Source organism: Athene noctua, chromosome 12 (genome assembly GCF_965140245.1).
Source record: "Athene noctua chromosome 12, bAthNoc1.hap1.1, whole genome shotgun sequence".
NCBI lineage: Eukaryota > Metazoa > Chordata > Aves > Strigiformes > Strigidae > Athene > Athene noctua.
The window spans coordinates 12,703,919-12,764,866 of record NC_134048.1 but is presented as its reverse complement, the minus strand read 5'-3'; the positions used below and the strand labels follow the sequence as shown (position 1 = coordinate 12,764,866).

At 41.8% G+C, this 60,948-nt stretch overlaps 1 protein-coding gene across 1 annotated transcript; it reads right to left on the bottom strand.

Annotated features, from left to right (window-relative positions):
* Positions 1-734: 734 nt before the first annotated feature.
* Positions 735-58,287, bottom strand: UBTD2 (ubiquitin domain containing 2). The gene is made up of 3 exons (XM_074915885.1): positions 58,186-58,287; positions 28,074-28,310; positions 735-3,991 (listed from the first exon to the last, which is right to left on the bottom strand). The coding sequence occupies exons 1-3, from the start codon at positions 58,253-58,255 to the stop codon at positions 3,594-3,596; spliced, it is 705 nt and encodes a 234-aa protein (XP_074771986.1). The 5' UTR covers positions 58,256-58,287; the 3' UTR covers positions 735-3,593.
* Between the last annotated feature and the right edge of the window lie 2,661 nt (positions 58,288-60,948).

Sequence of the window (60,948 nt, the reverse complement as noted above, 5' to 3'; positions counted from 1 at the left end):
GTATAAAAATCTGAATCATGTCAAAAACTTGTCACTAATGTGGTAGAAAAATGTTGTCTGCTAGCATCAGTTCATAGCCCGAGCTAATCAGGAATGACACAAAGGGCTGATGGGTCTAACAAAAAATCTTATTATTCCTCACTTGTCTGTACTTGGCATTGCAGTTCATGGCTGTGTACATTAAAAAACCTGTTGCATTGCTTCGATTATACCCAAGACACCACATGGTGCAGGGCAGCACGCCAGCTGGCATGCCAAAACCCAGCCCAGGCCCTGTGTCCAGTGGCAACGAGCTGCAAGTTCAACACATGCTCACGCTGCAAAACAAAGATGCACACACCAGCGTGCTTCTATCCCTTCTCCCCGCGAGCAGCCGCTGGTGTCCCCCATGCAGACTGTACCAGTCCTCACTGGGGCTACCAGCTGGACAGCAGTTTAGTACTTGTTTAGTCTCACTTCAGCCATGCCTACTCTGCTCTGCAACTAAACAAACCTTCCCTCCCTCAGGCATGGGGGGAGCCCTGCTCTGCCCCAGGAGCCTGCACAAGTCCCGCTGGAGCCTCAGCCTGGTCCCCAGCACTGGCCTTTGCACCAAAGACCATCTCACAGAACAAAGACAAGGCATTTCAGAGACAGAAATTACTCTTCTCTCAATGTGTATTGCAACTTCTAGTTGTATACATGGGATATGTCAGTCAACATGCTGTATGCTTATTTTTTTAATATATATATATATATATATATATTTTGAAACTTGTAATTCTTTCCTAAATCTTGTAAAATTTGTTTCCAGCAGGGTATGTGCTTAGTACACCTGTCATTTTATATAAAAGATCTTGAAAAGACTTCATTTTCACCTATAAAAGCATTTTACCATTGAACTTTTTGTTTTAGATACGTGCTTAAGGGACAGGAAGGGGAGGAAGGCTGTTAGAGAAAAGAGTATTTTCATGAACCAATTCTCTGTTCTACTGAAAGCCCACTTATGACGTGGCCTTCAGATCATCACCTTGCTCCCTAACATAAAAAGCAATCAGTATAAAACATAGTCATCTATTACGGCGTAATAAAACTGAACCTTTTACAGCTAAGGGGGGAGAGGGAAAGAAGGAGCCCTCCCAGACCCTACACACTGTAATTTCAAAAACAGTACATGGTGACAATGGCCTGAATCAAAAATAGAAAAAAAAAAAAATCAACAAAATGTATCATAGAGAAAAAGTAGTGTTTTAGTATTCACAGTTACAGAACTGTCACCCTGGTTTGCTCCTCCTTAATCTATCATGAATTTCTCCGCTTCCAGAACAGACTGCAGGGAAATGACATTGTAAAAACCATTTATACAGAGAGGTAAGTTATCCCTTACAAAACAAGTAGTGTCTTTCTGGCACAAAACCATCCTTCGCCCAGGGAAAACCCAAGAGATTTTTTAGCTGTTTATATATCAAGTATTTTTTTCCCCTCTGGAATGCAAAAGATCTGGCTGCAAAAACTCAGTATAGTAAATCATGTCTGTCTTAAAAAAACTCCACAATAGAAAATTTTTTATAGATTAGTATTTATCAGCTTTGATTTTATCTTTAAAAACAAACAAACAAACAAACAAAAAAAACCAAGTCACTTTGGTGTTTAGGAGAACAGGGAACTAATTTTCCTTTATACAGCTCTGCCACTGCACTTCATTCATCCTGTACCAAAGTAGGAGCTGTCAAAAAACCATAGGCTTAATACAACATGGGGACCAAAAAGAAAGATATATTTATTTCAGGTTATTATATATAATAATTCAAGTTATTTTATATGCATTCAGGGAAATGCATATAAACTGTGGATCTGTTTTGCAACCATCAAGGTAACTTGTGTGCCTGCTTCCACCTGCTGGGAAAGACTCATGTTGTTCTACAAGTGACCTCTGCTCATTCTGGCTCTACGCTGATGCTCACGGAGCAAGAACTCCCTTCGAGTCCAAGAAACTGAGTTCTGTGGAATTAATGAAGGAGTAAAGTTTAAAATTGTCAGTGTAACCCACCAGTTTCACTAGCAGACAAGAAAGAGCTGGAACAACTGTAGCTTTAAACCATTTAGACCAAAGAGGGAAGACAGAAACCAATAAAAATATGCTATTCATACCTGAATAGCACATTTGACTTGGGAAGAATTGAGGTCATTTCGATGATGGCTGAAAAAACAAGTAAACTAGAAATCACATTTAAAAGGAACAGGGCATTTGATCTCACACAAAGGCATTACCAGACAGGGGTGCAGAGTAGCCAAAGGAACACAGAGAGCATCTCTTAACTGAGGAAACAAACAATTAGATTCCCCACCCCCCCAATATGCTCTGATTCAGATTTTTGAGTCTACAAAAGGATTTGTCATTTGCTGAAAGGGCTCCTCTTACATTCTGAAGGGAAAGCACTGGCTGTGAAACACCACCATCACGCTCTGAGCTGTGGGTGTGTGTCAGTGAGGGTGCCTCCAGTTGCCCTGGCTGGGGAGTCACCAGAGCTAGAAGACTGGCCACTGCTTCAGATGACACTCACACAAAAAGCTGAAAACCATATGCTGTCATGTCCTCCTTACCATCTTCCAAGCTTTGTGCCCTCTAGGAACTTAGCAGGGGAAGTTGCAATCCATTGCATCTAACTGCAGTTTAACCTGGACCTATTACACTGGTGCCATTTGACAAAGGTGATGCACCTAACGCTTAAGCACAGACCAGCGCATCACTCACCTTAGCTAGCCTGATCAAAGCTTGTTTTCATCATCTGAGTGATATATAATAATTCAGCAGGCACGTACTCAGGTGCCAGTCAGCCAGTAAACGTCAGGCTAAGTCAGTCTTGTAGCAAGTAAGTTACAGTACAGTACATGAAAGTATACATTGACTAAGTTATTGCCTAAGGCTCCGGTGGGCTGCGTTCCCAGCTCGGGAGCCAGCAATGGCACAGGACTGTGTTGCCATCTTGGAATGTACAATTGCTTGGTCTGAGCATCACCGAGAGCTGCCTGCATGGGACGGAGACCGAGCTGCCAGCGCAGCTCTGCTACCCAGGGCTGGCTGTGCCTGGGCAAAGCATGTGAGTTAGGTCAAACCAGAACAGATCCCCGTGAACAGGCAGCACGGGACCTACCCAGAGCAGCTGTGATTCTTGAACTGTATGTGGTGCTGATGTGAAATTTTATAAATTGATTAGTTTAATTTAAAAAAGTGCTCTCTGTTGCTCTGGCTCCATGGATCAGGACACCACCTACAGTTTTAAGAATCATTACATATTTGTATTGTTTAAGTGAACTACAATCTCTTCCCTCCCTCTTTTTACCCCCTCCCTTTTCCCTTCCCCTTCCCTCTCCCTTCTTTTGCCCTTGCCCTGTGCTGCCTGCAGTTGTGTTAAATATGATGATCAGGCAAACTCCAAAGGCCAGTTTACATTTTTATGTTTTGTTTTTGCAGATCTCCATCACAGATGGAATTTTTGCTGGTCATTTTTTGGAACCAATCCATTAGCAGGACAAACCGAAAGAAGAGAGGGCAGTGAAAACAAACCCCATGACAGAGACGGAGGGAAGAAGAATCAATAAACAAGCAGAAATCAGTTTTCCACCGGGGTGGGATTTGCTAAGGGCTGGCTCACGATGACTTGCACCACGTAGTCCTTTGGGATTTTCAGCTCCTCCAGTTTCATTTTGTCTGCCAGTGGCCTGCCTGAGAAGAACCAGCGCTGGCTGCCTGGCTCCACTCCCTCCACCGCGTGCAGCCGCCTCTTCATGTGGTACACCGTGTCCATGCTGCGGACCATGAGTTTGAGGTCTTTGCCTGTGGACAGGCGCAAACGAAGCTGGCATTCGTGCCCTGAATTGGGTGGGGGATCTGGAATATCCAGAGTCTCCAGGTCACCCTTCTCCTCTATCATGTTGATAGGTGGGGCGAGGCAGTAGACAGGAAGCTGGTACCGGTTGCCCAGTTCATCGTAACACTCTGTAAGAGCACCTTCAGGAGATAAGAGAGGAAAAAATGAGTATGAATGCATTTCACATTTAACACTGAAGTGGTCATGCTCAGAAGCATTTACCCTACTGTTAAACCATTTGAGTGGTGAGGTCTGAATTCAGGCTTTAAAGGATCAATGACAACAATCTCAAGTTTTCATTAAAAATTGCTTCACCTTGTTTTCATATGGAAACTTGGGGTTGAGTTACGAGCACCTCCTAAAAGCCAAATGCACCCGTCCCTCCTGATAAACCAGGATAAACTTCAAAAGCAGCAGGAAGAGCTGAGGGAAGATGATGTTCTCCCCATGAGTCATTTAAAAGAGGAGTACTTTTCTGGCAGCGCAGCCTGAGGTTCAGGCCACATGTGCACCCAGAAAATGCTACATGGATGAACTATACTAACCCAAGCCCTGTGAAAAGACAAAATGGTAAAGACCAAAGGCAAAAGACCCCTGTGAAAGAAAGATTTTGTAACTTCTCAAACATTTAAAAATTGCTGAAATAGTTTCATGTAGGACCCATGTTTTAGTGAGCATTGCCAGAACAAACACACACGACCACCCAAGTCAGACAACTCTGCGGCTCTGTATGGAGCACGATGTCACCACCAAAGCAATGACACCCAGCACGTACTTTATATTTGCACGGGATCTGTAACTCCCATATTCAAAGCTCTGAAGTTTCAGGAGTGATTTTTATTTCCCCAGACTCCTGAGAGGTTCCTCAGGATAAATTGGGTGTTCGTGGTAAAGGCAACCGGGCAGCAGCGTGCTGCCTTGCACAGGGCATTCCTTCCTACTGAAATGGTACAACATGCATGGAAGGGCTCAAGAATTATAACTCTTACTGAAGTAACAAATACAAGCTGACTTTTTCACAGTACGAGACTCACTCTATAAAGATATTTCAAGAACTACCCTGAAAAAAAAGCAGCACATTTTTCAAAGAGTTACAGCAAGAGAAGGCTGAAAGCAAAGCCCTGCTGCATACAGCACACATCACCTCTTGCAGCAAGCCAGGAAACTGAGATGCTGAGGAAGCTGCATCCTAAATCACAGCAGAAATCCCTTCTTACTGTGGCTAAAAAAACCCCAGACATTCACACTCTCAAGCAAATGTTCTCCCTTTTTGAATTTACCTGCTATAATAAAGTTCTGCATTTTTGCCCCTAGAGGGGGCACATTCACTTGCAAGATCACCCATCCTTTTGTAGTTGGAAATGTTTGAAGAGGAGCCAAGTCCTTGGAGCTACAGAATATTTAAAAAACTCTTTGACTCGGCAGTTCTGCACACAACATCCAACTGCTCCTTGTTAGAAACTAAGGGCGGTTTTTTTTAGTTGGAGGTTTTTTCATGCTGACAGCGAGTTGTCTTAAACTTTGCTGTTTGATCAGCAAAATTACCACAATATAAAATTGTAACTTGGGGATATACTGTGTCACTCAGTCCATGTGACAGCAGCATCTTGTGCTGGAAATCTTCTTTCTTTTAGACAGAAGGCCCGCTTTTTTAAAGATAATTGCGTTGATGAAAACACACAGAAGTAGTCTTTGGCTAGAAGACCAATGTTTTAGGTGCAGCTGCTTTTCGAGGCTTTTCTGTTTGTACAGGTAGCACCAGGGCCACTACGACCTGAGATTTATTGAGAAAAAAAAAAAAAGGAAATCCAGAAAAACATAGTTATACCACTCACTATAGTCTTGTATTATTTATGAATCTCAGAGCAAAGCAGCTTTTATCGAAACTGTATTGGATCCATACCTTTCATGGTACTCTGTGATTCACAGACTAAAACCTGAAGTTCCCATACTTCAGTTTTGTTCTACAATGTTCATTTCATTCTGTACGCCTGATCTATTTAGTAAATGTCACAGCACTGAATTCTGGTTCATGGTTCATAGAAACAAGTGGATGCAGTCTGCTGCTAAAAAAAAAAATAAATCTAAACTTCAACAGCACTGAAATTTAGCCAGGGCAGCTAAACCTGGACCTTTCTTTAAAAACCATGGATCTTAAAAAGAATGCTCCTACTTTCGAACAGCATATCAAAGAATTAATTTTAAAAAGCATGGTGTAAGCTTGCTAAGGAATTTCTTCATCATTTATATCCTTGCCCAGCTGAACTAACATCAAGGTCAAAGCATATGCTATAAACACTGGGTTGCTTAATCATAATCAGATAAGCAATATGTAAAAAACCTTCTGAAACAGCAGCTAACTTGGAGGTCTGTCTTTTTAAAAAGAAGAAAAAAAACTAAGAAGAAAAAGACACACTAGAGGAAACCTCTTGTCAATAAACAGTGCAAAGTCCCATCCCAGGCTAAGAAACTGTTTATAACAGTTACCACAAACCTTACCAGTAATCCCATTCTTCCACTCATACTGGCACAAACATCCCTAAGGCTCTCAAGGCCCGTTACCTACCACTCAATGGTTTTCAAGAGTGGATAAATCGGTTAAAGCACAGAAGACAAAACTGCAAGCAGAAGAGACTTAGGGTGGTACTACCTCCTTACTGGCACACCATGCCTGCTGAAGGCCAAGCCAGAGCTCCCAGAAGGAGGTGAGGAGGTGTTGGTCCTCACCTCCAAAGACACACAGAGCTGTGCACACACACTCTGGTCCTCTTTAGCCAGCTGACGCCCTCCAGGCTTTACCAGGCTTTTGGTTAAGTGATCTTTGGAGATGGTCAGTCTCTGCTACTACCTTCAAGATGTTGTAAATGACAACAAACTCAAAGGCAGAACATGAAGGGGTGTCATAGTGGTTGGAGTTCAAAAGTAAAACAATGGCTGAATGTGTTAAACAGAAGGCGTGATGAGTGTGGAGCTATTTTAAGTGATGTCGGCAAACACAAGTTATCAGAGAGGAAGAGAGAAAGTGGTCAAATTGCCCACAGCCACCACGGCAAGGCCTATCTCACCAGCCAGATGGCAGCTCCTCACCAAGGCACTCACTGCAGCGTCCCTTACGCAGTGCAAAGCTTGCAGGAAATTAAACAACCAAACTACAAAACCCTTTGTAATTTTGCTGTTATAATTGAAAACCATGTTTCTGATCCTTCCTGCAAGATACATCAGATTAGGCCACACAAGTTATTCAGCAGAAAGGGGCACTAAAAGAATGTCAAGCTTTTATGAGAAAACACAGAGAAAAAAGTAAAAAAAAACTGTTTTGGGGGTTTTTTTAGGTTTCTCTGTTACCTAGGCAACTAGGGTCCTCACCATCCAGTTACAGCATAGGAAGGATGCAGCCTTCCTTAAATCAGAGAAGGAAAAAGCAATGCAAACATCGGTTCTGCAGTTCAGACAGGCAGCCCTGTGCCCAGCTTGGCAGGCAGGGTGCTTGGAGCTGCATGAGAACAGCCCTTGCCAGCCCCACTTAGTCAGCTTTCCCTTTCCTTCCCCAAATCCTGCAGCTGGACACTGCATTAGGCAACCAGACCAAGTTCAGATGCCAAAGCCTAGAGGGTGAGTCAGTACTTTGAATTTTCACTGCTGGATCATACCAAGAAACTACATAAATGGGACAGATTGCAGGAAGAAAGCATCGGAGAGGATGAGTGGCAGGCACACAAGTCTAGGTGGAGGATTCTGTACTGGACATGAAAGATCAAGATGTGATAAAAAGACCTTACAACAATATTAAGGAGAGGACAAGTTAAGTTTATCAATGTTTCATATACTTGAGTATTCTTTGTGTATTTAAATGCTCCTCTAGATGCTGACATGACGTTAATAAACTTGGACACAAAACATCCTGGTAGCAACATGAAGAACTGCCTTTGAGGAAGCCAATGATGGAACCAATCAACAAATGAACCTACCCATCCAAACCCTAATCTTCTTCAACTTTCTACCATTCAGAATTAAGGTGCCATGGCATATAATCTAAAGAGTGCTTTAAGTGCATTGACTGACTCATTATTCTGAAAATTTCCCAGTTAGTCAAGCAAGCTCTGGAGTCAATCGGTATCCATGCTGCACCACAGCTATGGAGTTAACTTTATATGCTTGATTCAAGTCAGACAGAAGATACAATGCTAGAACCACAGTAGAGAGGATTATTTCAATATTTCAAAAGTAGTATCAGCTTGGAGACTGAGGAATTACAGAAGAGCTACAGGGCAGAGCTTCCTGTTGGTTGTTAACCAGGTAGGAGGCAGCTCGAGAGTTTTTATGTGGAAAGAGACACAGATGTGATCATCAAGCATACAGAACAGGAACATTTTGAAATTAATTGCCTTCAGGCCATAAAAACTTTAAGATTATTAGGTTGGAGATATTTCTCTGAATTGGTAAGGGAAAACACTAAAAAAGGGCTGGGTGATACACTGCTTCCACCCTGCATGTTAAAGGATTAACAATTTAAGAGACCTAAATGACATGAAGGTGAACTTTTTTACAAGAGTTATTGAAATCAGGCATATGTGACCATAGTCATCTAAAAACATAAAACGTTTTAATGTATTTTAACGCCATTTTGGCATTAAAGCTGCATACCATTCTCTCTTCAGAAAAAGCAGCATCTTTTTGTTTCTGCTCATGATGTGCCTTCTATTTCTTTAAGATCTTGAGCAGTTTTGAGAAGTATTGCTCAGAAATGCCCAAAACTTAACTGAGCAGATTTCCATCCCTTCTTCCCTACCCCCAGACAGACTTGCTGCAGGAAGAGAAATTAAGATGACATAAAACAAAAATCTAGCATTGCAATGAGACTAGCTAATTTAAGAGGCTTAATTGTCTGTGTATAACACATTTGCCCAAGGAACAGCTGGTTCATTTGTTTTTCTTAGTGAAAAACTCTATTCTAAACCCAAGCTGAGCCTGGATTGCTGAATAAATTGGCAATAGTAGAGCTTTCACCTGTAGATTATTGGTGTGAATACAATACAGGTCACTAATGACTGAAACTCATTATGAGCATCAGAAAAGACGCAGATCTTCTTCTGGGTCCTACAGTACAGCAATTCCTAGAGAGAAATGGCTGCGGCAGAAAAGCTGATCTATCTCTTCATCTTTATTAGTTGCTGATTCCAGGTCACAGCTGGGAAACACAGGATCTTGTAAGAAAAAAAAATGTGTACTGACGTCAACAGCACGTGAGAGTGGTGAAGCGTGACTTTGCCCAGTACGTGAACAGGATTGAGACAAACAAGTAGAAACACAGGAGTGGTTTGTTCCAACTCACCTACAACCATCACAAACTGGGAGGAGTTAACAGAAAAAAAGCTTTCATATTAAATCCCATATAACTTAATAATGACTGAAATGGCTTAATGCTGCAGTTAACAACCGTAGCGCTCCCATTTTCTGGAGGGCAACATGGGGGAGTACTTGTGCAAGCCTGTGCCTTACACCATGTGCAGAGAACAATGACGAGGCTATCATCATTAATGGTATGGATAAAGCACTTGATAATAAACCACATATATAAGCCCCTTCCCATGCTTCTAACCCACTAAACTTCCATGCGTTATGCAAATTTAAACTACCATAAAGCTATTGTACAAAGCCTTTATAAAGGTATAAACTTGTCTCCTAAGCCACAGCACAACTGCTTACACAATACAGCTCTGCTCTTATCTTCAGCCTCCCTTTATAAACTTACTCCAGCTTCTTAAAGAATGGGTTTTGTAGATAGTAAGTGTTAAGCATTTAATAATTCTCATTTCAAATTCACTGCAAAACAGCTCTTCCATCACAGGAACATTATTGGTCTGGCTCAATTCCACAAAGGAGAACAACTCCCAGAGCCAGCAGGAGATCCCAGTGCTTCAGGAGCTGCTTGGTGAGTGGAGACCAGCTCACTCCTGCTTGTGGCAACGGGCACAAGACTAACTGGAATTGTGCTTAGTGCATTACAACAAGGGAAAGGTGGAGTAAACTAAGATACTCTGCTGCTGACTTTGTAATCACTCTGTTCTCTGGCAGAAGAACCACCTTGTAGCTGGTTCACTGAATCAGCTACTGCTCATGCTCATCTCCCTGCTTGCATGTTCTTTAGAAAACCCAGCTAACTCAGGCTGCAAGATTGCTGATAAAGTAACATACATTCAGTTGTCTGAAAAGGCTCTGCAAGGCAATAACCCGAGATGAGCTTGCAGCAGAGTATTTGCTACACAGACTCTTGAGGTCCCTTCCAACCTGAATGATTCTAACTAGCTGCTTTTGCTGTAATAATACTTTAGAGAGCAAATCTCAGTTGGGAGTATGTAGTCAAAGATCCCCCATGTGTATCTAAGTCGTCCTGCTTTAAACTAAGCACACCTCACCCCAGTGCAGGGCAGGTTTATGAATCGAGCTATCTCATGAGTAAACCACTCTTAAACCAGTTTTGCAACTCACGCCTGCATGCTGGCACAGGGGAGGAAAACTCAAACCGCTATCACCAGATCCGCGGTGCCCGGTACCAGAGGGCAGCAACACTGCAGAGAGCTAAGCTTGCACTCTAAGATGGCATTGCCTGCACTCGCCTGCCAAAGAAACTGAGATGCATCCGAACCACAAAGCAAGCCAAGGGATTTCTGCAGCTCCTTCTGCACTAATCTGCTGGCTAAGAGGGATGTGCCATCCTCACTGAGTCTGAGGTACATCACATGCCTGTGCTGTAACTGAAAGCCAATCTGCCTCCATGTCACCGCTACCTATGTTTGTCAGAAACCTTTTGTTTTGGGCTGGATTTTGGAAAGGGGGGCAGAGAAGGAGCAGGGGGAGTTTATTTTGGGAAAAGTCTGGTGCAGATATACAAGCTGCATTGCTGGGCACACTGATCCTCTCCCTTTATCATAGCAGAGCACCAGCACCAGTTAATTCATTAGCACTAATTAACTAGGCTGAAGGTGAAAGATAATTAAGATTAACACAGTTTTCTGAAAGGCAAAAATTTCTGCACTAGACAAGCAAGGCACTTTTCTTCAAATTTAGCAGGTGTGGATCCCTTACCATCCCTGCTGTGCTGGAAGCAGGAGAGCAGGGCAGGGAGAGGGGAGGGATTATCTGACACAGGAGGAGGGATGGGTGGTGATGGAGAATGATTTGGGAAGGAGAATACTACGGGAAAGGGAGGGTCAGGGCCATAAATAAGTCCCTCAAAAATTCCTCTTAAAAATCCTCGCTAGTGCCAACTAGTGCAGTGGCGATCTCATTAGAAGGACTGGAATCTTCAGCCCCACAGTGCTCGTCTGCCAGAGAAAGAGGGGAAGCCAGAGAATAGAGGATCTATACCAAAAAGCTCAAAACTGGATAGCAGTGTAGCTTACAGAACAGAGCTAATTCTTCCTTAATGCAGTTTTACTAGAGCACAAATACCTAGTCTGTGCAGCTCATTGGCTTTTCATCTGCTTGGGTTGGGGCAAAGACACCCACCTGGCTGTACATACATGTGTAATCCAGTGTTGCTAAGGACTGTCAGTTACTAGACCAGGACTATGAATAACAACTATAAACTAAACAATGCAAGATGATGGTAAATTTTAACTACAACCATGGGTTTAGAGGCTGGTTAACCAGTCACCCAGTCATGGCATCCTTTACGGAAAGTTTACCCAACCCTTTCCTTGCAGGCTTTTGCCACTCTAGAACAGACCAATTCATCGGCGAGTCGTTTTTTATCCGAATGAAGTTTGAAAGAGAAAGTCAATTATGTATTAATGCTTGGTAGTTGTCATGTTAGCGATACCATATGTACTGCCACATCTATATAATTCTGTAAAACTTGGATCTAATATTGCAATAAGATAACAGCTTCCAAGAAACATTACATCAAGGTTCAAAGATGACAAGTCTTTTTACTAATGAAGTATTCATGTACTATTCTGCTTTGCATATCATTAAAATAGATGCCTGTCTAGACAGGCTTCTTAGATTATTTTTTTTTTTTAAATCTGGTTGGTAAAAGAGCTTCTCCGTATACCCTCTTCATTTATATTTGCTGTTCTCCATTCCTCATCTTCAGCAGGGTGGGGGGATTTGGAGAAAAAAAAGCATGGTATCACAATCATTTGAGCCTGCATCCTATCCCTCCATGGACAGCTAACTCGGCAATTTTTAAAGTGACCAGGTTATCTGTTCAGTGTGAGGACCCACAGAAGCTGAACTCAGATTTGCAGTTGTCACTGCTTTTGTTACCACTGAATACTTAACGAGTCTGTTGTTCCTGTAAACCCAGAATGAATACCTAGCACTCAGCATCCAAAATCCTATGACATGTTAAAATGGAAAATCAAATGAAAGGTTAACAACAGTATTTTATGCAAATGCTAAAGATCTTCCTTTTTCTTGACAACCACAAAGACTTAAGCAGTTTTTGCTCTGGAGGTCTACAAAGTTTTTCCTCTGCTCTCCTAAAACAGACTTGTAAAAGTCTCCTTCTGCTGCAGAAGTAATGGATGTTTGTCTACAATGTCACGGAAAGGCCCACAGAAAACAGAGCATACTGGCTCTTGAGGTACAAATGCTTTATTCTTTCAGAAAATAGGAGATGCCATATGGACTGCAGAAGGTCTGTTAATTCTAAACTAGACCCCTACGTTTACAAAGACTCCACCATCCTATGAAAAGCAACATGCTTTGTGAGCACTGTTTTTGGTGTGCAGAAAAATGTCTGTCCATTACAGTGGGACTTTTTACATAATAACTATATACAAAACATCACTACTCAGTCTCACTTTCCTAATATGACAAACTACTTTGTTATTTCTAGTTACTTCTGGAAGACAAAGTAACTGCTATACTATTTGCATTTTACTATAAGAAGATTTTCCTTTAGCTAAAGATCAGGAGGACTCTAATGATCACCACTATGGACCACAACATCATCCAACAAATACTCTAGAGCCTGTTGCATTCCTTTCCAAAGACAAAAGGCAAAGATAACCTTACCTTTGCTTGAGACTAACCTCATTAAGTACAATTCACTTGTCCTTAACTGCTTGTTCTACCTTGGACCAACTCTTGTAGCCACCTCAAGAAAAAGCATGTTCTTTTGCTTCTAAGGCAGAGAAGGCACAGTATGACCTATGCAGAGAGGTTCAACAAGCCACTAGTGACTGTAGTACTTTGAGCTGCTCCATCTCCATTGCATGACCAGTGCCAGTGTGCTTAACCTTCGAACAAGCCCCTGCCCACCACAATGCCCTCTCTGGGCAGCAAAACAATATTTAAGACTTAATCTGACCTAAAAGTGGATATGGGTGGAAATTCAGCTCAAGACAGCACTTACAGCTTCGGCTAACAGAGCAGCAGAGACAACCTCTTAGACTGAACACAAAAGCAAATGCTGGCTTTTATGGAGTGCAGAGAAAGCCCACATCAGTTTGCAATGAGAGAAGGATGTGGAAAACTCCTACTTTCTATGACTAAACAACAACCCTCCCCATAACCTACCTATATGCAATGGAGGATAGAAAGCAAGCACAGAATGACCTAGACAAAAGCTTCTCTCAATCATTCTTCTCTTCTCCCAAACTTGCTTGTATTCCTGTGTTGACATCCAAAGACCTGCTAATGAGCATGGAAGTCACTCATTTACGTGCTCAATCTCCAAGGATAACCAGCAAAAATGTTAAAGGCTCCAGGAAGGTCAAGCAAACTGACAATCCCACATTAATACCTATCTCCTAAAATAAAACTACAACACAAAGCTGTTTAGAAAGGTGGGGGCAGAGAGGATTACAGAAGGTTGGAGGAAAGATGTGAAGCAATAGAAGCCTGCAGTATTGCTTTATCCCATGTAGTGTGCTCTTCACCTCTAGGATGCTATTCCTTCAGAGTTACCTTATTTACAATTTTTAAAAAATTTATTAAGCATAAACATAGAAGATTTCACATCTGTTAGAGCTGCATCACGCTCTAAATGTGCACCTAGCAGAGGCTTTGGGGATCTGCACAGATGCTGAGAGCCCAGACATTCAAGGCCTTGCTGCAGCTATGACCTTCTACAAAAAACTTACTTGTTCTGTAGTGATCAAGCAAAGGCAGCTCTGAGATCTCATTTTTTCCTATATAATGACTAACAGTCAAAACGTATACAGAAACACACGCTTTATTTTGTTGCAAGTTTTCTTTGCAATAACACTACAGAACAAACATTGCTTACTCCATACTAGTTTCTGTGTTAGGCTCAGACATGCATCAGCAAAAAAGCAAAGCCCACTCTGCTTCTCAGTGATAACTGTCAGCAAAAAGCAACTGCCAGATCCAGGTCTGAACAAACTCAGCCTCTTTCAAGTTACAATTTAGAAGTCCCTTGTTGTTTTAACCTTTTCAAGATATAATATCACAGGGCATGTTAGCACTAAGGACAAAAAAATCAATTTCTTAGAAATTCGTATTTTTCCCCTTACTGGCAAATCTGAATTTCATCAGATGAAGCTGGTGTCTGTCACATGCTTTCATCAAGCTCCCGTGCACCCTTATCAGCCTGTTAAGTGCTGAAGATATTTAGGGGTTTTCTCCTTCATTTCCAGAGGTGAATCTGTTCTGTAACACACTCACTGAAGCCCGGTAATGACCTAAAGTTACCATCCCAAGGTATTTATTGAAAGAGGTTGTGGAAGATTTAAAAGTACTAAAATACCTCCTTTTAGCTTACTATGAGGCTAGTGAGTACTGCCCAGGCTCTCTGTAATACACCCCAGGTAGGACTTGCCCCAGCCATTACCTGTCCCTAAAAAGTTGTGCTAGGGAGAAGCCTTCTCCTGCAACTCACATGCTTCAGACCATAACTATCTTGCCTTGGTCTTGGAGAAAATTACCATTTTCCTATTATTTAAATACCTGAAGTCAGACCAGAGAAAGATGACAAATGTCATAGCCACTGTCATCTGGAGATTGTGGAAGAGGAGCTGGATGCATCCATGGGCAAGGAGCAAGTGACACCCCCAAAGTCTGGTTGAGCTCTTCATTTATGGAACTGAGGCACTCTGAAGGACACCAATTCCTTCAGGAACACCAATTTTAGGGCTAAATGCTCTATGTCAATTACAGAAGCAAGCAATACCATCTCTGAATATCACCTTTTCACACAGAAGGCAGCATCTAGGGACTCTTACTGGCTTATACTGAAATTTTCAATGAGGAATACATTTTAAACACTTCATATTTCTTTTTCTCATTTTACTAGCAGACAGCAAGGCAGACGAAGCAGATATTCAGTTTCACTGCTGCGAGTGGCCAATGATGGAATAAATGTCCACTCCTGTGAAGTATCTAATAAACTAGACATCATGTCCTGACCACTATCAGATACCAGAGGAGTATTATTCACTTAAAACAGACATCCCCCCGTCTGGAAGATCTGAAACACGCAGATCAACAAGCAGTCTGTAGCTTCTTATATGAAGAGTTTGAGATGTTTTGTCATGAGTCCGGGTTTATTTTGAGCATTTAATGGCCATCGCATAGAGTCAGTCTTGGTTTGTTTTGGGGTGGCTTTTTTTTTTTTCCCTTCCCTTTAAAGAAGTTAGCTGTACTTTCCTGGTCACACATTAATGGTTAAAAAAATGCAGTTCTGAAAACAGTGTTGTACAGTTGTCCTCACCACACCAGAAAAGGCAAATTGAAACCAAAGAGAGGAAACAGACAGGGATATGCTACCAGGGGAAGAGAACTAAGAAGAGTCCAAGCAATTATTTTGATGAAGCTCCTCAAAATACCTTTCAAAAAACAAAAGCAGAAATTAAAAATATTTAAGGAAAACAACTGCAGGATGTAGCCATAAGTGGGTTTTTATTTGAAGGGCTGGTAGTTTCTAACCTGCACTTAGGTATATAAATATTTCAGCCAGCCACAACTGCTTTACATCCTGATGATTTGATTCAACATTCCATTTAAAGACAACATGGAAATCCAGTGTCCCTCAGAAAGGATGTTGTGCATCTATTTTAGAAATATTAATCACAGCAGAAATGATGGAAAGCAGCATCTTAATTGTAGCTCCGGACTGAAGAGGCTTTTGAGAAAATAGACTATTTCAAGGTTAGGAGTCTGGTGAAGCACAACAGCGTAATGTGTCCTTCACTAGCTCCGACACGTTGCACCTAGGATGGCAGAGAGAGCTTGTACCATTCCTATGGAAAACACCTGACATGTGAGCCAGAAGCCGCAGAATCAAACACGTCCCAGTGCCTCAACCACTAATGAAGGCTATAAAGGGGTAAGAAAATTAAAGCAACTGCCAAATATGGATGGGTCTTCTCACCATCTCCCACAGTAGCCCTTTGCTTTAAAGCAGCACAAGGTAAATTTTACATAGTGAATACATGTACTTAACTCCTCAGTGTCTGGGTACTGGCCCAAGCATGTTAGCTTTAAGGGAACAGGAGGAAAGAGTAACTGATCCCACATAATGATTTGGAATTTTCAAGAGGACAGAAAATAAAATTAAAACAACAGAAAGGGGTGCACCATTAGAATAAAAGCACCTCCAATAGTGATACACTAACCCAATTCCAACAATTATCTTTAATTGCCTCATTGATTAGCTACTGTGATTTTCCCTTCTCTATTCACAAATCTCTGTGCTCAGCTTTCCACCACATGCTATGCACAGCGGTTGCAATGCAGAAAACACAAATATTGGCCAAACATTAGCCTGGCTGTTATTTGCTTCCTTGAGAACAAGAGAAACACCAACCCCATGGAGCACCACCTGGTAGGTGCTGCAGGCGCAGCCTTCTCACACGGAATCTGCCAATTACGAAAGAATTTATTGGCATTTCTCACATTTTTAGTCAAGGAATCTCTTGAACAGCTCACTTTTACAAGAAGCTAATTTTCTAATGAAAAAACACCATAAACCCCACAGTTTTAATTTAGCCACAAATGGTGACAGCTTAGCAATGGATGAGACTCCGAGCATCTCTACCTCTCACTTCTAACCACACCCCAGTGGAGCACCTTTCTCCTAGGATGCAGGGGCCACACCCCAGGGCCCTTCAGAAACCTGGAATCACATCCAGCCCAGGGAATGGAAATGAACCACCCATTTAATGGCGCTGTTAAAAATCGCTTTGTTACAGAGTAGATGAGAACTCCTCTTCAGTGCATGGCACTTTAAAATCATTGCTGGTTTACAGCCTTCTCTTTCTAAAATGCACACAAGCACTGGAAAGTAAAGGCCCTTCATAAATGGTCCCTTCCCATCACTTTTGAGGCTGTGGATGCACAGATGTTTTTCTGAACAGCAAAACCATCCTAGCAGTTGCCCAACTCGCAGCTCCTGCTTGCTCCTGCTGCTGCGATACCCATCGAGTCATCCTGCTGTAGGTGCTTGCAGCTGTCTTATAAACTGGGCAGGGGAACTGATGAATATCAAAAGCAACCCAATGTTGTGGCAAAGGACATTTTAGTCCTAGAGATGTTCACTGACCCTGCTCACCACACTGCAGCCCCATGGAGAAATGTAGAGGGGGAACAAGGAGGTTGTGTAAAGGGAAGCTGCCAATGCTTATCTTGCTCTGATGCTTAAAACATTCAGGGTCCACAGCCCTGGTGAGCACTAGGAAGCCAACTCGACTTCACCAAACATTCTGCTTTCTTCCATGCTGTGCCTCATACCTGAAAGAAATGCTGAACACACCCACACGCTCCAAAGTCTCTAGTTCTCAGTACTTGCCCTGCCAGGACACACACTCTCCTCTTCCAGAGTGCCAACAGCTCTAAAGAAGGGACTTGGCAAAGCACGAGCTCCATCCTGCTGTACAGCATTGCCTCCCTGCTCCCTTGCATCCCTCCTGACTCCAGCAAAAACAATCCGAGGAATTACACCAAATGAAAGAAATCAGCAACAGCTAGCTTTGCTATTTAGGAAAGCTTTTACACCATTTCGCATAAAAACAAGGGTTTCTCTTCCTCAGTTTATTTTGTGCTTTACAGGCACCTTCACAGTGCTTTCCATGGGTCCTTTTAAAGAAAAAACTGGAGCAAAAATAAGACAAAACATAGCTGAAGAGCAAAAACAACTGGCTGTGAGACTCGAGGTCAATGCAGAATGGGGTTATTCACATTTACTCCCTGCCTCTCTCCCCTAGAAGACTTTCAAAGGGAAAACAGTGATAGTACTCAAGAGCATAAGCATTCACAACTCCACTTAAACGTAAAAATCAAATCAAAGGTTTCTCCAAAGCTTTCAGCTCCCAGCTCTGAAGTGGTTACTATGAAAGAAGGTGTTTCTACTGCACTACAGTCTATAAATTAATGCTGCAAACTTGCCCTTTTTCAGTGTGAAGGTAAACAAATTGATTGCTTTAAGCATCCAGAAACTGAAATAACGTACTGTATTTTCAGCCAAGAAAAGCTGTTTTCTCACTCATATTTATAAATTGAGTATCTCCTCCCTGAAGTTCCAGTTTAAAAAGAAAAATGCAGCTAAAGCTGCCAATTGTGCAACAGTCATGTGATGAGGCTTTAGAGACTTGACAGCGCTGTTAAACCAAATGACAACAAAAAGTGGTAAAAGAGAATGAGAAACAAGGCTTTAGAAAAGGTTTACACATTTTACAGTTTGCATCTACATTTTGAATCCTCAGTTCCTTTTCCAAAGGACAGTAAAAGCTGAAATAACTGGTGTAATAATTGGCTTTTGTCTTTTTACATTTCACATGGATTAAAAGCAAAAATGAAAATTCTATTTCTTTTATCAGACAACTTGCTAGACTTACTAAGCATCTGGCCAGTCTTCAACTGTGACAACTACAGAGCAAAGGCACCTTCCTTGATTTGACTGTAACATTTAAGGGCTTTGTACACGCAGCAGGGCAGCAGAGCATCTGCCCTTCCCCAGCACTGTGTGCACATGTGCCTCCCTGGAAAAAGACATCTCCCAAGAGCAACAAGCCATCTTTCCAGGCATGTCATCTCAATAACCGACAGAGAAAATACTGAGAATCACAGAGGCAAGAGATGGCAGAGGAGGAGGAGCTGCCACTCTGGTGGCTGCCTCCAGGAAGCAGGTTGTAACAGGTTGAATTTGATGTCTGAGCAGGGAGCACACAACCTGGAGGCCACTGGTTGAAGATCCCTAATTTAGATGGAGTCTTCTAACAAAAAAGCAATTGCCGTGCCTGAGCAGAAGTGAAAGAGCTAGAGCATTTCAGAGATTTCTCATCAGCAGGAGGTACCTTCTGAGGACAGAGTGCAGAAGGGGCATGCACAAAGTTGCTCCATAAAATGGATTCTGAAGATGAGTTGCTCTCCCACACCCCTTTGCAGAAGCCCAGAGCAGGTGCCCATCCAGCAGCTGGATGGTAGCATTTCTTTACACATTTGTTACGTCCTTGCATCACGTCTGTGCTTCAGAGCAATGCAATGATGAGACTCCAACACCCAGAGTGGTCAAAACTTGAGAGACGCACCACCGAAACTGGGACCACAGCTCTCACATGGGCAGGCAACCTTCTTCCAGAGTATCTATCAGTGCTGTGCACACATGGAGGCAGGAGGATACTAAAACAGTCTGGGTGCAGTCTTGTAAAAGCTAGACTCAATGCATTTCCTAACTATTTTAGCAAAGATAAACCTAAGGAGGGAACTTGACGTCAACAACTTTTAAAAATAGACCCTGATGTGTAGAGTAAGCACTCTCCTCATGCACACTTGTGCCCTCAGCGCTAACAGCAGCTAGCCTGGTTCCTTGCAAAGCACCAGCAATTTTCAGGTTTTAATCCCTTACTTTTGTTATTTTTTAAACTGAATTGAAAACAAAACAGAAAAACTTCCCCTTAAACTAAGAACTGCTTTCTGCTGAGCATAGTAAAAAACCCCCACCACAACCAGAAACAAAAAGCAAAAAACTAGTAGCCACAGCTGTAAATTTTATGGTATTCACTACAAAAATATTTTAGAGTTTCCTTAACTTTTACAGCCTGCACGCTCATCTCGGTACTACTGCTGATCATATTGACAGATACGCTTTGATAGTCAGACCTCCCAGAGCTTTCATAACTCTGCTGAAATCTAAAATTAGACAGCCACAGTCACTAAAATACCATTCACTATCCTTTTAAAGAGACATTAGAGTAACCTGATAGAGCATTCTATATCTACATACAAAACCACACTGTTCAACATTTCACGTGTGCAATGTAATACATTACAGAAAAAAATATTTTGCCAATGACAATTAAAGTCTCTTCAGACAAATGACCTACTGAGAAAGCAATTCCTACAGCCTTAACCCCTCAGCAAAGGCCAAACAATGGATACAGTAGCTTGCAGGCAAGGGTGGGAGAAAAAACACAGGGATCTTTTGGCTTAATAGGCAGCAGTTTACACAAGCAGATTCAATTAAAATGCTAAAGATGCCACAATGAAATTTACTGTACAGATTCTCTCAACCACAGATTCATCAATGCAACAGTTAAGTCCAATACAGCCATCACACAAAAAGCACTGCAAAAATTAAGAGTACCATTTTTTGAGCTACCTATTTTAAGGGAGACATACATTAAATGGTCAGTGTTAAACACCTACTATATCATTTTGCTGTAGGTATTTTCAAATTATTGTACAAATTTAAAGACTAACTGAGAGCCTGTCAACTACCTTCCACTGATTCCTTTCCCATCGATGTCTGGCATCATAATCACTTTTAGCAATCACTGTTTTGGGAGCCTGGAAAATGAGTGTACGAGATGAATACACAGGGTCTGTTGCCGAAACTCATTTATAGTAGCATCCCACTACTGGCATTAACATGCAGCAATTCTTGGTTGTTAATAAAGATCAGGCATCTGATATGAGCAGCCTTAACATTCACAAAGGAGCAAGGTTTGGCAGGTATTCCCATTTAATAGGTAAAACCACCAGAGCAGATGTTTTTTCTAAAAGGTGATGCACAAAGCCTGTAACAGAATAAAATTTATACCTAATCATTTGAATTAGAGACCATGCTCCAACCTGACTTTGAAAAAATAAATCCAATTTCACTCCTGAATGATACAAAGAAACCCTTCTCCGATATAGGATCTGGCTTTAATGCAAACCAGTTTATATGCTTGTGATATATAATACCTTTTATTAAATTAATACAAAGTGGCACAGCCACTAACAGCTGATACAGCCTTAAAGGACTGCTGTCATTCCTGTGATAACTTTCCCTCTCCAGGACAAAGAACTATCTGGTTCCTTTTCAATAAAAGCACTGAATGTTATTTTCATCCTTAGTTACTGTTTCTACAAAAATAAGCTACCGTAATCACTTCTCTCCCCTTCCTCACTCAGGTCATATTCAACCTCAGGTGGTTTTGTTGTGCAAAGGAGGGTCTGTACACTCTTCTCTCCCCTTATATAAGCAAGGATAAGGCTGGTTGGGATGACTAACTACATTGATGGCATATACTGCTCAGCTTTTCCATCATTATTGTGTTCCTCAGCTCTGTAAGAAAGAAGAAAATGGTATTTTGCTCATGGTTTGCCTCTACCATCAGTACAGACTGTGTTGTCCATCCACTCTCAAATACTGGGGACAAGTGCTTGAGGCAAATCCTGTATTTCTTCCACCAGCATGATCTTGCTGTATAAACTTTTCATAAAACTACTGCAGAAAAGAGGTTAGAACAAGGCAAAACCTGCCAGCCTGAAATTTCCCCAAACATCAGGATAATCTTAGTAAGGATGGAAACAAGGTAATACCATCTAGTGAACAAAGTTAATAAAACACCATCCTAACGAAGGTAACATAGGAACAGTCCATCAGCACTAGGCAGCAATAAAGCACATTGATGCCACCATCAATAATCTGTATGCCTGTCCAACACATCTTTGTGCCTGAGCAGAGACACAGCTTTCATTTCCAAAAAACCTTCAATAAATTCTTCTGCGTTACTTCAAGACCAGTGAGAGAAGGTAAAATACCAGCTGCAGCAGGGAGCAGTTTTCCAACGCTCCCAGTGATTTACCTGAGCAGTATAAAAACCTCCTTGGGACTTCTCGCACAATAAATGCAATAAACGCTAAAAGCAACACTGACATCTTGCCAAACACACCCGTGCTATAGGCTGCTCTCTCATTTACCCAAAATTATACTATTTCAGCAGCTTTAGCCATCACCCTCTCTCCCCTCGACCTTGCGCTCCCAAGGTCTTGAGCAACAGTGTGAAATCCTTCACGTACAAACAAAAATGGAGTTTTCAACATAGCAGAGGGTAACTTTGAGTACAACTAGTAAGTGACCACAAAACTACTAAAAAAAAAAACCACCCAAAGCTGACTCCTAAGGAGCACGTGCATCCTGCCAGTCTATGGAAGCAGAGTGCTGTACTGAGAGGCAGGTGAGTGCAAAAGGACAGCAGGTACGTGGTACATGAAGTGATGTAACGTCTCCATTCAGACAGCAACAGCCTCCAAAACCCCAGTGCACAGAGGGGAGGCAGTGCACAGAGGGTGCAGGACTGCAGGCGCAGACATTAAAAGCTGCTCTTTAGTGCAGGGAAACATCAGGCCCAAAGGCAGCAAAGTATCACAATACAATGAATAGTTACAACTCAACAGGGAAGAAAGAATTTTGCTGGAATTAGGAATTTGTGTTTGGACTGGGGTGGGGTAAACAGCAGAGGTGAAGCATGCTTTCCCTCTTTCTCACTGCTGTTGGCTTTGGGTTTTCTTGGTTCATGGTTATTTGGTGTTTGGGGTTTTTTTATGGTTTTCTGTTGAACATTTCACCCAAAGGAGAAAAAAAATACTCTATTCATGGCGAGAACATTTCCGTAATTTTACCTACTTTTCCCCAGCATTTAAGTTAAATACTCACATGCCCACTTTTCATGATCTCAAGTGTTACACACAGTAAATGTGACAGTTCTGCTTGCACACAAAGAGCCAGCACTGCAAGACTGCTCACTGAAAAAGCATGCTGCGAGCTACAGGAGCTGTATTTTAAGGCAAAGAGAAGTTGACTGCTTCTGAGCACAAAGCCACTGCTTAACAGAGAGGCCCATTTATTGTTCAAACAGCATTAAAGAATTTAAATGCAATATACTGGTAACTATGCCACAGCGGATTAAGTGTCCATCCTGAAATTTAAAAACTCCACTTAACCCCAGACAGATTCCAATTAATACTAACTACTTTAAGGACAAGTTCAGCTCAACATTAACATTTGGTGCAGACCCTAATAAAATACTACACACTCCAACACTTCCTTTTTGATAGCTGAGAAGTATGTAAAATCGTTCTTCATTAAATTTAAATGGACTCATTAATAAAATATTGAGGATGTGCTACTTTAAGACATCAGAAAAAGAAAAAAAGTATAAATTGGTGATAACGTTATTTCTATTTTTAAATACATCCCACTGAGGCACCCAAGATAGATGAGAAGTGCTAAGCCCATCCCACAAGCTTGCTTATTTATTTAATACTTCTTATGTGCTATTTTTAACTGCAGAAGGCAGCAAAAGGCATCCATTAGAAAAATTACATTGGTGAGAGTCTTCCTCACAGAGGTTACACAAGTGAGATATCTGATTGAATGCAGTGTTAAGAAATGTGTTTTTCCTCCATTTCCTATAGGTTGTTGAAATAAAAAAGCAATTTTATTTTTGCAGCATCAGCTAGGCCAGAATCTGTATCTGCAAACCTCTGTCAGTCCTTACTCCCCAGTCCCCTCTTCCCACTCCACCACTTCCCACAACGTTTAATTTTGTAAGTAATACAGGGTCTGAATGCATACACAACATGCTTACCACACAGGGACAGTTAAAATGCAGATGTATGGGTTTGGGTTTTTTAAGCCTCAGTTGTGCACATAGAAAACAAATGAGGAAATGCCATAGTCTCATAGTATTGCATTATTTTGCAAAAAACCTCTTCCTTCGGGAAAGGAAAAAAATAGTTTAAAATTTTCCATTTTTTCAACAGAGTTGGTGAGCTAGGAAATCAAAGGAAAAATGTCCCATTTTTGTCTGTCCCATCACAAATACAAGTTTTCATGTACAAAAAAGCCAAAGCTACAGTCAACTTACTTAGGAAAAAAAAAGATCTTCACTTGATTTCTTCATGTCATCTTCCTAGACGGTTGCTTTCTTTAGGGAAATACAGTGTTTTAATGCACAGCATGAGCAGTAAATTTGCCCTTTTCCTCCCATTTGAAGAAACAAAGCCTGAACTCCTAGGAGGCACTCCAGCACCCTCAAGCAGTTTCTAGCAGGGTTTCTGGTGGACCAGAAGACAAAATTGCACATAGACATTTAGATGTTATTTCAGGAGGCTCTGCAAGCATTTTGATTCTCATTCTAATTTTGCAACAGAAGACACAGCCTGAACTGGATATGTATTTGCTGCCCAGCCGGATAAACAGCTACAGACAAAAGAAAGGGTACAAAAGATAAGTTTCAGAGGTGACACAGGTCCTCTGCCACGTTCCAGGTTCCCGTGCAGAGCCCAGGGCAGGGTGGAGGTCAGACCAAGCTGTGCAGGCCATGGCACTGCTCAGCAGTTACAAGGGCAAATCTAGACAGTGGTGTAAGTCAGGTAAGCGCAAGACTGGATAGTTGATACATATGCAGCAGCTGGATTTCTTAACAGCTGTTTTCCCTTCTTTCTAAATTTTGCACAAAGCAAGTTTTTTGTAAACAAGAACATGGAGGTTTTTGATGTCACTCAGAACAAGGACAGTTTGTTTGTTCTACCTGCCTGAAGAAAAGCTCAGTTTGCTGAGAGTAAGCGTTACTGAGCCCATAAATGGAAGGCTTTTATTCATAATCTATTCTTACATGGCATTAATAATGCTTAATGACTAAGAAATACTTGAATTTCTAAAAGAAGTAGCTTTCTCCGTAGTGCAAAGGTCACATTGCACTGAGAACCATGCAAGCAGATTATACATGAAGAGTGTCATCAACAGAAAGTTAAATAAAAAGCAAGTAACACAATTTTGTGGGTACAAAAATCACTCCTAAGCTCAAGAACCTGGATAAATATTCAAAACATTCTCTGTATTTGGAATCCAGCCTCAAGCCAGGCCTGGCTTGGGCAACAGAGCCTCTGATTCAAGTTTGATTCCTCAATTATTTCTGAAATATTCTGAATATTCTGCATGTGGGCCTTAAAGCAGACTACAGTCTGCCAGTAGTAGGCAGGCCCCCAAGAAAATTGTCTGCTGAAAAGCCAAATTTAAGAGTTCACATACTTCTTCCCCCTTAAGTATTACATTCAATGACATTAAACGGCTAATTTCCAGGGCACAGCATCCATCCTACATTCCTCAGGCTGCCCAAAGAGAAGAAATGAGAGTTATTTGCCCAGTTTCAGATTTTTACTTGCAACCAAAACCCCCTGGGACTTAAAGCCTGAAACACACTTATGAAGTCTAAGCTTAATAAGCAATTATTCAAGAAACTAAGAAACACTATTTTCAAAATTTGGGAGTGTTGAAACTATACGTCACACATCCTCTCTTCTCATAAGCAAGGAACATGGACACACAAACAACTCCATCTCAGAACCCAAAGGCAGGCTTAAAACTTCCAGGGAGGCTTAAATTGCTTAGACTTTCCTATTTGAATAAAATCCTCCTCCGCAATTACAAGTTGTTATGCCACTAACGAGAGGAAGCAGAGACCTAACATGTCAAGCAGCTTCTTTGCATGACTTGATGCCATATATTTAACATTTCCCCTGGAAGTGCTGTTCATATGTACACTTGTACAAGATTTAAACTGCATACATAATCTGATGCCATCAAAATAACTCATTACCAGGGCCTTGTCAAATTCCATAATCATATTATACAAATAATATCCCTCTCACTGCAAAAGCATGCTCATGATTCAAATTTTCATTTACTAAATTAATTACGTTTCTATCAGTCTACTGTGTATGGTCACAAGCAGACTCAGACCCTCACTGCAAAGAGTGAACATTGACACACTAAGAGACAAATCTTTAGGCTAAGCTGAAGTCTGATCTGGAGAGCAACTCCAAGTAGTAAGAGGCCATAGTGGAAGGTAATCTGTATTTGTTAAGCTTATACCATATATAACACTGAGTTTTTCTGACCACTGCTACTTTTATTTTCACAACTAAGCAAAACAATGCAGGGACCACCTTAGGTCTGCAAATACTCAAATTCTGAGATATTATTTCCATTTATCTGAATGGTGACTTAAAATGACCAGTAACTTCAGTTATCCATTTTACCAGACCCCTCTAACCTACACAATTCCCTCCAGCTCACAAGCTGCCTAAATGCCAGTTTCTTCTGGGACATTTTTAGCAATGTAGATGTTTTGGAGGACAAAAACCCAGCAACAGTCTATCTTCAATTTATCTGAATTGATAAATTCAGGAGACTATTCTGTTGTTTGCTGGACACAGAATAAATAGAATATGCTATTTAAAATACTGTATTGATACATAAAATCAATCAGCCTGGTAGGTAATTTAGGATTTCCAGATTCTGACCAGTTTTATGAACTAGTGCAAGGAAGGATAAACATGGTAAGACAAACACAGGCAGAAAAGAGGTCTTCTCATATGAGTTCCATGCTAGACAACTTGACTCCTTCCTCTCTCTTTTAGAAACATTAGCTTATAGTAGGGAAAATATTTTTCTCTCTCCAATGGATTGGGCTTAGAATGTATACAGACCTTCAACAGGTGTGTTGAAGAGGAGACCTGAGATTTCCTTGACATTGGCAGGTTCTGAAAATAATTGACAAATTCCTCTTTAAAACTAAGCTACCACAGAAACTATTTCCATATGCATAACCATCCTTGACAAAAACTCCCTCATTATCAGTCAAACCAGCAAAACACAAACCTCCTTGAAAACAAACAACAATCTGGAGGACCACAATAGACTGTCCATGAATTATGGAAAAGCCAGGTTGTGTTGCAGCACTGGAAGTTTCCACCTTGAAGCAACATTTCAGACACCAACTGCTCAAAAGAAGTGGGGAAAACAACACATTAAGCCAGAACTACTAGTAATGTTTCACACTTTTGTATGGGAAAAGACAGACAGATCCCCAAATCCACTCCTTCCAAACTAGATACATCATCAGCTGTGACTTCTTAAGGAACCTTAGCTCCTAAACACCAATAAAAGAAAATGAAGAAAAATAAAAAAGCAGCATGAGAGTCAATCTCATGAAGACTAGTTACCCTGGAAAGCAATGTATGCGATCTTCCAAATCATCCTTTTTCTCCTCCCAGGAGACCCTAGTCAGCACATATATAGTGTCTTTTATTTGGTGCAAGCCTCTTCATGCCCCTTCTGGAACAGAGGATACTAAGCACAGCCTAACCAAAACACATGCCTGCTTCAGTTTCATGCTTTTTGTTATGGGTTGGTGGGTGATTTTTATTTTTTTTTTTTGGGGGGGGGGAGATTTTTGGTTTGGTGGGGTTTTTTTTGGTGAGGGTTGTTTTGTTTGTTTTAGGTTACTGAAGCTACAAATCCATTCAATTACTTTTTTTTTTTAATGGACAACTTGAACTGTATTTCTATTAGGAATACAGGGAAGTAATTAATTTCAGAAGTGTGGAGTGAGGGAGAACAGAGTTTAAAAAAAACAGAATTCAGAACAGAGTGAAGGGGAAAGCACCTGAAATAAATGCTACAGTTTATCTCATACAAGATCTTACAGCAGATTGCCAGCAACAAGTTTTTGGCAAAGTCTTTCATACTCTTCAGAAAAGAAACTTTAAAAACCCCCAACAATTCAAGCACTAAAGAAACCTGTAAAATCGGGGGAGAAAAAAAAAAATCTACTCCCTTAAAAAGCGAGGCTGGAAAGAAACTTGAGAAAATTGTGCCTTCAAGCATCCAGGTGTTTCAAGAGATTACAGAAAGTCACAAGTGTTGCCTAGAGAGATCAGACACTTAAACTGTGCATTACACCATGTACCAGATTATACATTCAAATTTAGGTAACTACAGAAAGGTAGCTTTTCTTGGTCCCTCTACATACTAACATGATTTTGCTTTGAAACACCAATTAGAAAGACGTGCATACTGAAATACAGGTGTTTTAAACTATTGCATACATGGCTAAATTAGTTTTCAGGTTAAAAACTCATTTGCCTTAACCTACTGTTACACTTCTCATGGGCCACATCCATCTTAGATGAACCTACCATGTGGTAGTGTTATGTTTGCACCATCAATGATTGCTTGTGCCAGTTCATGATCATTGCTCTCGAAAGCATGTGCAGCAGCCTTGAGGGCATCCCAAATCTCCTTGCGACCTTCGAAAGCTGGTGCTGTGTCCCAAAATTCGTCTCTCTTACTGCGCAACTGTCCATCAGTCATGGGGTAATCACTTTTCCATTTCGGTTTCTCTTTTTTCAAGGGCTGATTACGACCAAGAGCAACTGTAGAGGAGAAAGAGGAAAGGAAATTTAAAAAAGGTAACAGCACAAAATTACTGAAGTGCCCTTTGGTTATTCTGTTTAGGATCCATGGAGCTGAAGTTTACTTTGGGGCAATCCTGATACTTTTCTTCCATCTCCTCCAAGGAAGCACCTCCCTTCCCCCAGGGCTCTAAGTTTTACCTCTTACCAAAATTGAGGGGCTGCTTCCTGCTTGCTCATTTTACCTGCACCCCTGAGCACCGCACAACTGCTCCCCAAGCTCCCCGGTGACACTGCATCCCTCTGCCTGTGCACTGTGTGCCTGGCTGGGAGGCTCACACCCAACACAGACATCTTCCAAAGGCTGTAGCTGTGATACAGCGAGATGCCTATTACCCCAACATGAGGGTGCAGCGAGACCACACTGCATCTAGATACCCACTCTACATTGCTAGCAACACACTCCGCTCAATAAACGTGATACTCTGTTAATACAAGCGTTTTAAGAGGCTAAAGATTTTTTTTTTCATCATCTCCTTTTAAACAGTTTTAATTCAGAGTAAGTATATGTAGAAAGGCAAATAAGATGCACAAATGCTAGAACTGTCAGAGACAGAAATCCCTGAAGAATAATCCAGGAATCCATCAAGCTTTAAAAAGTGGTTACCTCATTCACAATAAACACAAAAGCATTTGTTTCATTTTAACTACAGCTATTTTTGTGTAATAGCCAGTTAAGATAATAACACAGGTATAATGTTGGTGGATTAAAACTACCTGCTCACTTGAAATTATAGCATTGCTAAGACCATGCTAACCCCTTCTCTTCCATTTGTGCGAGGGGGTTATTTCAACTTCCAGGGGGAGGAAAAGCAAAGAGAAAGGAACAAACTTCAGTGCAGACCAGGAAAAATTTCTCCCTACGAGAGTTAACACCCTATTTCCTTCAACCCCCTCCTGACAGCCTCTGCAATGGGACCCTGAGAGGATGAGAGCAGTGACAAACCACAAAAACAGTTCTCACCACGCCTCAGTACCACAAAACCCTGAATACATGCTTTAAATGTCTCCAGAGGAAATGAAGTGTCCTTCAAAAGTTAAACTAAATTTAAGTGTGTTTGCAGCTGAAAATAAGCAACCTCTTCACGGGACAGGTCATAGAAACTGGGTGATGAGTAATGAAGGCTTTTGCAAAACAGGTAAACTACACAGGACTGAAGTCAATTAGAGATCCCATCACACATGATGCTGGAGAGCCACGCTCTCCTACGCTCTCCATGAAGAGCCCGTGCCGCCCCAAGTGAGCAGAGAAACCCCAGCTGCCATCAGTCCAGGGAAGCACGAAGAGATGCAGTCTGTCACCCCACACCCATGTTACCAAGGCTGAAATCTCTTACAAGAATGAGACACCACAGCTGCTGTGATATCAAAGCCTGCGGAGCAAAACTGCTGCTTATCAGGTGCTCCTGGCTAGTCTGCAAGGATGGCAGAGAACCAGGACAAATATTTAGTATTCTCTATCCCATGTACATCCTTAGAGATAATAAGAAACATTTCCTTTCTCCAGACCCTCTTATTTTTCTGACAGAAAGTTTACAATAGCTGACAAAAAAACTTGTACTGCTCCTCAATCTTAGTATAGAGCTCAGAGAAATAGTGTAATGTCTAAATATTCTTCATAGTTCTTAGTCTAGACTCACACTGTATCTCTACAGTTAACTACAAACCATATTTATGGCAAAGAGCATGTGTGGGGGTGAGGGAATGACTAAGAATAAATGTCCATATATCAGAAATACTTATTTTAAGTAAGCTGTAACGTTTTGAAAAAAAACAGTATTTAATTCAAATATTCTCTCTCCCTCCTTGATTTTTTTTCTGCCACAGATGCACTCAATTGTTTTGAAAACAGCACTTGACACCAAACATTGGGTCTCAGGGTTGACCATCACTGCCTGGTGTGGCAGCAACAGGTTTTAAGGAGACCAAAACACATACACAAGGCTTCAACTCACGCCCTTATACAATCTGACTTTATACGACCGAAAAACTACCTACTTCAATTCATAACTCAGAATGACATTCACATTTAAAAAGCTGAAACTTAAGTCTTTGAAAATAGGATATTTGAAAGCACTCCTGATAGTAAGGTGACACTGCCAATATGTGAAAGCCTGAACCTTCTTCAGATTAAAAATACTGTAGCAGAGGATATATTTGCATGGAAACAAAGTCAGATCATAATTAAAAGTAGCAAATGACAATTGCATGGCACACACACAATGACTCCAGCTGTTATTCTGTATCCCATGCAGAAACTAACAATAATAAACTTCTGAATCCTTTCAAGTGACCACAAACGTTTATTGCTTTTTGTTTCCATGGACTGCTTCCATGAGATTGCTTCCATTTGCTTTTCAAAGAAGTGCTGACCATTTAACAGATTTCAGAACAGCAAACCCAAGTGTTTACAAAACACCAAGTTTCCTGGCAAAGCACAGCCTTTACTAGTCCAAGTCTCAGCTGAGTACACGCAAGCTGGGAGTAGATGATAGTCCAGCCTAGAACAATGGTGAAGGAGGCAGACCAGACAAGATGGACTGCATACATTAAGCAGTTTATGAAATTGTAAAAACGTGGTAAAACACTTAAACAATGAATTGCTTCCTTATTAAGGCTCAGCAGTCAGAGCATGAAAATTTCAGACAGACTGACTGTACAGGACACTGTAAGAAATTCGGGTCAGTGGGCATCTTTTCTTCCATTCTACTTCGACTAACATCTGTTTGCCTGTACATTCAATGAGTGCTAGTTTATCCCACAGGGTCCTCTTCTCCTCCCCAAATATTAATTATGGAAGTGGGTTAAAGCACTTCCCCGCAGTCCCTGAGCACGGTGGTGTTTCCTGCACACAGCCCTGCCTGCCATCCAGCACCATCACAGAAACTGCCATTTCTCTCCCTCACTTCCCCCTTTGCCCAAGACAGCATCCAAATATATTGCTCTTCACTAGGCAAGAATAGCCGGGGAGAGACTATAGAGACGGAGATCCTAACAGTCTTAAATAACTTCTCCCTGGAGATACAGTCCTTTCCACACAGACAGCAGTGATGATAAACCTAGCGATAAATTCTTTTTTTCAAGTTGGAAGGAAGGATGGTGGAAGAAAGTGACTCTACAAATACCTCTAAAGCCAAATGCACTCTAACAAGCCATCCATCCCAGTACTCAGCCTTTAAACACAACTTGGCTTCACAAGCCAGTATTTAAAAAGGTCTTTAGCATGTTTACCATTTATTAGAAGTGCTTCAAGAATCCCTTAAAAGCTTTATGCCCCCACGAAGAAGTATTCATATCTCTCTAGCTGTGTAGATAGATGGAGCAAAGGGACACAAAAAACTTGAAACATTTAAAAAACTTAATGTGTGGAAAGGCTTCAATCTCCCACTTTTCACCTCATGTTTTAGATACTAGAGAGAAACAGCTACATGAATTTCTACAGTCAATGTTTTGGACCACATCAAAACATTTTTCCCTTTTCTGTAATAAGGCTGATAGAGATTAGTCAGAATAGACAATGAAACAAACATCAGCAGTCTGAAACATTTTGTCAGGTATTTACAGTGTCAGTTTTCTATTCCTCACTTTGGAAGTAAACTAGTCCTCAAAAGAAAATGTTGACTTCAATTAAGACCATGCACATCAGAGGCACAACCAGCTTGCAAGATCTGGAAAAAAAGTAACACTCACATTAATTTTTCATCTTGCATCACTTCAACATAAGAAATTATTAATATCCTGCTTGAAAATATGAATAGTTTTATAAATGCCAAAAAGGCATGTTCTTTCTGAAGCAATACTGAAAGTTGCCCATCTCAATAGATGGCAATGGTTGATATTTTTGGCAAGAGATTAATTCAGAATGAAATCTGAAGCCCATTAACAGTCTACTTTTCAAAAAGGAAAAGATCGGCACATTAGTGACACTTCAAAATAATTTAGGCTGGTTTTGCTCCAATAGCTCACAGATATTCAGGTGGTGCTGTGCATCCCAAAGAGGGGTAAGAAGTTGCTGACAACCTCCAGGACCTTGCTTAAGAGCAGCCTTTCTCAGGGAGAAGGCCATTATGTGGCATTACAAAGGATTTTCCTAGGCTGGTCAGAGGGGTTACTGTGAAGAGATTACAGATGGTCTTTATCCTCCCGGATACTGGACCTGTTCTAGCCAGAGTTGACTTAAAGATGCCACCTACACTGTTTCTCTCCCTTCCAGTCCAAATTACACCTCCTATTTGTGTGGTACACAGAGCACAAACTCCAAACATCATTTCTAGGACTTGCTAAGGTCCATTCAGATTAGCAGCATCAGAAGCAATAGCTAAGAAAGTAAGAAGTCCTGATAATTACTAGCTGCATAATGAACTTTCTAGGGGTCAGCATGCTTAAAAGAAGAAATCCAAACCTATCTAGTTAGGCACTCCAGAACACAGCACAAGGCTGGAACAGGAGAGGGAAGAAGAATGGAGTGCACCGGAGAAGCAGGCAAGGAGAGAGGCAAGTCTCATCTGAACTCAGTGTCCACTCATCTGGCATGTCTGCCACACGGGTGTCCCCAAACATGCAAAATCCAAGCACTACTCAAGCCCCCTTCCCTAGTCAAGCATTCCTTATTAGACCGTTTAATAACTGAAAGTGACCTAAAAATAGCGGCAGACAAGCAGTTGGCTGTTTCTGTCCCATTAGTAGCGTTTGGCAGCATAGAATGTTTTCCCTTCACAGGTAGGGGAGCACCCTGGGATCCTCAAGGTAATGACTAATGTCCCTCCCACCCTTAGCTCCTGGCAAACTACAAAGTCTTATTTTTCAGAAGGAAATATGTATTTCTTCAGTCCTTACAGACTATTTTATAACCTGAATTATGAAGGTTTGTTTCCCTTTCCCACAGCTTCCCAAAGCAATGGAACTAGTAAGGTTATCTACACTTCTTTTGAGTGAGCTTACGCAGATAAATCCAGATATTTAAATCAGTTTCTTAACAGAATGTCAAAAAATGTCTAGAACTTTTTTTAACAGCTGTTGTGTTTGTTATGTCGCTATCACTATGGATCACAGTCTTGCTCTCTCCTCCAAAGCAGACCAGATGAGTAGGAGCAGCTGGTAACGGAAGACTCTTGTACTAAAAGCCAACATTAAGCTAAAGCATTCACAATTGCTAGTTTATACATCCATGAACTGTAGCACTTGATAATCAAATTGGATAATATTTCTGCCCCAAAGGGCTTACTGTCAAATCAAATAATACAAAAGCAAGAGCTGAATGAGACATCAGGCAGCTTACAGCCTCTGAAGGACAGGTGGACCTCTGCTTCAATTGTGAATCAGATTTTCCTCCTTCCCATTTACTGACCATGCAGGCAACCCTCTAAGAGAGGACACAGGATTTGGTCCCGTGTTACAGCCCAGAGCTAACTCCAGCAACTGAGCTAAAACTTAAGCATTTGACACAAAAGGAGACATTTCCCCAGTCAGCCTTACATGAACTTTTCCTTCCCAACCCATTTCTTCAAGTATCTTTAACCTATTTCTTAAAATAATGTTAGGAATAAAATTTGGCCCATTAAGTTCATGCAAGCACCCCACAGTGAATTTGTTCCTTTTCCTTTGAAATGGAAGCATATATTGTTTATAACATTAGTCTTTTGCCGCTCTTGTAACAGGCAGGAGAAACTGTCCCAATTTGGCCAACGCACGTGTTGGAAAAGACTCCACGCACACAGAACCCAGAAGAGGACATTCAAACTGGACATGCTCCATTTTAGGACTGGAGGCCCAAAGCTGTTGATCTCCACACATCCACCAGCAGCTGCGTATCAATGTTGCAAGAACAGGGCTTTTCCATGCTTCCACACCTCTGCAGACATATATGAAGACCGACACACAACACAAAACAAGCACTGGGGAAGGCTGGCATGGAGGCACCCTCAACCTGTGGAGCACAAGTTATAAGCAGATACAGGCAAGTGTTAAAAGATAACATCAAAGTGTTGAAATGACACTATCAGTGTCATCAAAGTGTTGAAATGGCGGTATCAGGATAATCTGGTAAGACTTGGTAATATTTTCTTTTTTTCTTTGTTTTGTTTAGGAAAAGATACAAAAGATGAAGACAACTATTAAAGTGCTGAGAGATTAAGTAGATTTTCAATGAACTGTGAGGAAAGGAGCAGAAGCACCCAACAGAAGTGCTGAAGGAAGGACAGAAAATCAGCAAAACAGTCTATCTGAATGGGAAAGATGAGACAGATGTTCAGAAATGGATCTCATTCAGAAAGATGGGATTTGATGACTGCCAAGTTCCATGGAAGGAGGACAGAAATGATAACCCACCAAGTAAACAACACAGACTAAGACTTGCAGAGGTTGAGGCCAGCCAGGAGAACATGGCACGCAGGTACTGTTCCGTCTGTTTCAACTGTAGACATGCAAAACTTCAACAGGGGAAGCTATATCCTCCCAGGGACGCACAATTTGAGAAATAGCAATGGGTAATTTTTTGAAGACACTCAGGAGAAGCTAACTAAATATTATACAGATTGAACTAATCATCAAAAATATTTTCTGTACAAAATTGCTTCCCTTTTGAGGATCAGTTGCTAATAAAAGATTTTTCCAAGACAAATGAAATGCAAAGTAACAGTTTATTGACCATAAAATTTCTTTTAGTAATAGCCCCAACAGTATCCCTCCCCACAACTGACAAGCAGTACTGTACCTTATCAAATGAGTCTCATCTTAAATCTATTTTGCTCCAATTTCCTCATAAGGTATCTTGTAATTTGGTACCAATATCTAAATACAGTTAATCCTAATAGTTTTCTCTGCATCATTCTCTAGTGTAATCCTTTCAGTAGTCAAATTATAATAACGTTTGGAGGAAGAGTACAAAGGAGACGTGCAGGAAAACAGTGAAACTGGACAGGGGGCAGGAGGAGATTTATTGCCTCTAAGAATTAGAATTATATTAAGTAGCATAGGCTTACACAATTAAATTACATTGAGTAGCACAGGCTTACACAATAACGGGAAAATGGCATAATCTTATCTGTTTATTGCTAGTTTTCAGCACTTTTATTTCTTAAGAAGGTTACATTCTTGCAAGGCAAGAACAGTATTTTGGAAAGGAAGTGTCCCCAGCCAGTAGTAAAAGACTTTTAGACTTACAAATGAATTATTTCAGTGAACCATTAAAATTTTTCTAACAAGGAGATGAAGTAGCCCCAAGATTTCATATGAAAATGAAAGAAAATACCTATTAGTAACAGTCCTGAGAGTATTCAGAGCAGCAAAACATTTCTGGGGACTCTGTGAGACTGAGACAGACATGAGTTTTCCAAATGTTGTGTGTAGATGGATAGATATAAAGACAATGCTTGAAACTAAATTTAAATTCTAGTCTTTTTCATGAAGAGAGACTAGGGAGGGTGAAATGAACACTACAAGACAAACTACATTTCCTGATAGAAATTCAAGTTATGTCTTTAAACAGACGTGTAACAAAACACCAGGCTACAGATTCAAACCAATGTTATAAAAGTGTAAGTGGACCAGTTAATTTTGAGCCAGGCAGGAAGCAAACTTGTGAAGTCTTTTAGAGCAGCAAACCTAGCAAAGATGAATCTGTGCACAAGTAGTAAATTCACCAACCAGCTCCAGGAGCTATTTCCCCTTTCTCTTACCTGAAAGGGGGTGAAGGGAGGAAGAAAAAAAAGAAAAGAAATTAGATGGAGAAGGGGAAGAACTATCAGGGGACAGCAGATTGAGCACCACCACTCAAAGCCAGGCTTGCACTCCTGCGTGAGCCGCCTGCCAGGCATGACATTCGCTGGTGCAAAATGATGTATGCGGTTGGTCCCTCTGGGGAAAGGGGGTGCATCGATTACTTTTATCACCCCTACACTCAAAGCCAACCAGGCAAAGAGCACTGTGTCCCCAAGATGATGGTCACCTGTGCTGGTACTAGGGGTGTCGCAAATCATTGCTCAAAGCAGGAGCAAGAAATGCGCCTTCCCCATTTCTCCAGGCGTCTCCTCAACTCTTACCCAACACCTTCCTCCAAAAGGAGTTAATTGCACAGAAGAAACTAAAGTGAATGAAATGCAAGTTACACTGATAATTGCAGGCAGCTTTGGACAAGTCCTACGTGCACAAAGCTTCCCTGTCTCTCTGCATACACAAGGCACTAAATCTTCACTGAGTCAATCCAAAGGCTTCACAGTATAAGATATCAAACATGTGAGAGGATGAGGGTGCATGAATGTGCTGGGCAAGAATTGATTCTGATTACCAGCTATTACACTGTATTTTCCATTTATCTCGTAATTTTCAACAGGAACTGCAGAAGAAATCAAGAGCGATTGGTATTTGCAGGCAGTTCATCACTCATCACCCCTCACATTTCAAAGAAGCCAGCAGTATTGCAGCAAAAAATAAAAGCTTCAAACTTTCGAGATCTGCTCCCTGACGGTATACCAGATCCAAACATCCCACCTCATCCCAACACACACAGGATCTATTCAGATTTCCAACAGCCTTGATACATGCTTTGTGCTGGGACACACTGTGGTAACATAGGTCGCCTTTCACAGAAATTTAAACCACATCAGTATATTTTGTCTAATGTAAGGTGCAGCTCACAGCTGAGAGCCAGCTGGCAAGAGGTGAACTTCAGCCTCCTGTCTGTTCATACAGGTTTTACAAGGACAACTCCTCGGCTCCCAGATCTGCAAGAGCAGGATGGCAAACCCTTACGGTTACAAACACTCTGGATAAGTGGTGTCAGATAGAGCAATAATGCAAACAAAGCCACTATGAAGTTCTCTACTGTTATTTGCCTCAACATTTCAAACAGTATTTTTCAAAGGAAATTTTCTGCATTGGTCTCCCAACAAAAGCTCAGCATTATTTCCCAGCATTAATTCTGAGGCTTTATTATTAGTTTACAAAAGCTTTGTGGTTACTCCTGAGCCCTGCCTGCCCACCCAGCTTCCTGCTGGAATCACTAGCAGAATATTTCTCGATCATCTCAGTTACACTCATGATGCAACACCCCTTTTCCCAATAGATAAAAACGTCTAAAGGGAGCAAACACTTTTGTCTAGTCACCACTCCAAATCCTTAGTGCTTCAGTCAAGGGGTGACTACAGATGAAGCAGGAACATTGCCAGGCAGGGTAAAGGCCAGCTGATGCCCATCTACATCTCTCGCATACCATCAAAGGAATCTTAGAGCCACAAATTCTGCTTCCGCAGCCAGTAGGAAGAACAGCAGTAGCTATACTGGCTGCTCAGCATTAGCTTCAGCCTCACAGTGAAGTTCTAGTAGCGCTATGGTGGAACAGCTTCAAGGGACAGACGTTATCAATGCAATTACCTGTCAACACTGTTTACACTAGAATTTAAACCACTCCTATTTCTGGTAGATGCATGTTTTCAGCTGGATGCAGAACAGGATAAAGATTTACCCATTCCCAAATCATGGCATGTAAGCACCAAGACCTTTAATCCGTACCATCTACAATGAACAACTAGACTATCTTTTTGGAAACCTACGACAAGAACCATTAAGGAAGCTGTCAGCAACATGAAAAATATTCTATTTGAGACAGGCTGCATAATGTACATGTTTCTTTCGACTTTTGTTAAAAAGTTAAAACTCAATCACATCCTCTCACGTCAACAGCATCAATGCAACCTCTCACATGAAAAATAAGTGCAGTACTCAGCACGGTATGAGATGGGAACAGTTGTGGGAATGCAGTGGAAAGCTGCACAGAGCTTACCTAAAAAAAACACCCCAGTGCTTTGTGTCTCCTATCAGGGAAAGAATGCAACTCAGCAACTTCACTTTTAAAGTGCTTTAAAACCCTTTTGTATCTTCCCCTTGATTTAGTTAACAGGGAAACTTTAGACACATCAGATAAACCTGACCGGTCAACTCCATGCCAGCATACTGCTGATGCAGGCACAAACCTGCTGCTCCAGACCAGCAGCACAGAGCAGTCTCATCTGCTAGCATGGATTTAATACAAGGAAAGATCTGGTGTTCCCAGCTGCAAATGAACATTGTCCTGGCCCAGAAGCTACCCTCCTTCTTGATAATGTTCTCCCTCTGTCCACTGCATAACAAGCATCTATATGAACTGCTATATAAAGACATTTACTGGAGGCTGACATCCCTTCTGTCAAAAAAAAAACCAAACCAAAAACCAAACCTTACAACTGAAGTGCTACAAGTGCTTCTCTCTATGCTAACAGCCAAGGTTGGCACGTTTTGAGCAAAGCACAAATCAGGGTCTGACTCAGTGGCATTTAAACCAAAGCTTTACTTTTACGTTGGCCTAAGCCATGGGAGCAGCACGGCCAGTGCCAGCCTCTGTCACACAGCCACAGACCAACCACACAAGGTCATCAAAAATTTGCCGAGTTTGGTAAGTGACAGACAGGGACATCTGCTGTACATCTGGTCTGCGTTTAATGCACCACAAGTACTTCAACTAGCACAGTTTTCATTAAAAAAAAAAAAAAAAAAAAAAATCAAAGGCAGCCTTATCTTTCATCCTGCCAGAAATAAAAAAATATTTAACTGATAATTTTCTTTAAATAATGTAGCTGGCTTCACCCTGATTAGGTGTAACTGTTCTGAAAGCCAGCTGGCACACCCTTCTCGCCAAGCCCACATGCAGTGTACGTACACATGAAGCTGCAACTTCTGAAGACTTTCTGGACAATGCCACCAGTGAATGTACTTTATTACAAGAAGGAACCCCAGACTTCTGTAGCTCTTAGCCCATTCACTGGATCACAAGGAAGAACAGCAAGGGAAGAGCTGGGGTGCTTCAGTGCCCCGACAGATATGAGCTCTGTCAGTACCACAGAGATCCAGAACTACTTTCAACATAATTTAGACTTTCTTAGGTTACCACTATGGCTCAGTGCTAGGAAATTTAAAAACTAACAGAGATCCTAGAAATCCGTAAGGCTTCTCTAAAGTAAAATTTCTTAGGAGGAGCTGCAGAAGTCAGTGCAATCTTCAAACCCTATCTCACCATAGCGTTATTTTGAGTCAGGGTATGTTGCATTAAACCCTTCCACCAAAATCTGAAATTTAACATGGTCTGTGTAATACAAAGTATACTGCACAAGACAGATGGCTGATTTAATGCTCCTAATGAATACTTAGGTGAACACAGCATTGCCATGTCACTTCTGCCATGCACAGCAGTTACAAATTCCAGAAGGGAGTGAACAAAAAGTCCTCCAACTTGATAACTGTTTTTACAATGACCAATGATTAAATTAGCTTAGTTACAGGATCTAACACCACATCTTGAATTTATTCCAGTGCCACAGTTATTGGCAGGGATAAAATTTCACATTAGCCAATTAACTAAATGCACTATTACTGATCTCAGCTACTTAAGCTCATCAGTTAATTAAGAGCTCAGTGTAAGCTGAAAATAGGAATCTTACCTGACACACATACCAAACATACATTACCTTAATGATTTAATTTTACAGTTCCATATTACATTCCACAGGTGCCATTTGGAAAACTGAAGGGCAATTGCTCAGTTTAAGGAACAGGTGAAAGATGCATAAGCAAACGTTTAAAGATTTAATCTAAGAGATTGCATTTCTTAGAATGATACTTGCTGCTTTACTAAGCTCTATTTTACAAGGTAGTTTTTAATGATAAAATTACCATTTCACACTTACTACAAATTACTTCTGTATCAGTTTTTAGATGCTTTCAATTTGGTTCCCATTTAAGAAGTGTTTTATATTAATGTCTAACTAAAATCTCCTACTCATTTTCCCTACGCTCTGGTAATTTCTGAGAAGTGTGCCTGCCAGTGCAAGCTGAACAAGGCAGACCTGTGGACACACAGCCACTCTAAGCACCTGCAGCTGTGGACAGATGCGTAAGAGTGAGATAATGCATTCTCAATGCTCCTCAGATGTCATGCTTCTTTCTGCAAAGTAATCTCTCACAACCAGCTCTTAACAGAAGGTGGTCACGTCTTCCTTAAGAGCTGTCAAGTCAGTCCCGCCATACACAGCACCAACACACCAGTGATTTAGCAGCAGAAAATTGAGTCCCCCACTTGTTGGTGCTTATCCTTTAAGGTCACTCAATACAAGTCCTGACACCACAGCATCACTCAAGACTCCCCCAAAACATGAACCTGGTTTTCCATCTACCACAAAGCCCATCTTGTTGGAACATTTGTTCTTCCTGGCAAGTTTACAGCCATAGGATAAAAAAACCCAAGGCCTTGCAAGGGTGAGGCTTCATATTTGTGGCAGGTTGATTAAAAATAAACTGGAATTCCAATCTAACAAAAGCCCTTCTATATTTCAGCTGCCCTTAGCACAAAAGGTTCTTCATCCACAGAGGTTTCTACATGCTACAATATTATAACCAGCAGGACTCATCCTCCTCCCCTACCGTCCCTTGTTTTTCATCAATAAAAAGCAATTAGTCACATACAAATAAGTATGACCACAGAAGCTAAATGATCACATCACTGAGCCTCCAGGTGCTCCCAAACAGCAAGGTACTGAAAGAACTAGGTCCATTTTAATGTTCATAAAACTGACTGTGTACACTGAACTTCTGCAGGGCAGAAGTCTGACAGACTGGTGGCTTAATGTCCCAGTGAAAACCAAAATCATTAATTTACTTCTCTTTTACAGTCAATACTTTCTGGATCCACAATCCAGTTAATAAGCTTGAAAATTTATTCATGGAAGTACATATGCTCACAGCCTAAGCAAACTCCAGCCTTGAGTTCAACAGCGTGTCATCTAAACAAGTGGGGAAAAAAAAGAAACAGATAAGGAAAAATTATAATGAAAGTTAGATTTTTAAATAAGTAGTTTTGAAACTCAACTCCTGTCTGGACAACCATTCTCCAAGAAACTCCAACACTCAAGACTGGAGAAGGCTCAGCAGCTTGAAGGTCTACAAATGGGTGTAAAGGACAAGCAGGATCAGTGGCTCAAAGGTGCAACACTTGGACTTCTCAGACAAGAGTTATATGGAGCAATCAGCAGTTGCCTTGGGATGCTGAAAAGTCTACTGCTACACACACACCCACCAGAGGTTAGAACATACAGTAAAAAACAACTGAAGATAAATTTGGAACTATCTGCTTGAAACTAACTCCTGTCAAAAACTGGTGGGTCCAACCCTACATCTCCTTTTCGTGCCATGTGAAGGAAAGGAATTAGCCTTAAAATAACGTGTATAAGAGCCACAGAATCTAAAACAGGCACTGGAATCTGGTTAAGCAACTGCATGAAGTAATAAAATGAAAGCAGTTACTTACAGGAGCTGGGGGGACCCAGGAGGTTACAGCAATTGACTGACAGCTCTGTTCTCCAGCTGAAGATGCTGGAGATTACAAAACAGTAACTAAACTCTGAAGGGCAAGCACTTCAGAGAGAGACAGAGAGAGAGAGAAGCTCCATATTAGGATCACCCGGGAGCATGGAAATGGGATAAAGATTACCTTCTTCTGAGTAAAAGCAACATTGGGTAATTTCTACACCACCCATCCATGTGTCCCACCCCATGCGGCTCCTCTCCCATACCATAAGGTGCCACATCTCTTCCGAAGACTTCTACCCTACACTGACAGGGTGACATCCATCCTCTTGCCTCTGGCTTCCATGGACATTTAATTATGCAGATCTTGGAAGAAAGATTAAAACATGCCATGAGTTCAATTTTTATAGTTAAAATTTGTTTTTCACAGCCATCTCCAAGGCAAAAGATTTTAGGGAGAGAATGAGCATCACACAGAATGTGAGGGTTCACCACAGGTTGAACAAAGCTCCCGTTTATTTCCCAGTACTTACAAAGGAAGGGAAAAAAAAAAAAATCATACCCAAGAAAAAAAATCCACTAACTGTTTCTTCTGTAATGAGACTAAGGGCTTTCTATACTGTTTTGTTACATAATTTAATAAGTAACAATAGTTTAGTGATAACAATTACATCATTATTTAGCACGATTACCTTCAAATAATCCTCCTTTTGATGGCAAATGCAGAGAATTTCCTCTTGTGCACTCTTTGTGGATAATGCAAGATGGCAAGAATAAGCAGCACCTAAGAATGCTGTGAACACTAACTCTGCATTCAAGTGTTTGGTGGGTTTTTTTCATTTGGTTGTTTTTTTATCAAAGGACAAGCTGAGCACATTCTACAAGCTTAGTTACTTTTCAGTGTTGTTCAGATTAATACTGATAAAGTTTATAGGACAGGCTGGATACTAGAAAGCATTTTAAAAAATCCTTAATAGGTAATGCTTAAGTTTCATTAACTTTAATCTGCAAGCGGGATTTCTTTAAAATTGCACAAAGTGTATCTACAGTATTTTATGTATTCTTTACTAATAATGCCCAGGCAACCTTAAAAGACCAAGCTGCCTTTAGAAAAAACATGTATGTCTGGCTATTTTACCTCTTAGCCATAAGGAACTCCTTAACAAAAGGTGTACTTGAGAGTTAGAAAACCCTATTTATGCTAAAATTAGAGACAAGTAATAATACATAAGGACACTATGCATTGCTTAGACAGTTAAAAAGCTGTCATCCATCTTCCCAACCCAAAATGAAAAATAAGCAAGTCTTTGATGCAACTTGTATATATATATATATATACATATCTGTAAGTCTCATACATCCAGGCAAAAATAAAGCTCTACTGTTAAATGGGAGCACTTGAACAAAGTAGACTAAAAGTACATCCTTTCAAGGCCATTTTAACTCCCTGGGGATGTACTCAGAGAAAAAAATTAGACCTATTATAGCCTGTGGTCAAGGATTATTGATGCAATCCAACTTTAAGCATTTAGCCGAAGGCGCCTGAATTGGGAGCATAAACAAGGCAGCCTTCTCCAAGCAATGCTGAGCACGGCTGTCAGCTTCTGCTGTGAACCTTCTGCAGGAGCCTGCTACTCTCCGTGAGATTGAAAAACCTTGGAGTAGGCACGGGAAACTTCCCTCTTCATTTAAATTGTTCAAATGAAGATAGATTGAAGTAGCCAGAGTATTTCCACCTTTAGAAAATTCATTTGATCTCTTTCAAAAGTCCCTGAGCACATAAGTCTTTAGCTCTATTAATGGACTGAGTGATGCTTGTTCTGTACCAAAGGGCAGCATTTCCAAAAGACACAGTATCACATCCCTTAAGTAACTTCTCTTCCTTTCAAATGAAGGGATCACTACGGGACATAATTTAACTGAAAATGCATTTAATTCTCAACAACTAAGAGCAAGCTAAAGACTGGCAGTGCAATGATTATGCTGACAACAGTATCAGCTGTTACGTATCCAGCAATAGCTGAAGTAGGTCTTGACCATGGGCTACACTCATCTTTTCTAAAAAGGTACTCACCATAATGCTTGAAGGAGCTTATTTCTCCAGTGTCGTAATCTACTCATAAAAAAAAGTAGTATTGTCAGGACAGGTGCAGTTTTCCTACTTTTTCACATAATTTAAGACATGAGTGCTGTGATAGCAGATTAAAATAAGCATATGCTGATTCTGTACTTGAGAGTTAAGTTTCTACAGGAAAAATCTTTGGTTCTGAGTTAAAGCAGAACTCTACAGTATCAGACAGAACCTCTTCTCACCCCCTGTTCCCTTCCTCAAAGGGAAAATAAGCCTAGCTTCAAATTTAAGGATTAATACTTTGATTGGTAATGAGTGAGAACACCTCAGCAAAAAGAGACTATTTCAGCCATTTGAAAACAAGAGCCCAGATCTCCCATGGTTTTTGAAAGCACTGAAAAAAACGCCCAAAAATGCTGATTGCTGGCTATAGTAGTTAAAAGAATTCACAAAAATGGCTGGATGCAAGTGCATTCTGGATTCACCCAGCTCGCTGTACTAATTACTGTGCTCTAATGAGCAAACCATGCCCATGAAGTGCTGCTTCTGCAGCTCTGATCAAGGGCACCTCAAACCCCAGACCCAGCAGAACTGGGGCTGCATCTCAGACTCCATCACAGTAGCAATCAAATTGCAAACACAAAAGAAATCCATTCAATCCCCCAGTGAACAGAATAAATACACAAAGAAAGTATTTAGGCTTCCTTGCTTTTAAAAGCCTGTATCAAATCTAGGAATGGAAAGCATACGGCTGGGACTCAAGCAGATAGAGCAGCTCAGTTCAGGTCAGGCCAGGCCCCAGGCAGTGACTGCTCCCAACAGTAGTTTCTCTCCTGCTTCCTTTTCAAGCTGTAGCTTTGGTTCATAAAATAATGGCCAGTGTTCAGGACCCTCCCTATTACAGCAATATTTAGACACTACTAGCAACAGAAGCTATTAAAAATAATAATCAGAATGGCAATAAGAAACAAGAGACTCCTTTGCTGTGGGAAGAGTAATCTTTGCTGGGGTATGTCCAGGATGAGTATCAACTACTTAGAGGCAGCTGGAAAAATCAAGTAGGAAGAATAATCCTCCTTGCATGTTCTCTTCATACTAAACCTGGAAGTTTGATCTCTACTATTCTAAACCAACCCCTGTTTTTATGACAGGGCCGTAATTTCCCCTCCCTGAAGCACAGCATTTTCCTCTTGGCTATCACAGAAGAGTTTCTGTCTTCCAGTTTGTTAGATACCTATACCTGCAACAGCAGGAGCTGATCCAAACTGTCACAAGCTCTCAATCCAAATCGTCACTTCAAGAAAGCCATTGCAATATGTATATTTTCAGCAATCACGTTGCTTGAAAAGCTAGTCCTAGGAACATTTAAAGACTGGTCAATAAAGTACTTGGTACTCAGTTAATCAGACTCACACGTATTTCCACAGAAAAAACAGGCTGTAATGTTAGGCACAGAAGGGGGGGGGGGGGGGGGGGGGGGGGGGGGGGGGAGAGAAAAAGCCATGTAATCCAAAGGTTCTGACCTGTGTAAAATCTAAAGATGAGCAAAAGAAAAATGCACCAAAAAAATGTTCATGTCTGAGTAGCATTCACCCCAGTTCCTCCAGCTGAAAAGAACTCATTCATGGGGCTCATTATTGAGCATTAAAATTTACTTTAAGACATAATAATCTGCACTGAAATAGCTTGGTAGAAAAATATTTGTTTTGTGAGAAAAAGGGTTCATGATTTATTAACCTTCAACATAAACAAGTAAAAACTGCAAAGTTTCAAAATAAGAAACTAAAGAAAATAAATGGTGCAGGTACCTATATCCGAATTGCATGGCAAGAGTTCCTTCAGCTGGAAAACATCCTCATATTAATTTATAACAATGAAATGAGACATGTGAAAGAAGGAAGGGTGACTGCACTGAGCAGCTAGAAGTGCACTTCATCAATGGAAGACAAATTCAGCTTGGAAATTTGGCAGGCAGAGCAATCAGATAGCGACAGCATACTTGAGTAGGCAAACCTGGAAAGAGTTTTAAGACAAGATTAGATCAGTTGGTAGAATTTCTAAGACAGAATATTCTGTTTGACACAGCACTGAACTAGAAAACACAGAAGCCTTTGCCGGCAACTCACTGTCATTTTGGACTTTGCACAACCTTGTTTTAACCTGCATTGTCACTATTTAGTAAAATAGATTTTTTAACAGGCTTGATTATCAGATAGCAGTGCTCTCAGCATCTCTCTGGATGTAGCCTGCCAAGAGATGTTAACAAAGTAGGACACTGGCAGGAACTGAAATGCTTCCTCCCCCACCCCCAAGTATCTATAATATTTCCCTAACTAATGTGGAGCTCAATGCAAATTATTAACTCTTGGTAATAAGCTTCCCACCACAATAAGATAAAACGTTAACATCATTTCTTCCATAGTCCTGCGGCACACCACTTTCCCTGAATATAATAATCAGAAATAACATAATTGGAGTAAAAAAATTGCACTTGCATTCCTAAGATAAAACACCTGCCTTCTTTGGGACGGATAAAGCAAGAAAAAAGTGAATTCCATAAGTGAACCATTATAGAGAACGCAAAGTAATGCTTACTCATTTTCCAATGCAGTGTTTTGAGGAAGCTGTGGTAAGCACCGCTTTAAATATGTTTACTTATAAGTTCTTGACAAAAAGTTGCTCCCTGGGAACTGATCATGACTGATCACGTCCTGGGATGGATGATGGCTGGGAATGGGGAGTGCTAGAGAGTCCACCCATTCTGCGTGTGTAATCTCTACTCCAAGGCGAAGCAGTTAGCTAGACCCCATGAGTGGGATGGGTACAAAGCGGGTGTTTCATTTGGCAGTCACAAACTAACGCATTCCCAAATTTCTACTCCCAGTTAGTTTGGTAAGCAGTTTTCACTTAACCAACTTGTGGCAAAATCATTTAGAAATCTCCACTGGCAGAACTAAATGACACTGGCTATGTTAAACAAGGAACCGAGATTCCCTGCTGCTTCAAAAACCCGTGGAGTATTTCACTCTTCAAGCTGCCTAAAAAGCTAGATTGGTAATTTAATCACAAGTCCTGATTCCTCCCCCTCCTTCCCAACCTAAACCTAATCACTAGAAGAATACTATTTAGGAGAATTAGGCGCACAACAGACCAGTCATTCTGTTAGAAAGAGCATGAAATTTCCCAGGGAGACAAAGCAGACAACAAGTCTTTCACCCCTACTAACACCTTACTGGACTCTGGTGGGTGAAGGACTACAAAGCCAATCAATGCAGAAGTGAGATGGTACCACATCATACATGGGTACCTCAGAGCATTAATTACTGCTAAATAGGCCAGGAAAAAAATTACCAAGACAGGAAGGTTACAAGTCCCGAACTCCCTTCTCGTCAAGCTTACTTAACCAAAAAAAATAAGTAAGGACAGTTCAGAAAGTGCAGAAGTTGCTTCCACCAAACCTGTAAGGGCCAGCTTTCAGACTATAAACTCTTTGGAACCAGTATTGTTCCTTTGGTTCAATTTATTCAGTATTCATGAGCTAGCCCAAAAGACACCCAGCCTACAACCTGCACTCAGGAATAGCATGATTCCAGCTGTAAGCGCATCTTCCCCAAAGAAACAGGGCTTTAAGAGGAGACCAGAAGGACAGAAGCCATGAGATACACTTAGGATCAGGAAACGCTGGAGTTTTCCTTTAACTCCAAAAAGCATATTTTGGTAGTGCCTCTCTCCATAAGAGACAAAAGGTAGAAAAGCTTTTGGAAACCTGCATCTGGACACATGGCATTATGTCATGATCCCTCCAAGGCATTGGTGGGCCAGGCAGTTCTGTCACAGTTGAGAAGCCGGTGTATTTTCTAAAAGTTTATGCCATTTGGAATAAAAAAGATACCCCGAATACAGTTAAATTGTTTTTAGAGGTTTACAGGAAAATAATATCTGTACATTGGGATGCTTTTTCTCATTTTGAGAGAAAGCACACAGGTTTAGAAAGTCTCTATCATGAGCCAGAGTTCAAGAACTAGAACATTATTTACACCTAAGGGACTCTCATTCCAGTATTGCCTTGCAATAGCAAACCACAATACCTATGCTCCCTTGTTCTGACAATGCTGCTGCTCCTTTATTCTCCCAGAGGAGAGGCAAAAATTGTGTATTTCCTCTTGTTCCATTCTGAAGGAGTTTCAGTTAAAGCCAAACAAAATGAGCCTGTAGTATTTTTGGAGCTATTTTTGTGCTGTAATATCAGTGCAGCAGCTGGAGTGTCCTGGATATACACAACAAATGTACTTGTTTCAGTTGCGTTAAGGTAGTGATGGGACATAGCACTAAGTAACATCAGTGTGAGGCTATACAATACATCACTGATTTAAAGCATGTGACTTTAATCGAGCAATGTTATTTCAATACTCATGTGGTTTTCTGCTGCAATTCAAGCTGTTTTGGCACCCGAACTAGTTTTAGATTTGGATAAAAGATACAATGGAGATCTACAGATGTGAAACACCGACACACAAATGAGTAAGACCACTTATCTCAAATGAGCATTTAAACCTGTCTTGGAATAATATCCGATACCGATAAGCACTTTACAGAACATATTTTTATTTGATAATTGCCTGTATTTATAGCAACCCATGTTCTTTTAATGTACTTCTGTAGGAACATAGCAAAAAAAATTTACAAAAAAAAAATCAGTCTGCTATATGTTTTACTGAGCCAAGTCATCAACATGCAATTCACAAGTGAGTTCCAACTCTTAAAAAAAGTTTAAATAGATATTTGACAGCTTTCCTCTTCTTCACCCATCAAAGTGCTAACCCTCAGTTGGGACCTGTGATTTACCACCCATTCAGCAGGTTTGCTCATTACATGCACTGGATGTACGTAATGCACAGGCAAAGGAAGAGATTCACTCACCCTCAGCAAGCAGGGCATTCACATCACGTCCTGAACAGGCAACCAGACCAAATCCGGGAACAGCGAAGGATGCTGCTACTTAGAGGTGTGAAGGACTGGAGTGCTAAGCTTCATCCAAACGTATGTTTAACTACTGCTGCCACCAAATATAGCCTCCTTGCAAATACATCCAGCAAGAGTTAGCAAAATTGTTAGTCCAACCTTAAGATAACGTTTATGGTTTCCAAACTATTTAACATGTATGCTACGCTTTGCTTGCCATTAACACTTCCAAACTGCTTACTGCCCGTGTATTCTCACCCTCACTTCAGTCCCTGTGTTAACAAGCTTGGAGCAAGCTGAGCTTGCTACTAGTAGAACCAGGACTTCTACCTGCAATACAGTTCTCCACCAAAACAGCATCTAAAAATGTGCTTCCATGTTCAGAGACCTTGAGAGTCAGTCCCCTTGCTGCTTCCAGCACAGACCCACACATACAACAGGTCCTTCCTGTCCCCCATGGGGTATGTATATGCAATGCAGTGACTCACACAAGAGGGATTTAGAAGCGTTTGTCAGGTGAGAGCCCAAATGAAAGCTAAGCACCCTGCATTATAAACATTATTTTGACATATGCACCAGAGATGTAGCAAATGCATCTGAAAACACTCTGAGGGCATTAAGAAGTCCAGCATATATGACATATGCAACGTTTCCCTATACACTTGCCAAGAAGTACTTTGTTCAGTATATATGAAGCATGTGAATTAGCAATTTTTACTTAAACCATTTACCTTTTCACCAGTCAGCCATTATCCTCAGATTGCTGATGCTTTACAGTAGACTCAGGCGCTCAAGTAGCAGCGTGTTGCCAAAAAAAAAATTGGCAGTAGAAAATGGCATTTGCCAGCTGCAGGTACTATCTGCTATTTTAAAGGTACTGTTTTACAAAAAGACTGTATTTACCCATACAGACAAGAAATCACAGGAGATGATAGTTCTGTGGTGGAAAAGTAAAGCAACAAAGTAAATGCCATGAGAGATCCTTTTCATGAATCCAGGGTGCCCTTGATCACAGCATGAGAGCAGAAATTGAGCTCCATGACTGAACTTTAAAAATACAAAGGTAACAAGCTTCCAACCCCAAGCTACTGTACTCTGCTCCCAATGCCATTTCAGGCCCTGAGAGTGTTCTCAAACTGGGAAAAGGTGAAAAATGCCTTCCTACATAATGTTGTCTGAACTAAGAGAATTATTTATAGTTCCTACATTTATTATAAATGATTATAAACTGTAACTTGTTATGATCTACAAAATGTTTATAATTTCATTGTATGAAAAATATTTTAGCTATTTATAGAAAAGTGTCAATAACAGTAGGCTGAAAACATATATATATATATGTTTTAAGGGTAAACTTTCCCTATTAACATGTTCAAAGATAACATGAAATCTACAGCATTGTATGATAATTGTTCAGATTTTAGTCTCTAATCTTTTTCCCCTGGGCAGGACCCGTTCTTACTGAAAACTACTGAAGCAGTCTTCACTACCATTTGTAAAGTGCCTTTTCTTTTATGATCGAGAACATGGGAAAACCACACGATAGATCAGAAATTCCCCAGATGCCCTCCCTTCTACCTAATCTTCAGCACAAGGATATCTTTTTATATATACATATATATAAAAATCCTTCAGCAGATCTGAATTTCTACAGCAGTGAAGAATCATTCCTTCAGAACTGTGCCCATCTCCTCCCACAAATGGCTTTCAAGCCGGGCTTTGAATTTTTCCTTTTAAATCATGTTCACTAAGGAGAGGGGAGATGGGAAGAGAAAAGGACATTGAGAAAAGGATGAAGGGAGGAGCTGTTACAGTGATCTAATATGCAAGCACAGCATCAAGGACCCCCATCCCCACCAGTATTTCTACTTTATAAAGTACAATTTTCAAATGCTTTACATTATGCCCTAAGAAGTCAACTAGATGTAGAACAGCTCCTGCAAACTGATAGCATGTATTAATTGCTCATGCACTTATTACCTGCAGAACCTGCAGTGCCCCTGCATCTCTCAGTACTGTGAAGTCTCAGAATGACAAACTACTTACGTAATTTTAAATATGTAAGGTAGCCTAAGAAACTTCAGTCCCATCAGGATATAAGACATAGTTTTTAATTTACTTCAAAGGTGGGAAACAGAACAAAACCCCTTTGCACAGTTTGCACTCCCTATCTTTTGTCCATCTCGCATTTGCACAGACCTAATCCGAGTGTGCCAGGAGACTGGCTGACAGCTGTGAGATCGGCCCAGGGTCAGCAGAAGGCACAAATGCAAAATTCACGTTCCTGCTGAAACCTACATAAACCACATTAGACATCCTGCATATTTTACTGCACACAGGTCAAGAAAGTAAAATATCAAGTTACATCCTATGCTGTAGGTGTTTTCCATCAACTGTACAAGCAGTGCAATGAGCACTCATACTGCTTTTGGATATGTCACTCTTCCGCTGATACTGATAACTCAGTATGAAACACTGAATTAGATTCTGCATTTTTCATACTGGAAACACAATCCCAATGTGAGGGAAAAGCTTTTTCTTTTTTCTTAAAGAAAACCAAAACCTGTATTTCGCTTCCCAAGGACTGGAACGCTTCTCTTTCAAATCTTAGATTTCAGCCAGACAACATACAGGCAGCAGATTAGGCTGTAACTGAAAGCCTCAGAGTGCAAGTGTTCCATTCAACAGCCAGAAATCAGATTACTGACCAGCTTTTCTTATTCTTCCTCGTACTCTACCTGGTTCACAGAACAGGCCACTTCCTAGCCTCTCCCTTCTGATTTTGGGTAATCGAGCCTCGTTGCTCTTGCCACACTCCCATGCCAAGCGATGCCAGACGCCAGCCTCCCACCAGCAGGACCAGCAGCCGTGGCACAGGCGCTTCCCCAGCGCGTGGATCCAAGGTGCCCTACGTGCTCACTCCCAACATGTGGATTCACCAGCCCTGCCAAGCCGCAATACAAATGCCAAAGGTTTAGCATCACTGTGAGTAAACAGAGCCCGTAGGTTTGCAGTAAACAAAGCAAGCAGATGCTTCTGAAAGCCCACCATACAAATGTGGCACTTGCATTGCCCTGGCATCCATCTAAGGTCAGCACCTTTCCACACGCTGAAATTTAGCATCTTAATCTGGCAAGACATCCTTGAGGACTACCTCATCTGCCTGTTTATACAATTATGATGACTACAGCTGTCTAAATGGAGCAGCGTTTAAAACCAGAATTAGGAAGACTTAAAAAGGCTCAATTTCATAATGTCTCTTTCGCAAAAGAAAAAAAGTCCTTCAGAGCTTCCAGCTGGAACTAAAATGAAACATACAAAACCTCCACAGACTTCACCTGAAGCACCTGCATGTAGGAAAGATGAAGGTGAACCAATGGCTTCTTTTAAGCTGTTGCTTAGGCGCTACGCACACAGGAGATGCCACACCAGACTTCCCTGGTTCATCCTGTCTGCTGGGTGGCAGAACTCCCCCACAGAAATGCTCTTGCCTTCCCAAGACAGGGATGCCACCAGCTCTGGGAAGGGAAAAGCTTGCGGCTGCACACTCAGCTGCGCCTCTTCTCAGGGAACACCCCATGGGAAGGAAAAGCAAGCCCTTCCTGCATTTTCTTTCGGAGCAGTACTTGGGAAGGGCATGCTACATGGCAATAGACATGCTGGGATCTGGCTTCTCTGCAGGAGAGGATGGACATACTGCACCAGCCACACGCAAAAGGTCATTTTGAATCTAGTGAGAAAGAATTGGGAGTATCATGAAGCACCTACTGGCCAGTGCAGCATACTTTCCTGTACCAGGCAATTTGGATTAAAAAAAAAAAAAAAAAAGAAAAACTAAGGACTAAGAGGAAAAAACCCCCAAACCTCTGATCTATTGGCATCAAAGGGGTCTGAATTTTAAGGCAGTGAAGCAGAGGTAGAAAATTGGAAACAACTGCCTAAAAATGTAGCTTATACACAGCATTTGTCTACAAGACAGGGTGAAAGCGTTTTTTACATCAAACCCTTTAAGTATAACATCCTTTTTTGCTTATAAACCAGCACAGGAGCCGTTGTATTCATTTCTCAAACATGGTCACCTGGTCAGAAGTATTTCAGATATTTATTTTCTTTCTTTTTTTTCAGGAGCTGGGTAACCAGACCAGCTGTGGCCAACTCAATCCTTTTTTGCACCTGCAAGACGACTTGCAGGAATCGGCAAGACTTAACTACAAGGCAAATCTTTATTTCTGGCTTCAACTGTATTACAATTTATGACTCATTAATTATATTATTCAACAATCACATGAAAAATAATAGCTATCATATTACCTACTGCAATGAGTGGATCGCTGCTTTTTAGAGTTTATTCAAACAGGCAACTAATAATATTTTCCATTTATCAAAAATGTCCAAAGCACAATGAACATTCAATTTATTATATTTAATATTCAGCAAAAGAGGACGTTGTTGCTTTCAACACTGATATCCCAAATAGAGAAATTAAAACAAATCACTTCATCTAGAAACCAAACAAACAATTGCATAGAAACAATGCCAAAAAGGAAACCTAACAGCTGCGTTCATCAGCCCTTATTAACAGTAAAAATAACACCTTATTTCATTTTCGAAGAGTTACTTGCTATCATCTGAAAAACAAAACAAAGTCTATCAGTTTACAAATTAAAAGTGTCATACCAAAGTGATATTCCAGTAGAAAAACACTTGGTACTGAATTATCAAGCACTCTCAGCACAAGATGCACAGATCCTAATAATCTCAAGGAGGCTGCGGGCACCCAGCCCTCAAGAAATCAAGTTACTAAAGGCTACTTTTATTCAAAGCCCTGTTAAAAACCACACGGACTTCTGTGGAAATCATAAGAGATATAGAGCAAGTTTTAAGAGCCGTGCTAAGCTTTTAGTATTCCCTTTTTTCAGAAAAAAACCCAAAAAAACCCAACACAGTAAGACCTAACAGCTAATGCTAGCTCTGATTTAACGTTACTTTTGCAAAAACATATCCAGCACTGTGTTTCAAGGTTGCACTATAAAACAGCAGGAACTTAAGTCTAGAGCCACCTCCTTTAGATGGCAATGAAACCCCAAAAAAGTGCTGTGTGCAGGCACACACCATCACAGCTTGGAACTAACAGCTAAAACACACTGCAAAACGCAATCTGGAAATGGGAGATTCTTTGTATGCTCTGATACGAGGGGTAGGCACCCAATGCTATTAACTGCTCAGTCATGAGATGCTTGTTTAACCCCCCCATGCAAGCCATGCATAGCCCTACTGTATTAGTCCAATTGTGAGCAACAAATCTGACTACTTAATATGCAAATTCCCTTGGTCAGTCTTCCATAGAAGCACCATGAAAGCAGTTATTGTAACTTCAAATTAGACATGTGATATGCGGCACTGCACAGCACTCAGAAAATATTTAAGAAACTGTTGTCCAGTTATCAAAAGCAGAGGTTGAGCACAATATTTGGTTTTCTAGAAGTAACGAAGCTCTAGCACTGCATCAAATACTGCAGGAGGAATTTCTGGTTTTAATATTCTCCTATTCTAGCATGTCAGTCAAACATGCAGCCCTATTTCCCCTTGTCCCTATTATCACTGCTGGGTGATAGGGGCAGCAGTAAAGAAGACAAATTTCAAACAGAATCAGTGTCTTTTATAACAAAGAAGGGCGATAAGAACTCCAGCAGGCAGGCGAACATCATGTCAAGGAGAGCACAGCAGCAATCAGACAGCTGCAGCCAAAAGCCTTAATCTGTAATGACTTGTCATGCCCGTACTTCTAGACACTGTATTTCCTGTCCTTTTGTTATTCCACACAAATAACTGTCTCACTGAACTTTACCAAGTAAGACAAAGTAATACGCAACTTCTAACAGGAGTAAGAGTTTGCCAGAAGAAAATCAACTGGTTCATGTTTCTCCTTTTCCTTCCCCCCTGCTTCCCTCCAAAGAAAGAAAAGAATTCTAAGAGCAGTCCTCCAGAAAGGATTTGCCTGTGGGGATGTCAAGTTGGCAATGCAAGTTCTCCTGTTTGTGCTAGACCAAACATAAGCGATAAGCTATCAAACCCTACGTGCAGGCACAAGTGCAGTCTTCCAGCAGTTAACTCTAAACCCAGTGTTCTTCTGAATACACAACTAAGTCACATAACTTGTAAGTGGCCAGAGAACTGCTATTTCTCACCCCAATCTCACTGTCCTGCAGAAACTCAGACACCTTTGACAAGGCACAACATGAAGAGATGGGGCATTTGGCTCCCGAAAATTTGGAATAGCTGAAGGGAGACAGCTGAGCTAAAGGGAGGATGGCAAAAAAAAAAAAATCCCATGTCTATAAATCACTTCACAATCATAATTTATTCTTCTTTGTATCTCCTTTAAAGAGTCATCAGTAACTCCATCTTGTCATCCAGGACATCCACCCACAATACAGCTCTGCCGGACTACAACACACCAAGCACCAAGCCCTTGCCAAAAAGAACAGTGATAACACAACAGCTGGTATCAATCCGCAAAGACCATTTTATTTCCAGCAGGATGGGCATAGCAGCATCTGTTTAACTCTAGTTAAGGAACAGACTCCTGCTTTGGTCAATGTGAATGGAAACATGCAATAAACTGGTACACACACGTAGGAGAGCTGGTATTTTTGATTAATACGAAGTTACACACAGAGACACACCTGAGTATATTAAGCAGCTCTCCAGATTCTTGCAAGCCTCTCAACCTTGAGAAATACCAGTAGTAAAAGACAAAGGAAGCTCAGATAATCAGGGCACGCTGTCAGCTTTGTCGAGCAGAAGAGAAGTAACAGGAAGCCCCGGTGACTGACAAAAGGACCGAGGAGAATATGGGGATGTGACAAATCCTCATCTGAACTCCAGTGATACAATCGACCAAGATTTTGCCAGCTCCATACAGCACCATAACAGATTGAGACCTCTATGAATTAGACTTGAGATATGGCTCCCACTTATGCAGCATCAAGGGCTGCTATTGCTGTCTAATCAATCTCATGACCATTTGTAATTCTCCAAGAAACTTCTCCATTCTAGGGAAGAAACAAAGCCTCCCCCAAGTAAGTCCATCGCCGGCAATGGTCTGGTTGGAACTGAGATGTTTCTGTTTCAAAATAGCCTTCTTGAGATTTATAAAAGGATCCAGCCCTGCTCACTGACAGCAACCTGAAAGCAAATACACAAGACTAGGTCACAGCCCAGGAGCTAGAGGAAATGAGCCTTATACGGGAAACAAGAATAAGTTGCCTTTCTGCACAGGTCTAGTCTCCAAATTGTGTTCACTTGGGCTTCATCTGGTTCACTTGCTGATGCCTCAAGACATAAGCTCCCTCGAGAGAGCAAGTCAGATTTCATACTTGGCGTGGGCACATTTGCATAATTTGTAAAGCTAAGAATTAGTGCAGGCTGGGCTTTGACATCTTGGGAGTCAGGTTTATAAAAGATATTTTGAGGTTCTTTCAGCTTAACCAACACCCCCTTTTTTTTCTTGTTGAGAGGCAGGAACAGATACATAACATTACAAAACCGGCTACTGCACACTGTAGCTGTTTAAGACAGTCTTAAGAAGCCCATAATTCAACTGAAATTTCATCACTTCTCACTTCAGTGAGACAACCTTAAGGAACATTATCCTTAGAGCATGAATCAACATGAGCCAGCTGACATGCATTTCACATCCCTTACATCTTGAAAAATCCAGCTGCTGTTCTAATGCACCAAGCACAATAGGTTACTTAACCCCAAAGCAGCAGTATGTCATGGCATATAAACACCAAGCAGAAACGTGCTCTCAGTAAGTCCATCCAGGACAGCACTCTGTAGACAAGTTGGATGGTGACTGCCCACTTCACGTGCTGCTACTGGATGTGTAATAAGACTATTCTACAGTATCAGCCAAACTCTGATAATTTTTTCCCTCCTATCATCTCATTCATTTGACATCACAGGCAAGATAAGAGTGAGGAAATTAAACTTAGGCTATTTCTGTGACATGATCTCACCTCATATCACCTAGCTACTGAAGCAGGTTTCTGAACAAATGTCAGTGCAGATTTTAATGATATTTTTCAGTCAAGATTTTTTGGGTATGTGATGATTCCTGACATTCTTTGGCTTTTAGTATGCTCTGGTCCTTTCCGCACCGACACTCTTGCATTTTTTACTGGTTGGCAAGTGTGCTTAGTACAGGTGTATTTTTTAGATAACTTGCTTCTTCCCTTTTTTTTTTTTTAATAGAGGGGAAGAGTAAGGAAGACTCATACTAGACAAAGCTATGAAATTCCTTTTAATAACAATGATGTGATTAAATCCTACACAGTTCTTAGCAGCTGGACTTTCTGATATTTCTATGAGCTCTGTATCTGGTGTTAATCAGCAGGTGGCTGCTTCAGATACAATTGTGGTACATTTTTTTACTTTATGGAGTGACAGCAAAGTCACTGATATGACAGAATACCCATCAGCTGGGGCATCTGAAACAAAACCAGACCGATAAATAACATTCCATAAGGCACAGGGGAAAATGTAGACCTAGATCAACATTTTCAACCCGAATCTGTGGACCCTGCATATGTGAGGACTACCTGTGAGTCAAGTGTCCAGTTGGGAGGCTGACTTTAAATTACTATAAAGCATATGCAACTCAGCTGGAGAACGTTAGGTATCCACAAACCTAAGAACACTGAAAAAGCAATCATTCAGATATTTAAGAAAAATGTAAGGGTAAAGGCCGCTTATACTGCAGCAATGTTTCCACATACGCTACAGTAACTAGGTGTGCACTGGCACACAAGTGAGAACATGCTGCTCCAGCACCTGAAGTCGCTGGAAATTGATTATTTAGTATGTGTGATCTAGGCTGGAGGAAAGCATCCATCTTTCTTGGAGAGAATCAAAAGAAGGAAAAAAAAAAAAAAAAACAAAACCAACCCAAACCCGCAGCAGTGCCAGGATCTAAGTTATCTGAAGAATTATTCTCCGCACACCACAAGGAGCTAGGCTGGAAAACAAAGTTTGGGAGCCCCGGGCAGGCCCTTTCCCCGGCCCGTCTCTATTTCATCAGCCTCCTGCTCCCGGGCCGCGCCGGGCGGGCAGAGGGGCCGCGCCGCGGAGCCCCCCACCCGCCGGGGCCGCGTCGGCGGGGCGGGGGGCTCTGCCCGCCGGGCACCGCGGCGAGCTGCCGGGGGCTGTAGGCCGGCCGGGGGTGCCCAGCGCACCCCCCGCACACCCCCGCCGCCCCGGGAAAGTTGCGGCCCGGGCGCAGGGAGGGGTGGGGGAGGGCGATGCCGGGCGTAGCGCCCCAAGGCCGGCGAGGGCAGCGCGGCTCCCCCGCCCGCCGCCGGCCCCGGGCCCGGCCCCACCGCAGGCCCCGGCCCGCAGCGCCCGCCCCGGGGTCTCCCCGCGGCGCCGGGAGCGGCCCCCGCCCGCCCGGCCCCGGGCCCCGGCACTCACCTCCGGTGCCGTCCGAGTTCTCGTTGAGGCTGCCCGAGGAGTCGTGGTGGGAGCCCACACACCCGCCCATGGGGCCCGCCCGGCCCGCAGACCCGCCGCCGAGCCGCCCCCCCACCCCCCTCCCCCTGTAGCCGAGCTCCGCCGCCGGCCGGGCAGGCGCGATGGCTCCGGAGCCGCCTCCTCGGTCTGCAACACCGCCCCCGAGGCGCGGCCTCCTCCCGCCGGCCGGCCCCGCCTCCGGCCCGCCAGGGCCCGCCCCGGCCCCGGGCTCGCCCCCGGCCCCGGCCCCGGCCCCGGCCCCGGCCCGCCGCCGGGTGGGCTCGGCCCCACCGCCTCTCCTGGCCTTGCGCCGCGGCGGCCCGCAGGCCGGGATGGGCCTGGCCGCGGCCCGGCGCCGCCGAGCCCGAGGCCGCCCCTCGCCCCCCGGGCGGCGGCGGGGACGGCGGGCAGCGGCCCCGCGGGGCAGGGCGAAGCCCCGGTGGAAGTTGGCGGGCCGGCCTGGGGCGCCGCGACCGGCCCCGCCGCAGGGGTTGGGCCGAGGCCGCGGGCCCGGGCGCAGCGCGGAGGGGGAAGGTCGAGGGCCGCGGGCTTCGTTTGGGGGGTGCGGGGCCAACCGCCCCCCGGCTGCGGCCCCGGGCGGGTGCCGGGCTCGGGGGGTGCGGGGTCGGGCGAGCAGGGCCCGCCTGGCTGGGCCGGCTGGGTCGCCGGGGCCTTCGGTGGCAAGATGTATTTATTTTTCCTTACTGTGCAGTCTGGGGCTTTCCCGTGCTTTCTGCAAGTGAAAAGAAAGTACATGCACACTCGGAGGTAAAGTCGGTATCCGACTAATCATCCAACCACCTCTGTTAACAGACTGCCCGTTAAAATAAAAACTAAGCAAAATCAGGGCTTCTTGGTCAATCAGCAGCAGTCTTCAGTCCTCTGAGAAGAAAAGTTTGACTTCGTGCGCTTAATGCCCAGAGGGGTTATCTTATTGCAGTAGCAATCTCGCTGTGAGTTCGGGGAGTTATGGTTCATACACTATCAGATGCACTGTAGCTCTTTGAAACAACCAGCAATAAGTCAGAACATTGAAAAATGGAAGCAGACGGTGCAAAAAATAAAGCATGGTAACAGACTGCTCTGGATTCCCCACACACTCTGCTATACACGGCAGCTTAATGTTCTGATACACAAGATAGCAGAAAACAAAACTCAACTGAGCATATTTTACCTCCTTAAAGATGACATTGCAAATGTATTTTTTAGAATTAAAGTAGCATAGCTGTTTGTAGAGCTCATAGTCACCACAGTGAAAGGAATGGATGGACAAATCCATTTTTCTACCATTAATTTTCCTACATAATCTTTGTACCAAAAGACCAACCAACCTTTGGGAAGGCACTTGCATTGATAATTAAAATCCCAAATATATGAGAGAAGCTGATTCCAAAACACCAAGCATTTTATGATCTGAGAGCAAAAACATGTAGAGCTGGTCTGCTCTATGGGTCCAAGTGGGAAGGTCAGGACTGGTAAGAAAACCTAAGGAAAGAAAAGATTATTAGAGACTGAACACATGCGTACTAAATATAAGAAAAGCAAAAATCCCTTGTCTCTGCCAAAGTTTAAACCAGATAAAGGAAAAACACTGAGCTCAGTTGTTCTAGTTTTCTTTTCAGGTTGTATCTCAGGGCCACATGGGGGTTTGCCTGAACATACACAGGTACAATCAAAGGTGTGCCGGGTATATTTTTTTAACTTTGGATTGTACATAATTTGTTCAAAATTGTAGAAATACAGAAGAGAGTTAAGGGTGTTGCAAATTTTCATGAGAGTAGGTGTTGTTGTGGGTTTATCATCAGAGTATGGTAATTCTGTGGAAAAAGCGTGGACTGCAATGAGGCACTCGGGATGCGTACTGGGACAGCTTCTACCTCTGGATATCATCCTGCCCTGTGAGATCCCAAAAATGCCCATCAGTGAGGCTGAGGCAGGGGTTAAATACAATGTGACTCTGTTCCAGAACAGGGTGGCTGCAGGACTGCGAGCTGGCGTGGGAAAGTATGTCCACACTGAGACAGCAGTCTGCTTGCAGAGCTTTGAAATAACACATCAACACTTGTTATTCTGCATATTTGGTATTAAACTCTTTAATTACCTTGTTGTTCTCACACACACACTGTATATAATAGATATATATGTATTTGTGTGTATATAAACACTCAGGATGGGTCAAAGTCAATGTTTACTGCCTGACCCCATGTATCAGGATGTACTTGCAAACCGCTAATAAAGTGCAGAAGACAAACAAAGACTTTTTCTAAATGAATGATTTATTTTGAAGATTATATTCCTCCTCAAAATAAATTTCATGAGAGGCAAGGACTGAGCTCTGCAATCAGAGTTTCCTCACTCTAATCCTGGCTCTGCCCTAGATACCCACTGTGGCCAAGTCACATAACCTCGGTTGCTCTATTTCTATCGGTAGATTAATGTTTGTCTACATATCTCTTGGGGGTATGGCTAGGATTAATTAATTCTTACTCTTTATTACTTGTTAACTGCCTGCAATGTGTGGGATGTAAAACACTTTGAAGATCAGAAGTGCCATTTCACAAATTAAATGGTGTAATGAATTGACTATTCCACACAGGGACAACTACCCTATATGGTTGGAAACAATTCTTTGTGGGTCATAAACCCTACAGTGCTAACGGCTAAAGGGTTTTCTTTTGGCACAAGATGCCACTGGACTGCAGGAGCATTTTGTACCAGGAGGGC

What these genes read in the sequence shown, in the direction of transcription:
- UBTD2 (XM_074915885.1), bottom strand. Translation starts at nt 58,255, where the DNA reads ATGGGCGGGTGTGTGGGCTCCCACCACGACTCCTCGGGCAGCCTCAAC. An exon ending in GAACTCGGACGGCACCGGAG is followed by an intron (nt 28,311 to 58,185) that starts GTGAGTGCCGGG and finishes TCTCCTCTACAG; the next exon opens with TTGCTCTTGGTCGTAATCAG. An exon ending in AAACATAACACTACCACATG is followed by an intron (nt 3,992 to 28,073) that starts GTAGGTTCATCT and finishes TATCTCCTGAAG; the next exon opens with GTGCTCTTACAGAGTGTTAC.